At 35.1% G+C, this 72,089-nt stretch overlaps 3 protein-coding genes and 1 non-coding gene across 4 annotated transcripts; all 4 read right to left on the bottom strand.

Annotated features, from left to right (window-relative positions):
• Window positions 1–4,174: 4,174 nt before the first annotated feature.
• LOC104223050 (proline transporter 2-like) lies at window positions 4,175–8,073 on the bottom strand. Its single transcript, XM_009774398.2, has 7 exons — window positions 7,812–8,073; window positions 7,119–7,343; window positions 6,903–6,997; window positions 6,323–6,512; window positions 6,017–6,141; window positions 5,290–5,505; window positions 4,175–4,682 (listed from the first exon to the last, which is right to left on the bottom strand). The coding sequence occupies exons 1-7, from the start codon at window positions 7,909–7,911 to the stop codon at window positions 4,305–4,307; spliced, it is 1,329 nt and encodes a 442-aa protein (XP_009772700.1). The 5' UTR covers window positions 7,912–8,073; the 3' UTR covers window positions 4,175–4,304.
• An 8,960-nt stretch (window positions 8,074–17,033) lies between these two features.
• LOC138869918 (U6 spliceosomal RNA) lies at window positions 17,034–17,135 on the bottom strand. The gene has a single exon (XR_011400158.1). It is a non-coding gene; the product is annotated as a U6 spliceosomal RNA (small nuclear RNA).
• Window positions 17,136–17,351: 216 nt separating this feature from the next.
• Window positions 17,352–27,462, bottom strand: LOC104225305 (proline transporter 2-like). The gene is made up of 7 exons (XM_009777076.2): window positions 27,145–27,462; window positions 20,820–21,044; window positions 20,509–20,603; window positions 19,257–19,446; window positions 19,039–19,163; window positions 18,543–18,758; window positions 17,352–17,938 (listed from the first exon to the last, which is right to left on the bottom strand). Exons 1-7 carry the CDS (start codon window positions 27,272–27,274, stop codon window positions 17,561–17,563), a joined length of 1,359 nt encoding a protein of 452 aa, XP_009775378.1. The 5' UTR covers window positions 27,275–27,462; the 3' UTR covers window positions 17,352–17,560.
• A 16,219-nt stretch (window positions 27,463–43,681) lies between these two features.
• On the bottom strand, window positions 43,682–51,274 carry LOC104225306 (proline transporter 2-like). The gene is made up of 7 exons (XM_009777077.2): window positions 50,990–51,274; window positions 47,262–47,486; window positions 46,951–47,045; window positions 45,761–45,950; window positions 45,561–45,685; window positions 44,973–45,188; window positions 43,682–44,256 (listed from the first exon to the last, which is right to left on the bottom strand). Exons 1-7 carry the CDS (start codon window positions 51,117–51,119, stop codon window positions 43,879–43,881), a joined length of 1,359 nt encoding a protein of 452 aa, XP_009775379.1. The 5' UTR covers window positions 51,120–51,274; the 3' UTR covers window positions 43,682–43,878.
• Between the last annotated feature and the right edge of the window lie 20,815 nt (window positions 51,275–72,089).

The following is a 72,089-nucleotide window of genomic DNA, read 5'->3' as shown; positions in this document are numbered from 1 at the left end:
TTAGGCTCAATATTAGTAGAAAACTTGGTGAGTAAACTTTGATACCTTGGTGTCAGAGTATCCTAGTTAACAACATTAGACGATGGATAGAGACAAGCAGCAGCAGCTTTGCCAGGGACAACAAAATCCTTCAACCAAATAGGTAGCTTAGACACCCTTCCAAATTTTCTATGTGGTGTGTCTAGATTAGTAACTGGTGGTAGCTCTGAATCGAGAATAGGTACAGAAGTAGAAGGAGATAAATTTGCAGTGAGGGGAGTTGATTCTGCAATATCAAAGACTTCTATTTCAGGTGAATCTATTGCTTGTGGCTGGTTTGATACATATGATGGAATGGGAACAAGATCTTCTAGTGTAGCAGAGGGGATGGATATAACTGGAAAAGAGAAGTTTTGTTCTATGGCCTGTGAATAGAAGGGAAATATGTTCTCATGAAAGAGAACATCTCTGCTAATGAAGACTGCCTTGTGCTCAATGCTATATAGCTTGTAACCTTTCTGAAAAGTTCCATAGCCAAGTAGCACATAAGTAGCTCTAGGACTGAATTTATCTTGTTTAGGTAGTGTCGTTGCATAACAAAGACACCCTATTACCCGCAAGTGAGACAATGAAGGACACCTGTTGTATAACACTTAAAATGGAGACTTGTTCCCCAAAATAGTGGAAGACACTCTATTAATTATATATACAACAACTTCTACACAATATTCCAAGAACTTGGATGGCAAATGGCCCTGAAATTTGATAGTTCTAGCTGTCTCAAGGGTATACCTATGTCTCATCTCAACAACCCCATTTTGTTGAGGAGAATAAGGGCAAGAATTTTGATGAACTATCCCATGTAACTTGAACAACTCACCACAAATATTATTGAAAAACTCTGACCCATTGTCAGACCTAAAAGCCTTGATTTTCCTTACAAATTGATTTAAATTCATGGCTATAAAAGATTTAAGCAAAGTAGAGACATCAGACTTCACACGCATCATAAAAACCCATGTCCATTTAGAGAAATCATCCACAAGAGTAAGAAAGTAGTTCATGCCATTGTAAGTAGAAATTTTGTAAGGCCCCCAAACATCCATATGAATCAATTCAAAAGGTGCAACAACACTATTACTATGAGGAAATGGTAATCTAACTTGCCTAGCCAATGGACATATACTACAATGGTCCAATGTAAGGCTACACTTATTGTTCAAAGTAGAAATTCTTCTTTAAAACTGCCATAGGTACATGACCCATCCTCTTATGCCATAACTCTGAATCTGTGATCCCTCTTACTGCCAAAGACCTCATCTGCTCCTTGATTTCAGCATTGTCCTTTGGTCTCAAGATATAGAGTTCCTCTTCTTTCTTACCAATCCCCTTCACCCTCCCAATGAAGAGGTCATGGAAGATAAAGAAATCAGGATAGAAACTAACAAAGCACTGCAAAGCTTTAGTCAGTTTTGAAACTGATAAGATGTTGAATTTAAATGCTGGTACACACAGAACATCTTTAATGAAATCACCTCCTGTCAAGTGGCAATTTCCTACATGAGTAATTTGAGTAGAGTCTCCATTAGGCATTTGAACCTGTGCTGAATTTCCTACTTTAGTAGCATCAACCAACAACCGTTCATTACCTGTCATATGATTAGTAGCCCCTGTGTTTTCTATCCAAGTAGGATTAGAATCAGAATCAGATAGAGAAATATCTGCCATGTTTTCACTAGGTTCACCAATTAAAGTTTTATTCAAGAAATTGAGGATTTGAGAGTACTGTTCAGGTGTAAAAACTGGTGCTGTCATAAGTGGAATTGGATGATGAGTAGGAGCAGCATATCCATCTAATTATGCTAGATTTCCACTCGAAAAAACATCTCTCCTATTTTACTTAAAATCAGAAGGATATCTTATGATTTTATAACAGTTTTCTATCAAATGTCATTTCATGTTGTAAAAGTCACATTTCATTAACTTGAAGGAATTCTCTTTGGAATGGCCTCTTGTGTGACAGTATTCACATTCCAGATTATAATTCTTATTCCCTTGCTTCTAACCATATTGCTTAGTAGTAAATAGGGCAGTAGGTTCCATGTTTTCAGTCAACACACAGTGCCCTCCTACTACCAGTTTTTGACTCTCATCTTGAAGCAACATCGCATATGCTTGATTAACATTAGGAACATGAGATTTCATCAAAATTTGGCTGCGTGCTTGACTATATCCATCATTAAGCCCCATAAGAAACTGTAATAAGCGCTAATATTGCAATTGATTAGCATACTCCTGAGATTTTGCACATTCACATGAAGGAGGCAGCATCAATGAGTCATACTCATCCTATAGGTCCTTCAATTTAGAATCATACACAGAAATAGAAGAAGTTCCCTGTGTTAATGTGAAAATTGCCTTATACAGATAGAACATACGAGAAGTTGTCACCTTATCAAAATGCTTTCGCAGATCCTCCCAAATTGCATGAGTACTAGAACGAAATAACACTCCACTAAGCAAATCTCGGCTAACATTATGCATTATCCATTATTTTACTATAGCATTGCAACGATCCCAGTGATTAACAAAATTCTGTCCATAAGTGTCTCTTGTAATTGTTCCTTCAATAAAACCTAGTTTGTTTCTGGTGAGCAAAGAAACTTCCATGGCCAGTTGCCATAGAGTGTAATTCTCCATTCCGATCAGAAGCATTCTGATGGAAAGCGAGCTTGGAGTATTAGAAGCATGCAAATACAGAGAGTGATTGTGATCAATCACAATCACATTTTGGCGCAGTAGTATCATCTATCGCCATAGGATTTAGGGCACAAAACTGGTAGAAAAGCTCAAAATTCACCAAACAAATACCTGAGGAAGCTCTCGATCTTCAAAAATCCCTAGATTCACTCAATTAGGGCTCTGATACCATGTTAAATCTTCATGAATTGGTGAATTGAGCTGTCTGTACATGCACTCCAACGGAGAAGATGAAGAAATTAAGAAGAAGCAAAAACAAAGAAGAACAGAGCTTCAATTTTCATTACTCCACGTGCTATTCTTATAAGGCTGTATATATACATCTCTAATCTAATGAATGACAACTGTAAATCAACTAACTAATACCCCACTAACATAAGTTAGTTAACACTGTTAGTAACTAACTAACTAACTAACTAACTAACTAACCATGGTCAGCTAAGTACAGTCAACTAATCTTCAGTCAAGTAATTGTTGTACAATTGCTGTTTAATTCTTCTACAAAAAACTCCAGCATATTGTGCTAGAGTGAGTTGAATCATCTTAAGTCTGCATGTGAAAGGTATAAAACCCATGCATGGTCATATAATATATAAGGCTTATTTAGAAATAATTTAACTTTAAAATTCTCATTTTACCATTAATGATATAATTCATGGTCATACAAATATCTATGGCTTATTTTAAACGAAAAATTTCAGGAAAAAAAAAATCTTTTTTAAATTTCTTTCTACACAACCACATAAATTGGAACATAGGCAGTATAATTTAATTCCAGAAGGGAAGAGATTGGAATCTTGTACCTTTAGGATGAAAGAGTCACCACTCGGATCTATATTACTTGGAAAGTTGGCTAATTATACAACCTTCCGTATGGTTTATACTTTATACTAGTCGTACTTGTTACCTCCACAGTTTTTAACATTATGTACATCTCTTTTATATTGTGCTGTGAAGAATTTCAAAAAAAATAAAAATTGTTTCCTTCATTAATGGTCCAACAAAGAATTGCAATTCTCATCTATGATAGCTTCATTTGCCTTACCACTGTGTCAATTTGAGTCACACATGGGAAAAGTAAAAGGATTTATTCTTCCAATTTGTTGCGTTTAATTTGTCTTTGCACATGTCCTCAAGCATGACAACTTGTCTAGTCCATATGATCAAAGTGGCTAGTTCACAAAGAGAGCTCCAGTGTTCAAATTATACTGAGGAATAGTTTACAGTGGTATGCTTTACTTTCTTGAATGTTTTAGGTGAAATTTGGATAATCTTTTATAAAAGTTTTAAATTCTTTAGGAAAAATAAATTTTAATTGGATGACTTTTATAATTGTATTTGTATTGGATATTTTTCTAAGGTAGAAACTTAAGATTGCAATTACTACTTGCTTGAAACTTGAAATCTTAAATTAAATTGCAAGGTGAAATAATGGTACTCAATATAAATATTTACAATTTTTTGAGGATAAAATCAGAAGAGGTTATTCTATCTGAATAATTTACATTTACATAAAACGATCCCAAAAGATGAGAACATCACCCCCTCAATGCTGAAAGATAAAATTATAAATCAGCAAAGACATGGTAAGTTTTAGAGTCAACTGCAATAAGCTTCAATGCAGCTACTAATGCAGCAACTGCTATAAAACTAAAGAAACAAATATTAAGCCAATGCCAACTCTTCTGTAATAATGACAACTTTTTTCTCCTAGAAACAAGGTACATATGATTTGGAAGTATAAATGTGAGTGGAAATACACTAATAGCCCCAGTTAGACTCATGAAATCTCCCAGAAAAGGTAACAAAGCAGAGAGGAAAGTTGTAATGGCTATATAACCACCTCTAACAATAATTCTGAATCCCAAGTTTTTGATAGCCAGTGCACTCCCTTTAGTTCCATATCTTGTGTCCAAGAACTCGTACGTCGGACTCGCAAATATCTAGAATCATATATAGAATCAACATTCAGTATGCTAAACACAAGTAGAGATATAGCAGGTATATGCTCAAACACTAATCTAGATTTATAGTGGTAAGTTCATAATGAGTCTAGTATATACCTCTCTATAACAGCATCTCTATATAACAATCATTCACTATAAAAGCCAAGTTTTTCTTGGAACCGATTTTTATGTTATATTATAATATATGTTTTCTATAACAGAACTTCACTAGAGCAGCCAAAAATATTGAAACAAACGAGGCTGTCATAGAGAGATTTGATTGTAAATATACAGTCAAATTTCTCTATAACAGCCTCGAAACAAACAAGACTGTCATACAGTCAAACCTCCCTATGATAACCTTGTTTGTTCTAATATTTTTTGGCTGCTATAATGAAATGTTGTTGTAGAGGATATATATTATAACATAACATAAAAATCAGTTCCTAGAAAAACTTGGCTTATATAATGAATGACTGTCCTATAGAGAAGTTGTTATAGAGAGGTCTGACAAGCATAAATTTTTTGCATATGCACTTATGGATCGAGCAGAGAGCAATAGGTTCAGTTGAACGAGCTAAGATAAGAGCAGAGTGATAATTACATGCAACGCGATGATAGCTTGCAAGAAAGCAGCAATGTTAGCGATTCCCTTCAACCAAACTGGACCGGAAACATTGTTCAGCAAATAGGAAGATGCATTGGATCCATAAGCCCAATATCCAATGTAAGTAACAGCATGCATTGGAACAATGCCTAAAGTAAACTGAAAGTTAAGGGCTTTTATCATGTTCTTGACAACAGGTTCTCTTACAGTAGCCTATAAGAAAGACACAAGAGATGTGAGAATTAACAACAATGGAGATAACAAATTCAAAAGTATCTGTATGTAAGGAAACGACTATAAGACTTTTACAATGCTCTAGAGAAAGTATCTATAATTGTCATCCTTCGTTCATAACTTAATGGGAACTGAAAGCGTGTAGTTGGTTATAACAGTTAGCACACTAAAGGGCAGCCCGGTGTACTAAGCTTCCGCTATGCATGGGGTCTAAGGAAGGGCCGGACCACAAGGGTCTATTGTCCGCAGCCTTACCCTGTATTTCTGTAAAAGGCTGTTTCCATGGCTCGAACCTGTGACCTCCTGGTCACATGACAAAAGCTTTACCAGCTATGCCAAGGCTTCCCTCCGGACAGTCAGCACACTATCACACAAAATTGAATTATCAACTCAAGTCAGGTAATTCACTACTTTTGACTTCATAATAAGACAGGCTGTTGACCGAAAAGATCATATACATAATAAAGTTATCAATTTCTAGGTCAGCTACCTGTATCTCTGGAAGCATTCCTGTGTTGTATGCAAAAACAAGATTTGCAGCAGCACCAATTGTTGCCCAAATCCTACTACTTTTGGTTCCTGGAATGCTGTAGTCTCGAGGAGGTGCCTCAAGACCTGCAATTCAGGATATTTAGAAAGTATGAACACACGCTGAGACGTGATCAATTTTATTTTCCAACAACAAGGTACAACAGAAAGGAAAACAAATGCAGCAGAAAGGAATAATTTTCAATGTGTGCATGCATTGAAAATTGTAATGCATTTGACTCAAGAGATTAAGGAATCAGAGGCATACCGTCTTTAAGAGACAACACAAATGCTATACAAACATACACTAGACTGAAGAATGTTGAAAACCCAAGCCAAACCCTTAAAGCTGACAAATGGGGTATAGCAATTGCAAAAAAGACACAGGCGAATCCAGCTAGTGCAATGGAGTATGGTAGTTTAATCTGATGGTCATCCCTAAAGAGAATATGGAAAGCCTGCAATCAAGTAATTGGAATCATCCCATCAGAAAGCCGATGAAGCTTAAAGATAAAATCAAAGAAGTGAGAATTTCTATACAACAACAACTTCGCCTGAGTCCTAAGCAAGTTTAGGTCGGCGCTATGAATCCTCACTTCTTTCTTCAAGCTCATATCATATAAAGCAAGAAGAGCAAAGCAATGAAACTTGCATTTATACTTGACAAAACACATTTTCCGTGGTCTGCAGGGTCCGGAGAAGGACCTCACCCCAAGGGGTTGTTATGTAAGCAGCCTACCCTGGTGCAAGCATCAGTGGCTAATTCCACGGCTCGAACAAACGGAGACAACTTTGACCGTTGCTCCAAGGTTCCCCTTCTAGACCAGGAAAGTTACAGAGCAAATTACCTTCAAGGCCTGTCCGCCCAAAATGACAAAACCAGTATTTATCAAGAACAGATTTGCATACTGTAACGCCCAAACAAGCGAATAGGCTGTCGGTCCTGCAGCAGCCAAAATCCCATTTTAAGACCAATGGAATCAAAACCAGATAAGTCGCAAAGGAGAAAATCAATTGAAATGCAAACTTGACTATGTATTTGATAAGTTTTCAGCAATGCGTACCGTATACGAATCCTGCAAGATCTCTATATCTGATATGCCTCTTTCCCCCGTATTCATGGAGCTTAGCGATAAGAGTACTAGCATATAGCGATATAGCTGATGATAAAATTAGACCAACCACACCGCCAATCCAACCTAGAGGAACCATAATTATTCCAGCATATCCGAGAGCAAAAGCACTGTTGACACCAGTGCCCAAAACAATTCCCACCTGAAACCATGAATCTGCAGTCTCCCCAACAGGTGAAATCAGCACATGATTTAAGGCAAGAATCATACTGTACAAATATTAAATTATAGAGTACTTGTTCTTGTCTCCGTTTTCTTCTCCTCGTACACATCTTAATGGGATTGTAGATAACAATATTAGTAAGAGATTCAATGTTTTGCCAACAAAATCAACTTATTTTACAAGGAAAATGGTTCAATTCAGCAGCTAGAATCTTTTAGTAATTCTACACTAAACTATCTGATCACATGGGACATAATAATACTATATTTATAAAAATGGTCCGTTTCATTCTTTTTGGATAGACTAAAAAGGAGAGAGTGTCATATAAAATGGGACAGATTGAATATACATTTTGAAGGTGGGTGCGCTCAAACTTGCTGTACATAATCTAACAATAACAAGAAGATGAATGGAAATTGGAAACAAGAATTTACGAATTACAGAGTAAAAGAGAAAGAGACCATTACTAAGTTGGTGGGCAGTATTAGGATTATCAATAGCCAATTTGTCATCAGTATGATTTTTTGGGAGAAGGGGTTGGTTCAATGGAGTCTTAGACATCTTTCACAGAATCACAAAGGCTAAGAGCAAAGCAAAATACACTTAAATCTATAGCCTCTTCTTCTATGGCACTTCTCCTCTGTATTCTTTGAATTCTGCACAGAAATAATAAAGTTTCTATTTTTTGCAGAAATATTTGGGAGTGCAACTGTCCCACTTGTTTGTCCCATGATTGGCTAGTAATGGGGTGCTTGTTTATGTCGTTATCTTTCACCTTTTCAGTTATTTTGCTTAGGTTAGTATTAAAGATTCGTTCACAGAAAGAAGACAATCTGATATCAATTTATTGGGGGTGGCAACAAATATGTCGTCTGCTTCAGTGGGACACGCTTTCTTTATTAGTTTTTAAAAAAATGACACATTTCTATTTAAGAACCTAACTTAGGCTTTCTATTTTAATTTTAATGAGAAGTTTTATAGATTACAAAGATGTTATGGTACGATTAAATCCAAAAATTTCAAAAAATTTTATTTTTTTTCCTTCAAATTTCGTATTGAGTTAAATTATGTTACTTAAATTAACAGAGTGATCAATACATTGGAGAATACTTTTGAAAAAAAAATACTTATATATTCCAGCTGGAAGACATTTTAGTTATGATTCACAATAAAAAAACATAATAGAAAATTTAACTACTATTTCCCATGTCATTATTGATAAACTGATGGTAACATCTCATCTAACCATTAGAATAAGAATTCATTTTCTTTTCCCACTTTTAACATGTATTTTATTTTAAGCTGTAAAAGAAAGAATTTAAAATACATCTTTTTCTGTGTTCAAAAAGCATTAGTAACAACTAACAACAATTGATAAGTTACCACCATGGGATATGGAGGGATGGTTGTGATCCCTCTACTCTTAATTAGAAATCTCAAGTTCGAGCATGAAGAATGGAGAAGCTCTCAGGAGAAAGTGTGTTCCCATTAATAGATTTTACACGGTGCGAATCTGAATTAGTCGAGCAAACAAGTTCCAAATACCAATGTTATTTGTGGCTTGAATTATTTCCTTGTATTTTTAGGAAACCCATAGTCCCTATAGGTTTAGGAAAACCTATTGTCCTAATAGATTTGGAAAAGGAAAACCTATAGTCCTTGTCAAATTGGGAAATCTTTCTCATATATGTTTGGGACCTTTTGGGATCTATATATAGGGGTTGTAGTTGGGGATTCTATAGATTGTATTGTGCTTCTTTTCTCATTCATAGTGAAAAACTCTCTCTGCTTTTGCCCCGAGGATTAGGCTTGGCCGAACCTCGTTAAATCCTTGTGTTGATTTTTCTTCTCTATTTGCTTTGTGTGTGATTGTGTGCTAGTTAACCCACGATATTCCGCAACAATTGGTATCAGAGCAAGGTTCGAGTTTCTACACATAATTTAGATTTAAGATGTCTTCATCATCTTCAACAAAGTACGAAGTAGAGAAATTTGATGGAGGTTCTAGTTTCAGTCTATGGAAGATTAGGATGAAATCGTCCTTGGTATTACAAGGATTATGGAAAACAATTGATGCTGATTTTCCTGAAGATATGAAAGAGACAAAGAAGGAAGACCTGAAGGAGAGAGCTTTGAGTGCGATCTTCATGAGCGTTACAGATAGCGTTCTTCAGAAAATTGCTGAAGAAACTTCTGCAGCAACGGCATGGAAGAAGCTGGAAGATTTGTATTCTAAGAAATCGCTGACAAACCGCCTCTACCTGAAAAAGAGGTTATACAATCTCCGTATGAACGAAGGTACACCTGTTAAAACTCACCTTGATGAGTTTAATTCAATTATAATGGACCTGAAGAATGTGGATATCAAAATTGAGAGTGAGGATCAGGCCTTGATTGTGTTATGTTCTTTACCACAGTCTTATGATACTTTTGCCGATACACTGCTATATAGGAAAGATAGCATTTCACTAGAAGATGTTAGTAATGCACTAAAATCTAAAGAGTTGAAAAAGAGCTTTCCAGACAACAGAATTGAGGGCGAGGGTCTTGTGATTAGAGGAAGAACACAACAAAAGACTTTAACAGGAAAAAGGCAACCTCAAGATCAAAGTCTAGAGCAAGGAAGTAAAACTGTTATGAGTGCGAGGAGCAAGGTCACTACAAGAGAGATTGTCCTAAGCTGAAGGAGAAAAGAGGGAAGCAGAAAATAGATAATTCGGCAAATATTGTTGACACTGGCAATAATTCTGATGATAGTGATTATGTAGGGGAAGTTTGTGCTGTGAGTTCTAGTCATGGGCAAAATTCTTGAGTTCTTGATTCTGGTGCTACTTTCCACATGAGTCCACACAAGAATTGGTTTGCAACTTACAAACAAATGAGTGGAACTGTCTATATAGGAGATAATAATCCATTACCAGTAGAGGGGGTTGGTAACATCAAATTGAGAATGTTCGACGGAATCATCAGAAACATTGAGTGTTGGCATGTTCCTCGGATAAAGAGAAATTTGATTTCTCTTTCGACTTTGGATGATCAAGGGTATAAATTTCACTCCGAGAATGGAATACTTAAAGTGTGTAAAGGCTCCATGGTACTCATGAAGGGTAAACTACATTCTAAATTGTATCATCTTCAGGCCAGTGTAGTTGAAGGGGAAGCTACTGTAGCTTCTGGGAAAAGTGATCTGAATCAGTCTCTGTTATGGCACTTGTGACTTGGCCATATGAGTGATAATGGATTGTCTTTGTTGAGTAAGCAGAATTTGCTGAATGGGTACAAAAATCAAGCTTTGAATTTTTGTGAGCATTGTGTGTTTGGTAAACAGACAAGGATAAAGTTCATCAAGAAGGCCGAGCACAAGACCAGAGACAAGTTAGATTATATACACTCTGACTTGTGGGGTCCAAACAGAGTTCCCTCCAAGAGTGGTGCCAGGTATTTTATGACTTTGATTGATGATTACTCAAGGATGGTGTGGGTGTATTTTCTGAAAACAAAAGATAAGGCATTTTTGACATTTGTTAAATGGAAGACGATGATTGAGAGGCAGATAGAAAGAAAAGTTAAGCGTCTTCGAACTGACAATGGGTTGGAATTTTGCAATTCTGAGTTCGATAATTTCTGCAGCAGGGAGGGCATAGTGAGACATCTCACTTGTGTCGGAACACCACAACAAAATGGTATTGCAGAACGTATGAATAGAATGTTTTGTGATAGGGCACGAAGCATGCTTTCACACTCATGTGTTAGCAAAGATTTTTGGGCTGAAGCAATCAATACAGCTTGTTATTTGGTCAATAGATCTCCATCCACAGCTATTGAGTTCAAAACTCCTTTTGAGGTATGGTCCGGTTCGCCTGCTGATTATTCAAATTTAAGGATATTTGGTTGTCCTACTTATGCTCATGTGAGGGATGGAAAACTTGAGCCGAGGGCAAAGAAGTGCATATTTCTAGGGTATGCAACTGGAGTGAAAGGTTATAAGTTGTGGTGCATAGATCAAAAAACTCCAGGGCTAATTATCAGTAGGGATGTAACATTCAATGAATCTGCCTCACTGGACTATCAGAGGGAGAAGGCAATAGCAGAAACAGATCGTGGTGTCAGTGACCGCGTAGAGCTAGAAATTGAATCTCCACTAGCTCAGCCCAGTAGTTCTAAAGTAGAGGAAGTAGAGGAGGTGCAAAATATTGATCAAGACAATAATGTTGATGCACCTGCGCAACAACCCTATAGCATTGCAACAGGCAGAGAGAAGAGAGTGATCAATCCACCACAAAGGTTTGCAAACGTAGTTGATGGTAATTTTCTTGGATATGCTAATTTTGTGGAGTTCGCTCTGTCTGTTGCAGAGACCATTGATGTGCTTGAGCCTAATAGCTATAAAGAAGCTATTTCTAGTCCAGAAACAGATCAGTGGGTTGGTGCTATGAGTGAAGAGATTGAGTCTCTTTATAAGAATCAGACATGGAAGCTTGTTCCATTGCCAAAGGGACAGAAGGTACTAGGCTGCAAATGGATTTTCAAAAGAAAAGAGGGCAATCCAGGGGTTGAAGCATCAAGGTACAAGGCAAGGTTAGTAGCTAAAGGTTTTTCACATAGGTAGGGGATAAAATTACAATGAAGTATTCTCTCCAGTGGTAAAGCATAGCTCTATCAGGATCTTACTAGCTTTGGTGGCTCTTCATGACTTAGAACTAGAGCAGTTAGATGTGAAAACTGCATTTTTGCATGGTGAGTTGGATGAGCAGATTTATATAAGTCAACCCGCGGATTCATTACTCAGGATAAGAAAAATCATGTTTGCTTGCTTAAGAAATCTTTATATGGTCTGAAACAGTCGCCTAGGCAGTGGTATAAAAGATTTGATACATTCATGATTCAAAATGCATTTTCTCGAAGTGCATATGATAGTTGTGTGTATTATAAAAAGCTTGAAGACGGCTCTAGTGTATATTTGTTGCTATATGTGGATGACATGCTTATTGCTGCTAAAAGCATGTCACATATTACCCGATTGAAGAAGCAACTAGGTGAGGAGTTTGAGATGAAGGATTTAGGTGTTGCAAAGAAGATATTGGGGATGGAATTACTCGAGATAGAAGGGTTGGAAAGCTGATGTTGTCCCTAACGGTCCTATATTGAGAAGGTCCTCAAGAGATTTAATATGATAGGTGCTAAATCTGTGTCCATTCCTTTTGCTTCCCATTTCAAGTTGTCTGCAGACATGTCACCAAAAACAGACGAGGAGATGGAACAGATGTCTAGTGTTCCATATTCGAGTGTTGTAGGCAGCATTTGTAGACACCTGATTTTTGACCCTCCCCGAGAATTTTCACATTTTTAGCGTGAATATGTGAAATTGGGTCTAATATAGCCATTTTAACTATTTTTACTTTATTTCGTTGCAAAAAGAAAAATTACAAAATATATATGTATAAATTTTAGTTTGTGTATTTCTCATAAACTCGAAAAATACAAAAATTGCACTCTACTTTTGTACTTTATATAATTTCGAAAATAACCAAAAATATAGTTCTATTATTGTTTTGTAGTCATTTTAATTTTTAAAAAATACAAAAAATATTACTTTATATTTTTATCCTTATATAAAAACGAAAATTACAAAAAAATAGTTTTATTAATATTTTGTAGCTATTTTAAATCTTGAAAAAATGTATTAAAAAAGATATAGTTTTGTTTAAATATTAGTCTTATTTTTTGTAGTTATTTTGCTTACATAGGATTAGTCGAACAACGTCGTGTTCTTAATCGGGTCCGGGCAAAAGGATAATATTCGGGTTCAAATTACCCGCTTTTAGGCCTAATTTCGGACCTAGCCCATAATAATCCGAGTCCACCACACATGAGGGGACACGCGTGGGGAACACGGACGGAATCCCATACACGGGGAACCCCACCGCGCATGGGGGACATGAATCTTGGACCCCTACACACGTGGGGTCCGTTGTCTTGGCCAAAGCTACAAAGGCACGCGGGGGGATTTTTAAAAAGAAAACTGGGGAAAGAAAGTGGGGGACGACTGTACATTCTTCTTCTAAAAAAGGGAAGAAGAACGAAAGAAAAGAAAAACCCTAACGCTCCCTCCATTGAAACCAGCCCGGTTTCCTCCATCGCCACCATCGTTACACCCTCAACCTTAACCCAAAACCACCACGAAAACAACCAGTCCTACACCCAAAACCACCGTCAACCTCCAGCTTCCCCCCCCTCGTCGTCACTGTCCAACCAACGACCAAACGACCACTCCGTCACCTTCCCTCCGTCGACCTACTGTCACAACCAAACAGGCCCGTCACCTTCCCCCAACACCACGACCAACAGCAACAACCTAACCTCCCGTCAAAACCACCATCTCCTCACGTCCAAACACCAACACCAAACAGGCCCGTCACCGCCCCCTCGACCTTACCGTCGCCACCAGCTTCGTCGTCACCCTTCTCTCTTCCAGGCCTCCATAACCCTCGGCCCTACTGTCAAAAACCAGTCGCATCACTACTCCCTCACGGCGTCACTACCCCGACGACCACTGCTGTTCGTCGTCCCCATGTCCAGCGACGCCTCCGGCCAATAAACACTGCCCGTCGACCCCACAGTCCATCAGCTTCACGCCAAGCAGCCCTGCGGCTGTTTCCCCTATCCTCACGCCACTAGTTGAACCGGAGTTCATGGAGGTGAGTTGCTCGACCTTGTGTTGAAGTCGAGTTCCAGTCCAAAGTCCAAAAGCTGAGTCGAGGTCCGGTTCGTCGAGTTTGTTCTGAGGTTTCGTCGTTGTTCCTCGTCGAGCGAGGTCAGGTTCGAGTTCCGCAGGAGACACTGTTTGTCGTCCTGAGTTTGCCGAGGTTCAAAGGTTAGTAAACCTCAAGTATTAGATAAGGAAATGTTACGTTAAATGTTCGAAGATGCAATATAGAAATTGGTATGATAATTTTCTGCTTATGTTTTCATTTTTGCTCATTTTGCATTATGTGATTTTTGTTTATCCGATGTCATTTAATTAAATTGGACTAATTGTTCTATGACACGAGTTTGACATTAATCTGTTCGTCATTTCCTTGCTTAGGTCATTCAGACAAAATTATTATTAGTACATGCTCTTACTACTCCCGAAACACTCATTCGCTAAACTCCTTTTATTAAAAAACTTCTAACAAGTTATGGGATTTTAATGGTAAAGAGGCTTTGAGTTTTAGTATTGTTAAAAGCATGAAAATGGCATCCTTTTAAAAATAAATAAATAAATAAATAAAAAACGAGACTAGCTTCGCCAAATAAAAATGTACAGATTGCGGAGCCCTCACAAAATATATGTCTTAAATACTTAGATTCCGGGACGGGCCGTTTAGCAAATTTCACGGCCCTACCCAAAAATAATAATGCGCTAGTTTGCTTTAGGCGCGCCTTTAATAATGCTATCTCCCTAAACTCGGGTGCACATTTATGTGACCCAAATCCAAATCTCAACGAAATCGAAATATGTCTCTAATCACGGGTGCATTGATTGTGACGTGGTTTGAGATGCATTTCCATGACGTTGCAAATTCCTTTAAATAAATAGAATGAGACGAGCCTCGACAAACAAAAAATGCACAAGCTGCGGGGCCCTCTAAATGTATATATTAAAACACTTAGAATTCGGGACAGGCCGTTTAGCGAATTTTACGGCCTTCCCAAAATAACAATACGCTAGTTGCTTTAGGCGCACCTTTAATAATTTAACCTTCTTAAACACGGGTGCACATTGATGTGACCCAAATCCAAATCTCAACGGAGTCAAAATGTGTCGACGACCACGGGTGCATTGATTGTGACGTGGTTCGAGATGCATTTTCACGACGTTGCAATTCTATAAAAATAAATGATAATAATAAAAGCGGTTTAAACTTAATAAAAGCACGTAAGTCATAACATATATTTAAATCAGATATTTAGCCATTATAACAATTTAAGCGACCGTGCTAGAACCACGGGATTCGAGGGTGCCTAACACCTTCCCTCGGGTCAACAGAATTCCTTACTTAGAATTTCTGGTTCGCAGACTTCATTTGGAAAAGTCGAATATTTTCCTCGATTTGGGATTCAAGATAAACCGGTGACTTGGGACACCAAAAGCCAAACCTTTCCCAAGTGGCGACTCTGAATTAAATAAATAATCCCATTTCGAATATTGTCACTTAAATTGGAAAAACTCTCTCGCGCATTTAACCCTTCGGGGAGGGCGCGCAAAAAGGAGGTGTGACAGCATTATGTATGCTATGGTTTGCACTCGCCCTGACATTTCACATGCTGTTAGTGTTGTGAGTAGATACATGGCGTGTCCTGGTAAAGAACATTGGCAGGAGGTGAAGTGGATCTTGAGATACTTGAAGGGTACTGCAGATGTAGGCTTGACTTTTTACAAAGACAAGTTGAGTGAATCCTTAGTTGGCTATGTCGATTCAGATTATGCAGGGGACTTGGATAAGAGAAGATCTCTGACAGGCTATGTTTTTACTCTTTCTGGTAGTGTCATCAGTTGGAAGGCGACTTTGCAGTCTGTCGTTGCTTTGTCTATCACAGAAGCTGAGTATATGACAATTACGGAAGCAGTTAAAGATGCTATTTGGCTACAAGGCTTGGTAAGTGATCTTGGACTAGCTCAGAAGAAGACACAAGTTTTTTGTGACAGTCAAAGTGTCATTCATCTTACTAAGAATCAGTTGTTTCATGAGCGGACGAAGCATATTGAAGCCAGACATCACTTTATTCGAGACATTATATCAAAGGGGATTGTTAAAGTGGAGAAAATGTCTACGCATGATAATCCAGCTAATATGATGACCAAGGCAGTCCCGGCCAACAAGTTTAGGCATTGCCTAGACTTGATTGGTGTGTGTAGTACTCAATAGAGCCCTTGCGAGGGCTGAGGGCAAGGTAGAGAGACGTTGTTCATGTTGATGAAGAGAATTCAAGCCAAGAGGAAGATTTGTTATTTGTGGCTTGAATTATTTCCTTGTATTTTTAGGAAACCCATAGTCCCTATAGGTTTAGGAAAACCCATTATCCTAATAGATTTGGAAAAGGAAAACCTATAGTCCTTGTCAAATTGAGAAACCTTTCTCATATATGTTTGGAACCTTTTGGGATCTATATATAGGGGTTGTAGTTGGGGATTCTATAGATTGTATTGTGCTTCTTTTCTCATTCATAGTGAAAAACTCTTTCTGCTTTTGCCCCGAGGATTAGGCTTGGCCGAACCTCGTTAAATCCTTGTGTTGATTTTTCTTCTCTATTTACTTTGTGTATGATTGTGTGCTAGTTAACCCACGATATTCTGCAACAACCAACTTTTAATGTCAAATGATTTGCCGAGTACAACTTGTTGGGAGGAGTGCTCCAAACAAAGACGTCATTGTTGTTGTGACCATCTTCTCCCATTTTCTCACTTATGCTTAACTTCTTATTTTTAGGACAACTATTTATAGGGAAAATCACTACTTTCCTAACATATATGATAAAAATATTTCCTTTTTATGAATTTTCAAAGGGAATGGTCTGAGCTTAAGCATTTATGCTTGCAGCCTGAATGTTGTTTTTATAATTAAGATGCTATGCTACAGTAAAAAAAGAAAAGGATATTAATCATGAGTTTATGCTTTCTGGCAAAGAGCATATGAGGGGTAAAAGATTTGGTTTTCTCGATTTATGTATATCATCCTTACGCAGGGGTCATGCTAATTTTCTATGTATCGTTTCAATTTTATCAAAAGTGCCAAAGGAACAATAGCGTATATGGGGTAGTTCGAGCCCCCTCCCCCCGTCCCCCTTACATTTATAATTATCGTTTCCATAACTACAAGAAGCAAAAGAAGTTGTTTGACTATTGACACACTTTGCAAACAAAGATGAACTAACTGTATTATGAGGAGACACCTTGTCATGAAATTGTATAAAAGAGACTAGATGTAACACATGAAGTCAATTTGCACATTTACTAATAAATACCAACTGACCTTTCACAATCAAAACTTGATTTCCTTTACATATTTCATCCAACATCAATCTGAATCAGTTTTACAATATCATTCGTCCAATGTACTGACAAACATATACCTCACTGAGGCCAAGAATTAAGAAAAATGACATAAATTTGAATGCTAGTAGAATAACATGAGGGACATTCCCCTCCAAATAATGACTTAAAAAACTACAAATCAGCAAATGCGTGGTAAGTTTTCGAGTCCACTGCTATAAGCCTGAATGCAGCTACTAATGCAGCAGCAGATATGACACTAAACAAGACAACATTTACCAAATGCCAACTCCTTTGTAACGACGACAGTTGCTTTTTCATGGCAATAAGATACATGTGATTCGGAAGAATAAACGTGAGTGGAATCGAGCTGATAGCACCAGTGAGACTCATGAAATCTCCCAAGAAAGGTAACAGAGCAGATAGGAAAGTAGTAACCGCTAGATAACCTCCTCTAACTAGAGTTCTAAACGCCAGGTTCCGAACAGCAACTGCACTTCCTTTAATCCCATATTTTGTATCCAAGAATTCATATGTTGGACTCGCAAATATCTACAATAAGCAAAATAAGGCAATGTAACATGAGAATGGAGTAATAATACTATAGTGAGTTGATTTCTTTAAATGGACGGTTAACTGTAGTTATCATTTTTGTGCGCGTAAAAGTTTTTTATACTACAAGTGTATGTTAGACTTGTTAGTATTCTGTATCCGAAAATTAAATTCTGGAAACACAGTGTTTCTTTAAGGAACTTAATCCCCTCCTAGTACCCGAGATTTAGGATTATTTCCTCCAAGGATATAACGGATTACCCTCACTGCTGTAGCAGTAAAACCCCAATAACCAAAGAACTCAAAGATAGATTGAAAATCACACTTACTGTTGTTTTCTTTATAAAGAAGGATAATTCAGAATTTTCGTAAGGAAATCCTCACCAAATCCGAAGCCGAGCAATGATGACGAGGAACTTGACTTCTTCTCAACTCTTTAAGATATAGAAAAAGTGCAATTATATATATCACCTAACAAATGAGCTTTTCTCCACAATGTTCATTTTCCCCTCCATTTCCCGTTCACACTATTTTTGAACTAAAAACCCAACAGTATATAGAAGTTAAACTCAATACGGTAAGATGAAAGTGGAAAGATTATTACATGTAAAGCGATGATGGCTTGCAAGAATGCGCTGATGTTAGCCAGTGCCTTAACCCAAACCGGACCGCTGACATTGTTGAGTAAATAGGAAGATGAACTGGATCCATATGCCCAATATCCGACGTAAGTAACAGCATGAACAAGCACAGCCCCTAAACTAAACTGAAAATATAAGGCTTTCAACATGTTGTCAACAACAGGTGCTCTCACTGTAGCCTGTTAAGGAAAAAGATTTTTAAAAAATTAGTCAAGAAAAAGAGGTCATAGACTAGATATACTTCAGTCAATTGCAAATATTTTTGGTACAGAGCTGAGTTTATTAATGACACAAGTGTTAGGATCGAAATAATCAGGTGTCATGTGGATATATCGAATATGATAAGCAAATCAGGACAAATCAAATATGATAAGCAAATCAGGACAAACACCTAACAACAAGTTTATTGATAAAGTTCTCCATTCTTCACAAGAATATATCGAATTCGAGGTTAGTTACCTGGATCTCTGGAATCATTCCGGTGTTGAATACGAAAACAATATTTGCAGCTGCACCAGCAGTTGTAAAAATTCTGTTTATCTTTGATCCAGGAATGCTATAGTCCCTAGGAGGAGCATTCATACCTGCAAATACGCAGATAGTAATCAAATATGCCGTATTGTAAAAGAATTTCACATATCTGGTGTTGTCGTCAGACGTAGAGGAGAGATGCATACCGTCTTTAAGAGCTAAAGCAATGGTTATAGTGAGATAAATTAGACTGAATACTGATGAAATCACCAGCCAAGTCCTTAGTGATGACAAGGTGGGAACAGCAATGGCGAATAAAACGCATGCTAATCCAGCAATCGCGATGAAGTTTGCTAGTTTCATATGAACATCATCCCTAAAGAGATGGTAGAAAGCCTGCCAATCATAAACAAAATTGTTTCAGAATCATGTCTACTAATTAACAGATTTAATAAAAATTAAATCTGTTAATTCCGCATTGATGGAAATTGAGATGAAGTGCTATATAAGGCAAAATACAATTTCACACAATATGCAATCGTAAGGTTAATTGGGCAAAACCAGACAATATGTACCATGAGCTTGGACTCTGACCACGGACGGAGGTTAAAATAGCACGGTCTAGCCAGTTTTCGGACTGGTCATTCAAAAATAGTCGGCGTTTGCCAAGTCATTGAAAAATAACTACTATAATGCTGCAACACAGATCGGTCCAACATAATATACTGGAGTTCGGTGCACCTGTGTATGAACTTCCAGCATATTATGCTGGACCGGTATACTTTGCTGGCTCCAGTATAATATACTGGAGACTGGAGCACCGGTGCTCCAAACTCCAATATATTATGCTGGAGCCAGCAAATTATATTATACTGGAACTCCAGTATATTATGCTGGAGTATTTTTCCGGATTTTGAACAGTGTTTTCGTTCAGATTTATCTTTACATGAAAAGTAGCTAAATTTCGATAACTTTTGAAAATGTGGCTATTTTTGAATGACCACTTGTAAATCTGGCTATTTTTGAATTTCTCCCCTAGACGGAGCTACGATTTCGGTTACGGGTTTGGAAGAACCCATAGCTTTGGCCCAGATTCAGTATTTGTGCTAAATAATCCACTTAATATGTATAAATAATTTAGGACAAATATCACTTTTAGCCCGCGGTCGAAGCTATTTATATCCGGTAGCTGCAAAAGTGTATAAAATTTGTTTTATTTTTGCATCTAACATACAGAAATGTATATATACACAAAACATATTAGTTTTTCAACTATTATTTTGACAGCGGCTATATAGTGTCATTTTACTAGTAATTTATCCAATACCTAATAAGTTACCGATTCTAAAAATCCAAAACCCATATAATCAAAATCCTATCTCCGCCAGTGACTCTGACATGATAACAAGCTCACAGATTCTCAGACAGAGGAACAGAGGATAGGGGAATTCATCCTACCTTTAAGGCCTCTCCACCTAAAATGATGAATCCAATATTTATCAAGAAAAGATTTGCATACTGCGATGCCCACACAATTATATAAGCTGTCCGACCTGCAATATTAACCAAGTCTCAATTTCAACTATAAATTCAAAGGAATTAAAATCTTGTAAAGCTTAAGAGAAAAGAATGCAGGCTCCGCGGAAGGGTCGCACCCCAAGGGTGTGATGTAGACAGCCAATCACTGGCCTGGCTAGTTGCTTCCAAGGCTCGAACCCCTAACCTATAGGTCACAATGATACAACTTTCTCTTGTTTACTTGTTCTTACCATACATAAATCCGGCAAGATCTCTATATCTGATATGCCTCTTTCCACCATATTCATGAATCCTGGCAATAAGAGTACTTGCATATAATGATATAACTGTTGATAAAACAAGACCAATGACACCACCAGTCCAACCCAAAGGAACCATGATTGTGCCTGCATATCCTAGAGCATAGGCACTGTTGATACCAGTGCTTAGAACAACTCCCACCTGAAACCATGAATCTACATTTTGCAAAACAGAAGACTCCACATTAAAATTACTACAATTAAGTAAAAATAGAAAAAATAAATATACATAAGAGATTGGACATTGCTCTTTTTTCTTATTCAACTCCTAGATCTCGGTGTAACTAATTTTTACACCACCACTTATTATGGTCAGTTGCCTATAGAGTCAAATCTCTCTCTTGTTCATATTTTTTAGCTGCTATAGTGAAGTGTTGTTATAAAGATCATATATTATAACATAATATAAAAAAATTGGTACCAATTATGAAACTTAGCTGTTAATTATAATGAAGTGATGTTATAATCTAAAGATTTTTCAATATTATCAGTTATTTTTAACCTATAATAGCTGGTTAGTTACGATTTTATTACATTATCAATTAATGTTTATCAAGAGTTTTATCTATAATTACCTAATAAGTGATATAAATATTTTTTACATCGTCAAAGACATAGAACTTAAAATCTTATGATACTACACTTCTCCAAGAATATCCTAAAAGTAAGCCAAAATTCATGAGCATATTGTCTCTCAAACTAATAGACCATATTCTTGAGATCATATCCATTCGGAGGGAAAAAGAATACGCAGTTTGCCAGTTGCAATGGCAATTGTGGTATGAGCTATTTCCAGGTAAAATATGGTAAAATTTTATCTGTGTGCCTATGGACCAAACCATATCAACTTACAACAGTTAATTGTTGATTTAATGAGTTAAAGAATATATATTTACTAATTATGGTTAAGTGAGAGAAGTCAATGTGCAAATACATGTTATAAATTTATTGGATTGGTATAAATATCAAATACGAATAAATTTTTACGTAAAAATATTGTACGCACTCAGTATTTATACCAAATTAAGTGATTTAATCATAAAAGTTTATAGTATGAGCTAAAATAATCATTGATTATACAATATAATTACTTAAATAACAGATCAACCACATCTACCTTAAAAATGTAGATTGGTGGCAGTACAATGTAGCACAGGACAATAGCTGGTATTGGAAAAAAATATACCACATAAGAGACAAACTGGCAGGGGGCTATACTCATGGAGGATGGCAATCAGGAACATGAAAGTATACAATCAAAAAAGGCTATTCCTGGCTGAAGGGGAACCTGGACACATGCCAATGGGGAAGATGGGTCTGGAACAAACAAAACATTCCAAAACACTGCTTTATTTGTTGGCTGACTATGCAGAAGAAGCTGCTCACAAAGGATAGGCTAGCTCGCAGAGGAATCAACTCAGATGGTCTATGTGTACTATGTGGAAGTGCACCAGAGTATGTTGAATGCTTATTCTATGAGTGTCACTTCTCCAAGCTATGCATCACTGAAATACTCCAATGGTTAAAGATAAGGATCACGAACTTTGAAGGACAGTTCCTATGAAAAAGAATAGCCAGGAAAATGGGAGGCAAATTGAGTAGGAAGTTCTAATATGCAGTATTGGCAGCAACTAATTACCATGCATGGAAAGGGAGGAATGAAGCCCTGTGGCAGAATTCAGTTTCTAGATCACATAGAGTATGCGAGCAAATCAAAGAAGAATGCAGAGTTCGAGTGGTGGAGATACTCAGCAAGCGGAAAAGGGACAAGGATAGAAGATGTCTGGCAGAGGCGGACTTAGGATTTGAGTACGACGGGGGTACCATTGTATGCTAATTACTAGCGATAAAATTTGGCGGGAAACTCTTTGAAAACTCAATGATTATGATGACTTATCATCCAAGTACAAATAAAAAGAAGTTCTAAAGAAATAGAAATCATAGAACAAAGAGAGATTTCTTCGCAAAATAGATGTTACGGAAGGGAAGGTATTTGATTACTTAATTTTATTCTTTTTCAAATCTCTCCCTTAAAATTGAAAGCCTCAAATGGCAATTTATCGCGCTTCAGAAGTAGAAAAATGGAAATCCTAGTTTAGTTTTAATATATAATAGTCAACTTACTTAATTTTATTCTTTTTCAAATCCCTCCCTTAATATTAAAAGCCTCAAATTCAATTGATCGCGCTTCAGAAGTAGAAAAATGCAAATCCTTCTTCCACAACTTTCTTCAACAATCACTTTGACAAATTAGCGGATATTCGTCAACTCTGACTTGACAATGACAACTAATTAAGAGTTTGAGGTTTTTCTTCAGTTTTTTAACTATTAGCACACCCTTAATCTTGATTTGTTTAGTAAGTTTTTTTTTATTTATAATTTTTGAAGTTTAAACACCGTTTTGATCATAGACCCCTTTTTTAATTGACAAAAAGCTAGAAATTTTAAAGTTTGAAACAATTGACTATTATATATTAAAACTAAACTAGGATTTGCATTTTTCTACTTCTGAAACACGATAAATTGCAATTTGAGGCCTTTAATTTTAAGGGAGAGATTTGAAAAAGAATAAAATTAAGTAAGTTGACTATTATATATTAAAACTAAACTATAATTGAATTCAAAAAAAGATCAAACTAAAAAAGTGAAGCAGGAGAAGGTGGTGAAACTGGGTTTTGGACCCACGACGTCCAGCAAAGCTAGAAACTTAAACGCCCCCTCAAAATCACCCCTCCAGTTCGCCTCTTTTTGTCTGGGGGCACACAAAAAATATTTAAGGGGTCCCAGTTGTATGCATATATATATATATTTTGCCAAGGATAACAGGGTCCCGTGATCCCTCAACCATCAACGTAGGTCCGCCTCTGATGGCTGAAAGAAGTATATAAATAGATAGGAGATAGGCAGGACAAATACTTGTACAGAATAGGATAACAAGTAGACTTACTTGTGTTGAATTTGGCAAATCCCACATCGATGGTTTAGCTATTTGGTAGGGAATTTTTCCCTATAAAAGGAGGCCTAATGTTTAGGATTTAAACACACCTCTCATTTGCCTTCTTATCTTCTTAAGACATTTGTATCTTCTCTCTTTAGTATTATTTCACTTGTATTTTTGGAGTGGAATAAAATATTGGCTGTGTCCGAGGAAGTAACTAGGCAACATTGGCCGAACCTCGTAAATTCTGGTGTTCCTTTTATTGTTGCTTTATTGTCTTATTTATTATTTAGCGGCTGTCATAATTATTGGTATAGTAGTTGTGACTCATTCACACTATATACATTTGGCTTCCGCAACAACTTGGACAAAGCTGAGTAAGTGCGGGACTTTCTTTATATAGCTAGAAGCTAGAGTTTTTTCCTTCGTTGTACTTGTTCAGGAGACTTTTTCATTCCACCAAAAAAAAAATTACTTAAATAACACATGTATTTATTCATAAATTTTGTACAAACACAAGTGTTCTTTTTCTTGTTCTATATCGTGGAAGATAGTGAACAAGTCAGACACCAAAAAGAAAAAGAGTAGGGAAAATAGAGCCTATAAAATGTGCAGTAGAGAAGCTTTTCTTGTTTCTCCATAGCAAATTTTGTATCTAATTATCTTCCTACGAAGCTTTTAATGCTCAGACATACGTTTTCAGGCCAAGATTTTTTTAAGTTACGTGAATAATTTTTTTTTTACCTATCTATACTACATATGAAACTTATTTACCCTCCCTAATTAAGCTTTAAATTAATTATATGAGCATATACAATTTACTAATTATATACAAATTAGTATTAGTGAATATCCCTTTATATTAAAAATAGAATATGGAATCAGTTATTTCCCCATCCCTGCTCTCTCTCTCCGTCTCTCTCTCTTCTTCTCTGTTCATTCCCCAATTTTTCTTTCTTTGTTTTACTCTGCTTGTTATCCTCTCTTTTTTTTTTTCCCTTTAAGAGAGTAACTTAACAATTTCCTTTCATGTTGCACAATTGGTGTTCGAATTAAAATTATCAATCAACAAATTTTTAAAGGTGTTTGACTCTTTGAATTTGATTTTAGGTTTTCAAAAAATATTATTTGTTTGGATTGGGCGTTGTTGCAAATGATTGAGAAAATTCTATGAAGTTTATATCTCGATTTTGAGGGTATTTGGTGAAGATTAGATTTGATTTGACTGAATTTTCATATTGAAATTCGAAGAAGAAGCAGAAGAACACACCACATACGAAATATATACAAATCATATACAAAATATATCCAAAAGACATATTGTATAAAATTTGTATGAAAATTATATTTGAGTTGTCTGATGTTGTAGTTGTATTTAATTAGATAAGAATGATATATGAAAGTTGTAGATTAGTATATTGTATAATCAGTTGTATGAAATTTATTTTTAGTATGTACGTTGTTGTAGATATATCAAATTTTGTATTAAATTTGTATGAAATTTATTTTTCATATGTATGTTGTTGTACCATACATTATTCTTTTCTTAAAATAAGTAATTATGGCAAACAGAGAGAAAATTGCGCTAATTATAGCTTAAATAGGTAATACACAATTGGAAAGAGTCTTATTTAGATGGAAGGACAATTTGGGCTTCCTTCCCTTCAGTTATGTCATTTTTCAAGCAAAAAAGTCTCCTAATTTAATGCATTAATAAAAGATTCTATATAAATTGTAAGAAATTTTTTGGATAATTTTGGTAAATAAATTTTAAATATTGTATAGCAAAGAAAAAATCCCATAAAAAATTGGAGAGGGAGTTCAGACTAGGTACAAGTTCCATCACTTCGAACAATAGAGCCCAAACGTGTAGTACCTTCGGTATATTATCTATCTTTTAGAATTGATAATCTTTAATATTTGTCTAAATTATCCTTAGTATATATCTTAAATATTTTGCTTAATTAACATGTACTAAATGACTTCTTTTAGAAGTTAGGATAGAATATAGCACAATTTTGATTTGATGATGTCAGCAGTTCAATATGACTGCTCTTTGAGATCTTGTCGTGGCGTACGCAGGATTTTTCATAAGCGGTGTCACAATTTAAAGAATTGAACAAATAAATAACTTATTGTAGCTGTAAGCGGTATCATTTTTTATATTTATCCCTAATATTTTTACTTTTCTTATACATAACTAATAAAAAATTTCGACCGGTATCCCGTAGCACCGCATAGTACAAGGTGTATACGCCCCAGTTTGAAGTGACAGACGTTGAAAAGTTTGAAAATGATGCTTATAATAAAGAAAAATTACTCTCTTTATAATAATCTCCGGAAGGTTTCACTTTCCACAATTATTATGTTGACTCACTGTTCTAAAGATGGAAACAAATAAGTGCAAAATAAAGCAAAACATCCATATTATTTTGACTCGGTGTTCTAAAAATAGAAACATATAAGTGAAAAACTAAAGAAAAACATCCACGTCGGATTAATATTAAAGTTTCATATTCTTTTGGTGCAACAAGGTGAATTTTAGTCCGAATAAATACTTACTCGTATAAGGTGTTTACACCAAACTAAATAAGTAATATATAAAAGACAAGTTTCTTGAATTCATTAATTTGATGTAAACATTGAGCGCAAATAACTTTTTAACTGCTAGGTAGACATTGTTAGCAGGAACACTCCTGCAACTTCATCAAAGTATGTGTTACTAAAGAGTTGGAATGATAACACTTTTTGTATGCGTTTAGACAAAATTCAAATTGAAATTGAAAATAAAAAGTTTATTTGAAGTTGAAATTGAAAAAAAGATTATGAAATTAGTTGAGTAGTTATGTATTTGAACATAAACTTCCAAGTGAAAGTTAAAGTTCTATGAGATGAAGTTGTAAGATTAGTAAAACTTCAGTTTCTTAAATCTTAACTCAAGACTTCATCACTATACTTCAACTTTGCAATTACCATTTCTTGTTTACGTCGAATATTTTCTTGTTATGGTATACTTTTCACTATTAACAAAGTGGAAAAGGATAGCCCGATGCACAAGGTATCTCGCGTTCATCCAGGGTTGGTGGGAAAGGCCACATCCTATGACTCGAACACATGATCTATAGGTCACAAGTTCACGCAAGGTTCAGGGAAAGACCACACCCCATGGTTCAAACCCGTGACCTCTAGGTCGGAGATAACTTTACCATTGCTCCAAGATTCCTCTTCTTATTAACATGACGAAAAGAACCAAAAAAAATAACAAAAAAGGAAAAACTAAAGATGAAATGAAACAAAGAGAAAGATCAAAGAGAGAACCTGTTCCAACTTGATGAAGAGTTTCAGGAACTTCAACTTCTAAAGCCACCATATGATCATCATTAAACCTCTGTGAACGTGATGGAGTAGAAATAATTGCTACTTCATCCCTGTATTTATCTTCTCCCATTTTTCACACTGATTTTAATTTCTTGAACAACTAATTTTTCAATGAAAAAACTCAAAAATACAGTTCAGAATCCAGTTCTAATTTGGATATGAATGTGAAGAGGACAAAGCAGAATGGCTGAGTGATACCTTTTGCACGTAAAACACAATGAAATGAAGCATTTATAGTATGAATTGATCTATAATTATTGGTGGTTGGATGGGAGAGTCGACAAATTCTTGTTCCTACTATAAATATATACTCCCGTTGCCCATTTTGCATAATTTGGATTTCGAGAGTCAAATTACCTTATTTTGATTGAGAATTCGGACATAAAAATTTTAAGCTTTTTTAAAAATAAAATAAAATGTATACATTTAAAAACTATGTAAAAAATACCTTGGAGCAACAATAAGGTTTTTTTGTATAACCTATAGGTCACTGGTTCGAATCGTAGAAGCAGTTACTAATGCTTGCATTAAGGTAGGCTGTGCACATCACACCATTGGGATGCGGCTCTTCCCCTGAACCTTGCGTGAACGCGAGATGCCTTGTGCACCGGGCTGCCTTTTTTATGTAAAAAGTACTACATTCATCGGGCGGATGCAATGTATCAGTAACGAGTTTATCTGAACCCAACGCGGAATATAAATTTATGTATAAAAATCTACCAAAATTGTCATAAATTATAAATATGAATTGATAGTTTTAAAAGTTGAACTCATAGAACTTAAATCCTGGATCCGCCTCTAACTACATTATAAATTTGTTTCAGTATAACCACCCACTACTACTCAGAATCCACTGAACCGATTAATTTAAATTAGGAGATTTTCCTAGCTATGCAAAATTAGGGCCCTAAGTACTCTACCAAAGTATAAAACACGACTTTCAAAAACTAGCAATAGTTTTATAACACTATTTACATATTCAACCTCCAACAAAACTAGGGATTTTGGAGATATTCCTGTCTTATTTTTCTTCATATATTCTCTTTCTTCCTGTCTTCTCTTCCCACAAACCCTAGCCTACCCAGCTTTACAAATTGTAGTCAAGCCCTACGATTCCTGAAATAAAATCTAAATAATTTATTTGTCACATGGAAAATGGTAAATAAGACAACAATGGTGTATTAATAATTATAAGAAGATACTCCCTCCAGTCCACAATAAATAGTTTTTTGGCCTTTTTTGTGGTTCAAAATAAGTGATTTTTCCAGATTTCAAGAATGAATTAATTATTTTTTTTCCTACATTGCCCTTGGAGTAAATAGTGTTGGAGTATGTGTTAGGAATGTTTATGTGAAATAGTAAAGGTTAATATGAACAATTTTATTGCTAATTAATATTAAAAGATGGGTTCCTTAATCTGTATGAAAACCGCCCAAAGATCACTTATTTTAGACGGGAGAGAGTGCATTTTATAAATTCCATGTGCAGATTAATGCACAAATTTGAGATTAATGCCAGTAGATTAGCATTAGAATAACAGTAGATAATGCCAAGATGCTTAGACTCTTGTATTAATTTCTGTCGATTTCCCAAAACAAATATTTATTCTTGATTTGCTGCTGCAAGTGTTTTAACTTATTTTGTTCTCTGGGTACGTGCCCATGTGACTTCGAAACAGATCAGAACCAAGAAAAAACAAAAATATGAAGAAATTATATAAGGTTTCCTATTTTACTAATAAACTTCAATCAAATTATTAGTTAAATTATCATTGTATATGGTATTTCAATAAATAATTTATGTTGAATAAAAACAATCTTGCATAATTATTTTGCAGTTGAGACATAAATTAATTTGTGTTTGAGCTAATTTTAAAATTTAAAATGTTGCAATAATAAACTTATTTTTTGTTTTAACAGCTATGAGGAAATTTCAATCATTTTATTAGAAAAAGTATTTTTCAGCATTTTTACTAAACACATCATGTGCATTTCTATCTGAATGCGTAATTGTTTATTGATCACGCCCAACTATGCCTTATAAAAAGGACTAAGCGGTCGTTGCAAATATAATCAGGTTTACAAGTTCGGAGTCGAATCCCACAGAGAACTAAGGCTTAGCTACAGTTGTTGACTATCACTAAAAAGATAAGCTCGAACAATTCCTAAGTTATAAATATTAAGATTCTTATATCTAATTAACTAACTAATTAAAATAGTAGATTAACAACTAAAGATACTGCGGGTTGGAGAAAAGATTAAGGAGGTCTAGAGTTATGATTTTTCCAATTGTCGGAATCCTTCCCGTTACGTCTTCTATAATTTCGCCTAAGTATTCTCTACCGATCATGAGCAGTCTGAGTGTCATAATTCTCTCCTGAGTAACTACCATAATTTACTAGAAATATTCTTCTGAATTACGCTAGCTGGCATTAAGTACGGCTCACTCGGATCACACCAAGGTTTCGTTATCCCTAATCCCACCTTTAAACCCTCCGTATTGATCCCTCATATACGTTAGGAGTGATGTTGTTCAACAACTACCTAAATATGCACTCTCTCCAGAATAATACACACTAAATAGGCACAGTCGATTGAGAGATCTTCAACCAACCACAATAAATACGTAGTTGAACAAGTAGATAAATCCAACAACTCAATTATATAAAAACATAACAAGAATTTATCCTACAAAAGGTTCTATCAAAATCCTAGATAATAAATTAGCTATTCATAATAGTATGCAAAACTACAATACTAGAATTCATAACCAATAATAGAAATAGAGGAAGAAAGAGGAAAAAACGTGGAGTTGAATCCTTCTCCTTACTCCTAGCGTATTCTTGCCTCCTTAAAGTCTTCTCTCCCCTCAAAGAGGTGTTTTGGGATGTATTTTTATGACCTAGGGTTAATGAGGGCGGAAGTTTTCAATTCAACTTCGGATAGGAGAGTTGGAGGGCGCGTCAACTTTCGTGCAACGCGCGAACTTAGACGCGAACTCAGCTTTTGCAATTTTTCAGTTCGCGAAGCGATCTGTGCCTTCGCTTCGCTTTGCTATTTTGTGCTTTCATTTTTCTCCTTTTTCGCGTCTGTTTTCATGCCACGCACGAAATTGGACGAGCTCTCAATTCTTTCCATCTCTTCTTTTTGTGTCGAATTGTCATTTTTTGATCATTTATCATCCAAACTCTTTCCTACGCATAAGAAACACATAATGAGTATATTTCACTTCGAAAACCACGTAAACTCCCGCGACTCGCACAAGAATATGCACTTTCATCATTTATCACTACCCCACACTTAAACTCTTGCTCGTCCTCGAGTAACTTAAAATTAAACGCATATGAAAGAAATACCTTTCAAAACATACTCAAGCATCGCACCAATGACAATGGTTTATATCAACGCTTAGAACTCAACATATGCACTCTTCGTATATTTCCTCAAGTTTTAAACTCATGCCAAGATTATTTAAAATATTTGTGTGACTCTTCTAACATCCCATCCTCAAAACTTGACTCTAATGCATTCCACACTATGACTCGCTCCTTGTACCTACTCAAAATTAAGGTCTCTATCAATCATTTGTAAATTATGTGCCCTCACCAACAAACCACATAGAGAAAATAGTCCACACTCAATATAAGTTCAAGTATAGTTTAAGGACTCAAATATTGAAAGAATTCGCTCACTCTCACAAAGAAACTCTTATGCTATGCAAGTTAGTACCATAGGCTTGCCTGTAGTGTAAGTCTCTACTAATTTAAGCTCGTAAAGTTTAGGATCAAGTAGGACTTTATAGGTTGTAATGTAGGCTAAGGGACGGACAGGATATATTTGAGAAAATAGTGACTAACCCTCCGAAATTGTGATGACCCAAAGGGTCATCTTCTATTTTAAAACTCGAATCCGTGTTTCGAGGCCTTAAAAACCTCATTTTATCTCTTCTCGATTTGCGTGTGCAGTCCGGACGTGTATCCGGAAAGCCCTTATGTGAAATGTTTTTAAAATGATGATTTTTGGCCTAAAAAGTTGCTTTTTGTTAACTTCGATCAACATTTTGGGTAAACGGATCCGGACCCGTATTTCAATGGTTTCGGAGAGTATGTAGTAAAATATGGGACCTGAGCGTATGCCCGGAATCGAATTCCGAGGTCCCTAGCCCGAGAAATAAATTTTTGAAGGAAAATTGATAAGACTGAAAATGTAATAATTTAAAGAATTTGATCTTGTTGGTATCGAGCCCGTATTTTGGTTTCGGAGTCAGGTATAGGTCCGTGATAATATTTTAACCTTATATGTGAAATTTGGTGAAAAACGGAATTGATTTGACATGATTCGGACCTTTGGTTGAGAAAATAGAATTTTTGAAACTATCTTGAAAATTTCATGCAATTTGGTGCTAAATTCATAGTTCTAGGTATTATTTTGGCGATTTGATCGCATGAGCAAGTTCGTATGATGTTTTAAGACTTGTGTGCGTGTTTGGTTTGGAGCCCCGAGGGCTCATGTGAGTTTTGAAAAGGCTACGAAGTGATTTTGGAACTTAGAAATTTACTGGTGTATGTAGCAGGCCATTGCGAGATCAGGCTTCGCAAATGCGAACCAAGCAGGAATGGAAATTGCGAGGTATTTATCACAATTGCGAAGAAAGCTTGGGCCAGCAGAGTTCGCAAATGCAAACAAATCTTCGCAATTACGAAGGGGGACTGGGGAAGGGCATGTTCGCAAATGCGAATATTTACTCGCATTTGCGATAGCTTGTTCGCATTTGTGAGCTGCTCAGGTTGTAATTGCGACATCTGCAGCCGAGTAAAAGGGTCTTAGACGGGATTTTTCATTCATTCTCCCATTTTTCAAAACCTAAACTTCAAGAGGCGATTTTCCAAAGGTTAGTTCTTCCCCAAATCATAGGTAAATAATTCTTAACTTATTTCTTTCAATTTTTTACATCTTTTTATAAGATTTCATCCTAGAATCTAGGATTTTTCATGGAGAAATTGAGAATTTTTGGGTAGAACTTAGGAATTTCGAAATTTGGGGATTAGACCTCAAATTGAGGTCGGATTCAAAACCAATTATATATCCGGGCTAGGGGTGAATGGGTAATCGGGTTTTGGTCCAAATTTTGGATTTTGACCAAGCGGGCCCGTGGTCGATTTTTTATTTTTTGGAAAAAATATTGGGAAACTTACAATTATGTATTTGGATTGATTTCTTTAGCAATATTTGATGTTATTAAGTTAATTATGACTATATACGAGTGGATTTGAGGTGGAATCGAGAGGTAAAGCGATAATTGAGCTTTGAATTGCTCGTTAGATTAAAGTAAGTGTTTGGTCTAACCTTGACTCGAGGGATTAGGGATCCCCGACTTAATTGCTATGTGAAATTCTATGTGTGTGGTGTATATGTATGGTGATGAGTACCTATACGCCGCCAAATTATCTGTCTAGCCTCTTCCCTTCCCTGTTCTTACCATATTATTTTTCTGTCTTAACTGCTACATGCTTATTGATGTTTTCATGTCTAATTAGTTCTTATTAAATGTTGTTTTCTCTATTGGAGGTATAAATTGTTCCTTAATTTCATTATATTACATTGTTGGTTTAAGTTGGTTTATTAGTGTTTCATGGTACACTTTGGTTGGTCTCGCTGTGTAGTATTTAACTGATGAAGTATCGTAATGGTATAGATTTTTCATTGTTTTGGCTTGAGGTATAAACGTTTTGGAGGGTTTTGAGCTAAACTGTGAGATATTTATTCTTATTTTGTGATTGGTACTGATATAGTGGGATCGGGTTGCACGCCACAATAGGAGGAATAAGGGTGAAATGTAATTGTCTGGTGGGATCGGGTTGCACGCCGCAACAAGGAGTAATAAAGGTGGACATGTGGGATTGTGTTGCATGCCGCAACGGGAGGAATAAGGGTGATATATTGAGGAGTAATAAGGGTGGACACGTGGGATCGGGTTTCACGTTGCAACAAGAAGTAATAAGGGTGAATGTTTGTATTGTTACTTGTTATATGGTAGGATCGGGATGCACGCCGCATCATTTTGTTGTTTATGTATTCTTCCTCTACTGTGATTTTATTCCGTAGCATTGTAACTCTCTTAAGGATTGGTTATAGTTGAGTATTGGAAGAATATCTGGGATCCATATTTACCTTGCTACAAGTTACTGTTTCAATTCGTTTTGTATTTCTTTTTGTTTTATCATATACTGTTGCAGGTTATATTGTATAAGCCCCGCCTTAGCCTCGTCACTACTTCATCGAGGTTAGGCTCGGCATTTACCAGTACATGAGGATCTTCTAAGTTGTACTGGATGAGGAGAAGGATCCCTGATAGTAGATGATGGGGAAAGTTGAGAAGCATAAGGATCAGAAGTAGAGGTTAGAGATGAATGCAATGGAGCAGACACAGCAGAAGGGTCAGGTTCAACTAGTTGCAGCACATGGAGCATAGGAGAAAGACCAGTGCTCATGTTCTTGAAAGGAAAAATATCTTCTTGAAAGACAGTGTCTATGCTTACAAAGAATTCCTTGGAGGTTAGGTCATAGAGAATTGAGTTATCGAATAACCAAGATGAACTACTGTAATTGCTCTTGGACTAAACTTATCACCCCTTGTTACAGAGGTAGCATAGCACAGGCTACCAAATACCCTGAGATACTGTAGTGAAGGAGCTCTGTGGAACAGTTTCTGGAAAGGTGACTGACCTTTCAATAACACAGTGGGTAATCTATTGAGTAAGTATACAGATGTGGATACACACTCTCTCCCAAAATATCAAGGGTGCAAATGCCTGAAACCTTAAAGATCTTTCCATGTCTAGGATGTCTCCTTTCTGCAATACCATTTTGTTGTGGTGTATACACACAAGAGCTTTGGTGTACAATACCATAATCCTTAAGTAAATTGTTCACCTGATCATTGAAAAATTCTGAACCATTATCTGTTCTAAGACATTTCACTCCACTGGCAAACTGAGTTCTGATATATATTAAGAAGTTCCTTAGTACCACAATAGAAAATATATATCTAGAGAAAATCCATGTATATCTAGAGAAATTATCTACTAGAGTCAGAAAATATCTCTTATCATCATGAGTGGGAACCTTATAAGGACCCCATACATCAGCATGCACAAGATCAAAAGACTTAGCAAAGCAAGTAGTACTTAGAAGAAAGAGTAGTCTTGCATTTTTAGCAATAGGACATATAGAACATGTGTGATTATTCAGCTGAGAGTTACTCAAGATTTTTATATTTTTCAACACTATTAAAGGAGCATGTCATAGTCTTCTATGCCAAAGAGACAGATCAATAGTCTTAGTCTTATTGTTGGAACTATCTTCACTTATTGAACTAGAAATGGTATTTACAGATGACTTATTGATGACATTCTTATTCTCAATGACTTGCTGTGAATTTGAGTTTCCTCTGTTCCTCAGAATGTACAGACGATCTTCTTCTCTACCAATTCCGATCACCTTCCCACTTGAGAGTTCCTAAAATACATAGAAATTCGAAGAGAATGCAGCACAACATTGTAACTCCTTGGTGATCTTTGATACTGATAATAGGTTGTATTTGAATTCAGGTATACATATAATACTTTTCCAATTGTCTTGTCTTGAAATATATGAGATTATCCTGTCTTAGTAATAGTAACTTGCTATCTAGTAGGTAGGTGTACTTTATTCTTACTCATTTGTGATAGTTCTTTGAATTTGTGAAGCAAACCTAACTGATGTACCATATGATTTGTAGCCCCTGTGTCTACTATCCAGTTATGATCTCCTAGACTAGATATTAGGGCAGTAGGAATACTTGTAGTTCCTATCTGGGCTGTGTTAGCAATAGGTTCTCCCTCTTTTCCTTTGTTCAACATTTGTAGAATTTGATTATACTACTCTGAAGTAAGGAACTGAACTAGAGCTGGTGGTGCTGTATTAGAGATAGGTGTTGTTTGCTGGGATGATCCTTGAGCTACAAAACCCTGATTTCTTGCACCACACACATTGTTAGCATAGTATTTGGAGTGTCTCCCTTCTTCCTGTATTTGAAATCAACTAGATATCCATGCAGCTTGTAGTATTTGTCCCTTGTATGACTTTTGAGCTTGCAGTAGTCACACTGAAGTGCAGATCTTCTATAATTGTAATTGGTCCTAGTTTTGTAGCTGGTGTTACCACCACCAAAGTTGTTACCATTGTTGCTTCCTCTGCTGCTTAGAAGTGCAGTAGCATCATTACCATCAACACCAGTACTAGCATTGATCCCGCAACTGCCATTTCTCCTTTGACCTTTTACATTCACTATCATAGCATATGCTTGGTTTATGTTTGGTAATGGCCTTGTCATAAGAATTTGTTCCTTTGCATTCTCATAGGATTCATTCAGACTTGTTAAAATCTTGTATAACTTCTGCAACTAATAATGCTCTGCATGTTTGATAGACTCTAGACATTCACATGAAGGAGGATGAGCCAGTGTTTCATACTCATCCCATAGTACACTAAGCTTAGAGAAGTACACAGACACAAGTGATATGCCCTGTGTTAATGCAACAATTTTCTTGTGCAAATAACATGCTCTAGAGGCATTTACTTTATCAAACCTCTCTTTAAGGTCTTCCCACACCTTATGTGCATCAAACACATAAATCATAGTACTAATTAGACTTTGAGATAATGAGTTCATTATCCAAGCTAGAACAATGGCATTACATCTGTCCCAGAGTTCAAGCAAGCTAGGATCATACATTTCTCATCTACATGTTCCTAAAACAAAACCTAGTTTATTTTTACCATGCAACACAATCGTCATTGACCTACTCCAAATTGAGTAATTTTCAGAACCTTGAAGTTGAATTGAGATTAGAACAGAACCTTGTGCATCTGAAGGATGAATGTACAGAGGATGATTATGATGTACTAGATTTGGAACATTCATCGTTTGAGTCTGAGTTGCAGTCGCCATAGGAGGAGCTGATGAAGTAGAGGTCCCGTCGTCATTCACCATTGTAAACAGTATTGATTGTATCACACCACACTAATTGAGGTAATCTAGGTCACGACTCACTCAATTACACCAGAAATTGATGCTAATAGAATAAGCCCTAATTTCAGGAAATTTGCTAAAAAATGACAACAAAACAGAGTGAAGAGAGCGATTAACTAGTGATATTCCTCTCCTGAAGCAACTGAGTTAATTGATCTAGCCTTAAAGCTCTGATACCATGTTGAACAAGTCAGCCATGGCAGAAGAGAAAGAAAGTCGGTGAGAAGAAGAGAAGCTTTGTTATGTGTATTAGACAAAAATGCTTTCAACTAATTCTAAGAAAGCTGATGTACATCTGTTAAGTAACTTCTATTTATACAACTAATTAACTAACCTACTCTTTCAACTAACTTCACCTAGTTATAATATTTTAACTTAACTACTGGACCCCGCATCTTTTCCTTCTACAAAGAGATTAAGGAAGTAGAGGCATACCGCCTTTAAGAGACAATGCAATCGCTATACAAACGTGTACTAGACTAAAGAGCGTTGAATTCTCTTCCAAACCCTTAAAGCTGACAAATGGGGTATAGCAACAACAAAAAAGACACATGCGAATCTAGCTAAAGCAATGAAGTACGACAGTTTCATCTGATGGTCATCCCTAAAGAGAATATAGATAGCCTGAAATAAAGTTATTGGAATCATCCTATCAGAAAACCAATGAAGCTTACAGAAAGAATCAATGAAGTGAAAATTTCTATGTAACAACAACTACGCCTTAGTCCTAAGCAAGTTTGGGTCAACGATATGAATCCTCATATCTTTCTTTAAGCTAATGTCATATAAAGCAAGAAGAACAAAGCAATGAAACTTGCATTTATACTTGACAAAACACATTTTCTTTCTTCTAATATTTTCCTTTTCAGTTATTTTTGCTTAGGTTAGTAAAGATTCCTTCACGGTTGATCCACTAAGAAAGAAGACAATCTGATATCAATTTATTGGGGGTGGAAACAAATATATTTTTTTTCTAGAATAAAACTACTCTTTCGCTCCTGTGACACACTTTCCTTATTTGCTCGTTTAAAAAAAATGACACGCTTCTATATTTAAGAACAATGTAGATTAGGCTTCTTATTTTAATTTTAATGAGAAGTTTTATAGACTCAGAAATATTATGGTATATTTAAAATCATAAGTTTCAAAAGCTTTTATTTTTTTTCTTTTAAATTTCGTATTGAGTCAAATTATATTACTTAAATTGATAGAGAGTGATCAATACAGTGGAGAAATACTTTAAGAAAAAAATAATACTTATATATTTGAGTATAACATTTTAGTAATGATTCACAATTAAAAAGCATAAATTAGAGAAAACACAACTATTTCCCATGGCTCTATTGTCTATAGATAAACTGATAGTAACATCTCAACTAACCATTTCACCTGGAGAATAAGAATTCATTTTCCCCACATTTAACATGTATTTTATTTTAAGCTGTAAAAGAAAGTGTTTAAAAATACATCTTTTTCTTTCTGTGCTAAAAAGAATAGTAGTTACAACTAACAACAATTGATAAGTTATCACCATGGGATATGGAGGGGTGAATGTGATTGTTGATTGTCAAAAGTCACACAATGGTGGGTGACAATTTGGGTTTAGAAATTTTTTCCTATAAAAGGAGGCCTAATGTTTAGAATTTAAATACATCTCTCATTTGTCTTCTTATCTTCTTAAGGCATTTGTATCTTCTCTCTTTAGTATTATTTCACTTGTATTTTTGGAGCGGAATAAAATATTGGTTGTGTCCGAGGAAGTAGGCAAAATTGGCCGAACCTCGTAAATTCTGGTGTTCCTTATATTGTTGCTTTATTGTCTTATTTATTATTTGGTGGCTGTCATAATGTTTGGTATAGTAGTTGTGACTCAGTAACACTATATACATTTGGCTTCCACAACAATTGGTATCAGAGTCAAGGTACTGTCTAAGTATGCTCTGTGGTTGCAACATAGTCTGATCTTCCACATCAGAAAAGATTTATCTTGGTAACTGAGTCAAGGTTCTGTCTGAGTATGCTCTGTGGTTGCAACTTAGTCTGATCTTCCACACCAGAAAGAAAATAATCTTGATTTTTGTCGTCATCTATTAAATAATATTTGTGTCAAAGATGGGAGACAATAAACAAGAAGAATCTACATCAAGTGTCAACAATACGTCATCATTGGCATCTTCGCTTATGACAAGAATTATGTCAAATGCGAAATTTGCGGTAGAAATTTTTGACGGATCAGGACATTTTGGGATGTGGAAAGGCGAGGTTCTATATGTCCTTTTTCAACAAGGGCTAGATATTGCCATTGAAGAAAAAAGAGCATATGTTATTGGAGAAGAAGATTGGAAAATTATCAACCGTATTGCTTGCGGTACCATTAGATCCTACCTTGCTAGAGAGCAGAAATATCCATACACAAAGGAAACTTCTGCAAATAAATTATGGAAAACACTGAAGGATAAATTTTTGAAGAAAAATAGTCAAAATAAATTGTACATGAAGAAGGGACTATTTCGTTTCGCCTATGTTCCTGGTACCACAATGAACGAACATATCACCAGTTTCAATAAGTTGGTCACAGATTTGCAAAATATGGATGCAACTTTTGATGATGGTGACTTGGCCTTGATGTTATTGGGGTCACTTCCTGATGAGTACGAGCACCTTGAAACTACTCTACTTCATGGGAATGACGAAATTTCTCTCAGAGAAGTTTGATTGGCTTTGTACAACTATGAACAAAGAAAGGGAGAAAAACAAAAGGGCGGAGAAGGAGAAGCACTGGTTGTGGGGGTCGTCCTTAAAATCAAATGAGGACAAAGAAGGGAAGATCCAAGTCAAGATCTAGACCCAGCAAAAATGAATGTGCCTTTTGTCGAGAAAAGGGACACTGGAAGAAAGACTGTCTGAAGCTGAAGAATAAGGTCAAACATAACAATGGAAAGGCCATTATGGATTCAAATGTAGCTGATTGTGATGATTCAGACTTCTCATTAGTTACAACAGAGACATCAACATCATCAAAAATATGGTTGATGGACTTGGCTTGTAGCTATCATATGTGACCCAACAGGGACTGGTTCGTGGATTTTCAAGAAGGAGAATATGGAGTCATCCACACAGCGGATATTAACCCTCTTACCTCATATGATATTGGTTCAATACGATTAAGGAACCATGATGGAATGATCAGAACATTAATAGATGTTCGATATGTACCGGATTTGAAGAAGAATCTCATCTCTGTGGGAGTCCTAGAATCAAAAGGGTTCAAAATCATTGCAGAAAATGGAGTGATGAGAGTATGCTCCGGTGCACTAGTAGTAATGAAGGCCAATCGGAAGAACAATAACATGTACCGTTATCGCGGTAGTATAGTTATTGGGACAACGATAGTAACATCCAGTGACGAAAAAGAGGCAGAAGTAACCAGGCTATGGCACATGCACTTGGGACATACTGGAGGTAAATCTTTGAAAACATTATCAGATCAAGGATTGTTAAAAGGAGTAAAGGCTTGCAATTTGGAGTTTTGCGAGCATTGTGTCAAAGAGAAACAGACAAGGGTTAAATTTGGTACAGTGATCCATAATACTAAAGGTATTTTGGATTATGTACACTCTGATGTTTGGGGTCCTTCCAAAACACCTTCATTAGGTGGGAAGCACTATTTTATAACCTTTGTTGATGATTTTTTCCCGAAGAGTGTGGGTGTATACAATGAAGAGCAAAGATGAAGTGATGAGAATTTTTATCAAATGGAAAATGATGGTGGAGAATCAAACAGGCAAGATAATCAAATGTATTCGCACAGACAATAGAGGTGAATACAAAAATGATCAATTTTAATAAGGTCTGTGAAAATGATGTCATCGTCCGACACTTTACTGTCAAGCATACACCACAACAAAATGGAGTGGCAGAACGTATGAACCGGACCTTGCTGGAGAAGGTACAGTGTATGTTGTCCAATGCTAGCTTGGGACAACATATGCATGCCACCTCATTAATCACTTACCATCTGCTTCTATTGATGGAAAGACACCATTTGAAAAATGGTATGGAAAACCTGCTGTAGATTATGACTGTTTGCATGTGTTTGGCTCAACTGTATATTATCATGTGACAGAGTCAAAATTGGATCCATGGGCAAATAAGGCTATTTTCATGGGGATTACTTCTGGAGTCAAAGAATATCGCTTATGGTGTCCTATGACAAAGAAAGTAATATTCAGCAGGGATGTTACCTTTGATGAATCTGCTATGGTAAATAAGGTAACAGAAGATACCAAACAAAATGAGGGTGCTTCTAAGCAGGTGGAGTTTGAGGGAAAATTTATTTTTCCTACACAAGAAGCAGAGGAGGAAACAAATGAAGATTATCCTCTGGAAGAAGAGCCAGTACAGAGGGAGATTCCAACTCAGGAACCTCAACAACAACTTGAATCAATTGCAACTAGCAGGCCAAAAAGGACAATAACAAAAACTGTTCGTCTTATAGAGACGGTTGCTTATGCCGCCTCAATTGTAGCTGTTGATGTTCCTACCACTTATAAAGACACAGTCCAAAGTTTAGAAGAAGATAAGTAGAGGATTGCCATAAATGATGAAATACAGTACCTTCATCAGAATCATACATGGAGATTGGCCAATCTTCCGAAGGGAAAGAAAGCAATTGGGTGCAAATGGGTATTTGCAAAGAAAGAAGGATTTTCTAACCAAAAAGATGTTCGCTACAAAGCAAGATTGGTGGCCAAAGTATATGCTCAAAAGGAGGGAATTGATTACAATGAAGTGTTTTCTCCAGTTGTAAAACATTTCTTCATTAGAATTATGTTGGTTTTGGTAGCACAATTGGATTTGGAACTAGTTCAGATGGATGTAAAAACTGCGTTTTTACATGGAAACTTGGAGGAAGAAATCTACATGACTCAGCCAGAAGGATTCAAAGTTTCTAGAAAAGAAAATATGATATGCAAACTTGAAAAATCATTGTACGGATTGAAACAATCTTCTAGACAATGGTACAAGCGATTTGACAAGTTTATGTTGCGGTAAGGGTACAAGAGAAGCAAATACGATCATTGTGTGTATTTGCGCAAGCTTGAAGATGGTTCCTTTGTATATCTTCTCCTATATGTTGATGATATGTTGATAGTTTCCAAGAATTCGGAAGAAATTGATAAGTTGAAGATTCAACTGAAGAAGGAGTTCAAGATGAAGGATTTGGGTGAGGCAAAGAAAATTCATGGCATGGAGATAATAAGATATAGACGTTCAAAGAAACTCTGTTTATCTCAGAAAGAATATTTGAAAAGAGTACTATAACGTTTTGGCATAGATGAAAAGACTAAGCCAGTTAGTACTCCACTTGCTCCCCATTTTAAGTTAAGTACTACTATGTCGCCAAAAGATGAAGCTGAACGGGAGTATATGTCAAAGGTACCATACGCAAATGCTGCTGGTAGCTTGATGTATGCAATGGTCTGTACGAGACCTGACATTTCACAATCTGTTGGAGTTATTAGCAGATATATGCATAATCCAGGAAAAGAGCATTGGCAAGCTGTGAAGTGGATTCTACGGTATATTCATAATACTGTAGATGTTGGGTTAGTTTTTGAGCAGGAAGGCAATCAGTCCGTATTTGGATATTGTGACTCAGATTTTGTGGGTGATCTGGACAAACGAAGATCAACTACTGGTTATGTGTTTACTTTTGCAAAGGCACCAGTTAGTTGAAAGTCTACTTTGCAGTCAACAGTTGCTTTGTCTACAACAGAGGCAGAGTACATGGCTATTACAGAGGTTGTGAAGGAGGCAATTTGGCTTCAGGGGTTGCTAAAAGAGCTTGGCATTGGACAAAAAAAGTATCACAATTTTTTGTGATAGTCAAAGTGCTATTCAATTAGCGAAGAACCAAGTTTATCATGCAAGGACAAAGCACATTGATGTTCAGTATCATTTCGTACGATAAATCATAGAAGAAGGTGGAGTCACGGTGAAGAAAATTCATACTACGGAGAATCCTGCTGATATGCTGACAAAGGTGGTGACTGCGGTCAAGTTTCAATATTGTTTGGATTTGATCAACATTGTTGAACACTAAAGATTGAAGATGAAGATACAACCAAAATTTGTTATTGAGAGAAAGTTGAAGATGTGGAATTTTGCCAAGGTGGAGATTTGTTGATTGTCAAAAGTCCCACATCGGTGGGTGACAATTTGGGTTTGGGAATATTTCCTTATAAAAGGAGGCCTAATGTTTAGAATTTAAATACACCTCTTATTTGCCTTCTTATCTTCTTAAGACATTTGTATCTTCTCTCTTTAGTATTATTTCACTTGTATTTTTTGGAGTGGAATAAAATATTGGTTGTGTCCGAGGAAGTAGGCAAAATTGGCTGAACCTCGTAAACTATGGTGTTCCTTTTATTGTTGCTTTATTGTCTTATTTATTATTTGGTGGCTGTCAAATTTTTTGGTATAGTAGTTGTGACTCATTCACATTATAACATTTGGCTTCCGCAACAGTGATCTCTCCACTCTTAATCAGAAATCTCGAATTCGAGCATGAAAAATGGATAAGTTCTTAGGAGAGAGCGCTTTCCCTTTAATAGATTTTATACGATGTGAATCTGAATTAATCGGGCAAATGAGTTCCATATACCAACTTGTAATGCCAAATGATTTGCTGAGTACAACTTTTTGGGGGAGTGCTGCAAACAACGACGGCGTTGTTGCTGTGACCATCTTCTCCCATTTCTCACTTATGCTTAACTTCTTATTCTTTAGGATTTTATAGAGAAAATCACTACATTCCTAACATGTATGGCAAAAGATATTTCTTTTTTGTGGATTTTCAAAGGAAATGGTCTGAGCTTAAGCATTTATACTTGCAGCATGGAATTGGTTTTTTAAATTAATTAAGATGCTATGATATAGTAAAAGAAAGGATATATCTTAATCATGAGTTTATTTTTTTCTGGCAAAGAGCATATGTACTAATCTATTGTGCTGGTTTACATTAGAATTGTCTTTTCCATAACTACAAGAAGCAAAAGGAAGTTGTTTGACAATTGACACACTTTGCAAACCAAGATGCAATAACTGTGAGATGGGGAGACAACCTGTCTTGACGACAACCTAGTGCAGTAAGCTTCCGCTATGCGTGAGTCTATTATATACAGCGTTACCCTACATTTCTATAAGAGGTTGTTTTCACGACAACATGTCTTGAGATTGTATAAAAAAGACCCTAGGTGTAACACATGAAGTCAATTTGCACATTTTCATCAAAGAGGCTTATAATGGAAAATCAGAATTGATGAAAGTTACCTAACAACTCAGTTAATTACAGAACTTGATTATTGACAACATATTGTTGTAAAAGAAGGAACAAGCAATCTATTATGAAGATATTGATAGGGACTAAGTACGCTTTACACAATTCATCCAAATCTGAATCTGTTTTACAATATCCTTCATCCAATATACGGTACAAACAATACCTCACTGAGGCCAAGAATTGAGAAACTTGACATAAATTTGAATGCCATTAAAATAACATGAGGGACATTCTCCTCCAAATAATGACTTAAAAATCTACAAATCAGCAAACGCGTGGTAAGTTTTCGAGTCCACTGCTATAAGCCTGAATGCAGCTACTAATGCAGCAGCAGATATGACACTAAACAAGACAACATTAACCAAATGCCAACTCCTTTGTAACGACGACAGTTGCTTTTTCATGGCAACAAGATACATGTGATTCGGAAGAATAAACGTGAGTGGGATCGAGCTGATAGCACCAGTGAGACTCATGAAATCTCCCAAGAAAGGTAACAGAGCAGATAGGAAAGTAGTAACCGCTAGATAACTACCTCTAACTAGAGTTCTAAACGCCAGGTTCCGAACAGCAACTGCACTTCCTTTAATCTCATATTTTGTATCCAAGAATTCATATGTTGGGCTTGCAAATATCTACAATAAGCAAAATAAGGCAATGTAACATGAGAATGGAGCAATAATACTATATATAGTGAGTTGAAATCTTTAAATGGTTGGTTAACTGTAGTTATCATTTATGTGAGCGTAAAAGTTCTTTTATACTACTAAGTGTATGTTAGACTTGTTAGTATTCTGTGTCCAAAAATTAAATTCTAGAAAAGCAAACACGAAATAGAAACGTAGAAGAAGCAAAAAATTAATCCGAGCCCACTGAAACACAGTGTTTCCTTAAGGAAGTTAATCCCTTCCTATCACCCGAGGTTTAGGATTATTTCCTCCAGGATAGAACAGATTACCCTCACTGGTGTAGCAGTAAAACTGCAATGACCAACAAACTCAAAGATCGATTGCAAATCACATTTACTGTTATTTTCTTTATAAAGAAGGATAATTCAGAATTTTCGTAAAGAAAATCTGACGAATTTGAAGCCGAGCCAAGCGACGATGACGCGGGGCTTGACTTCTTCTCAACTCTTTAAGAGCTAAAAGAAGTGCAATTATATATATACACCCAACAACATGAGCTTTCATCCTCCAATATGGGGACAATGTTCCTTTGTAAAGGAGGAAAACTCAAAAAAAAAAAAAAAAAACCCTCATTTCTCACTCACACTATTTTTGAACTAAAAACCCAACAATGTATAAAAGTTAAATTCAATACGATAAGAGGAAAGTGGAAAGATAATTACATGTAAAGCGATGATGGCTTGTAAGAATGCACTGATGTTAGCCAGTGCCTTAACCCAAACCGGACCGCTAACATTGTTGAGCAAATAGGAAGATGAATTGGATCCATACGCCCAGTATCCAACATAAGTAACAACATGAACAGGCACAGATCCTAAACTGAACTGAAAATATAAGGCTTTTAACATGTTGTCAACAACAGGTGCTCTTATTGTAGCCTGTTAAAGAAAAAGATTTTATAAAGTTAGTCAGAATCAAATAAAATCAAGAAAAAGAGGTCATAGTCTAGATATACTTCAGTCAATTGCAGATATTTTTGGTACGGAGACCGGTGCTGGTGCAGCCTGGTGCACTAACCTCCCGCTATACGTGGGTTTTGAGGAAGAGTCAGACTACAAGGGTTTATTGTACGCAGTCTTACCCTGCATTTCTGCAAGAGGCTATTTCCACAGCTCAAATGTGACCTCCTGGTCACATGACGACAACTTTACTAGTTACGTCAAGGCTCCCCTTCGATTTATTAATGACACAAATTCATTAATGAAGTGTTCGATTCTTCACAAGAATACATCGAATTCGAGGTTAGTTACCTGGATCTCTGGAATCATTCCGGTGTTGAATACAAAAACAAGATTTGCAGCTGCACCAGCAGTTGTAAAAACTCTGTTTATCTTTGATCCTGGAATGCTATAGTCTCTAGGAGGAGCATTAATACCTGCAAATACGCAGATAGTTATCAAATAGGCATTACTTATAAAGAAATTCACATATGTTAAGGAGAGATGCATACCGTCTTTAAGAGCTAAAGCGAAGGTTATAGTGAGATAAATTAGACTGCACACTGATGAAATCACCAGCCAAATCCTTAGTGATGACAAGGTGGGAACAACAATGGCGAATAAGACGCATGTCAATCCAGCAATCGCGATGAAGTATGCTAGCTTCATATGATCATCATCCCTAAAGAGATGGTAGAAAGCCTGCCAATCATAAAAAGTAGTTTCAGAATCATATCTACTGACTTACAGAAATCCAGAGAGTTACTGGCGCACGGTTCAAAATGGGATAACATGTCCGTCTATCCTTCTCTTCTTAAATACCATACTTTTGTAGGATCCCAATCCGTGACGCACATCTAACCACACCTCGTGCGATGCACTCTTACCACTAGGCAAAAACCATGAGGGCTTTACAGAGATTAACTTCTAAACATAATTTCTCTTTATATTTGATTGTAGCTTTCAAACTAAGGCTGCTTATAATAGACTTTTGTGGCCCGACCCTTCCCAGCATCCCGTGCATAGTGAGAGCTTAGAGCACCAGACTGCCCTTTTTAGCTTTCAAACTAAATTAAACAGCCTCTTTTCCACACCTTAATCACATTCTCATCTTTCTATATACAACTTAACCATCTTTTGAAATAGAAGGGAGATTTGGGATGAGACATTGCATAGCAAGTCATAGGCAGAGGGGGATCCAGGATTGGAAGTTTATGGGTTCCTATTGTAATATCAAATTAATATGCAATAACAACTGGGTTCACGCTTATATATTTATTGATATTTAATTAATTTTTTAATAAAAATACAGGGTCTATGCAAAAGTTACTGGTTCCCGAAAACCCAGTAACTATACTCTACATCCGCCACTGGTCATAGATACTCATAAAAGATAACAGAAAATGTTAAACTGTGTGACAATCTCATTTGAAAAATAATCTGTTAGAAAAAAACATATTTGCATTTACTTAATTACGTCTAAACACACCCTCTCACGTGTGGCTTGACTCTTTTTTATGTCCAACCACGTGAAAGTTCTATTTGATAATGTATAATAGTGAATTTTGAATCAAGGACCTCTGTCTGTTCTAATTCTATTTTGAATATGTGATTACTTTATCTAAAAGCTTATATTATTAGGAAGAGTACATTGCTGCTTACTTAATTATATCTAGAGAAGAGGGTAGGGGGTTTATCTTACCTTTAAGGCCTGTCCACCTAAAATGATGAATCCAATATTTATCAAGAAAAGATTTGCATACTGCGATGCCCAAACAATTACATAAGCTGTCCGACCTGCAATATTAGCCAAGTCTCCATTTAACTATAAGTAAAGGAATTAAAATCTTGTAAAGCTTAAGAGAAAAGAACGCAAGGTCCGCGGAAGAGTCGCACCCCAAGGGGTGTGATGTAGACAGCCTACCACTCTGGTCTGAATGGTTGCTTCCAAGGCTCGAACCCCTAAACTATAGGTCACAATGATACAACTTTCTCTTGTTTACTTGTTCTTACCATACAAAAATCCGGCAAGATCTCTATATCTGATATGTCTTTTTCCACCATATTCATGAATCTTGGCAATAAGAGTACTTGCATATAATGATATTATTGTTGATAAAACAAGACCAATGACACCACCAGTCCAACCCAAAGGAACCATGATTGTGCCTGCATATCCTAGAGCATAGGCACTGTTGATACCAGTGCTTAGAACAACTCCCACCTGAAACCATGAATCTACATTTTGCAAAAACAGAAGACACCACACAAATTATTTCAATTAAGTAAAAATAAAAAAAAATCAATATACATATGAGATTGAACATTACTCTTTTTTCTTCTTCAACTCCTAGATTTAAGTGTAACTAATTTTTACAAGATCAGTTATTATGGGCGATTATCTATAGTTATTTTTTTTGGATTTAAATAATATACACCGACAATTAAAAGATTTTTCAATGTTATGCTTAGGTTAGTTACTATTTTATTAAATTATCAATTAATGTTTCTCAAGAGTTTTAACTATAATTACTCAATAAGTGATATAATTTTAAGCTAAAATAGTCATGATTATACGATAAAATTTCTAAAGTGACACACATGTCATTTATTTATTTAATAAAGTTGATTCTTTTTCTTGTTCTATATGATAGTGATCACAAGTCAGACACCAAAAAGAATAAGAAAAAGAAAAAGAAAAGGGAGAGTAGAGCCAATAAAATGTGCAGTAGAGAAGCTTTTCTCATATTGTTCGTTTTTCCACAGCAAATTTGGTATCTAATTATCTTCCTATGAAGCTTTTAATACTTAAGACATAAGTTTTCGTGCCAATATTTTTTAAAAAAGATACCCCTCCGTCTCATATTAACAGTCGTAGTCACTAAAAATAGTTATTTTAAATTATTTGTCATTTTAGAAATTCACGATAAAATTAATTATTTTTTTCCTTTTTTACCTTTCATAATAATTATTCTTAAAGGTGGAGATAACACATAAATAGAATAAATATTCAATAAATAGAAATTATATCTTAAGACATAAATAATGATAGAATAGTCCAATCCCTTTTCTAATTATTACATTTCTTAAGAGCGCGTGTAAAAAAGAAACACGACACATAATATGAGACAGATGAACAAATTGGAGAGGTCGGACTAGGTACACTTTTGAAAGATATTTAAACTCTTAATTATAAGAATATTAGTCTAAATTATCTTTCGTCTATTTCTTAAATATTTTACTTAATAACATTTGCAATAAATGACTTCGTTTAAAATGTCAATTATTTTAAAAAGAATTTAATTTAGTAAAACGACTCATAATAGGGGTAAGATATGCATATACACTATTCTCCCTATAACCCACTCGTGGGAACTGAGTTTGTTATTGTTATACTTCCTCTGTTCGAAATTATGTGAACCTATTTCCTTTTTGGTCCGCTCCAAAAAGAATGATCCATTTCTAAATTTGGTAACAATTTATCTTAAATTTACAATTCTACCCTTAATGAGAAACTTTTATAACCACACAATTACTCTGGTCCCTTTTTGAAGTGTTTAGGACTATAAATTTTAAAAGTCTTTATTTCTTTTTAAACTCCGTACTTAATCAAATAGGTTCGCCTAAACTGAAACGGAGGGAGTAATACAATTTTAACTTGATGTGCATGTTTTATGTGATGAGTACAATTTTGGTCAGCAGTTCAATTTCAATATGACTGCTCTTTCAGATCTTTTCGTATTATTCCACACTGTCAGTTACCTAAAAGTCTTTCAAGTGACAGACTTTAAGATTTTGAAAATGATATACTCCGTCCGTTTCATATGAGATGAAATAGTTTGATTCGGTATAAAATTTAAGAAAAATGGTATAAAATTTAAGAAAAAAGAAGAAGATTTTTAAAATTTGTGGTCTTAAAAGCTTAAGGGGTAAAATGTTTGTGGGGCCATGATATTTGCGTGATAATAAAAGAATCTCATTAAAAATAAATGAATAAAATAAAAGAGTTTAAAATTCAATTATTTCAAAATTTAGAAATGTATCATTTATTTTGAAACAGACTAAAAATAAGAGTACCTTATATAATATGAAACGGAGAGAGTATTATAATATCTCTAGAAAGGCAACTAACTATACATAGCGGAAAAGATAGACCATAGGATCAAACAGTTGATTATTACTTCGTCCAAATACTCTCTTCGTTTCAATTTAATTAATATAATTTGACTTGACACAAAATTTAAGGGAACTTTTTTTTTTAAATATTTGGTCTTAAAAGTTTAAGGTGTAAAAGTTTTGTGGGACCATAATATTTGTGTGGCTATAAAAACTTTTAATTAAGGAAAAAGTAGGTAAAATAAAAAATTTAAAATTGAATTATTTTTAAATATAAAAATATGTCATTTTTTTTAGAACATACTAATAAGAAAAATATGCCATTTAAATTGAAACAAATAAAGTAATTGACAAAATCCCACGCTTCCCGGTTTGATATAGAAAGTATGAATATAGTAATATGTACATGATCTTAAAAGGTGACAAAATAGAATTTTTTCACAATTATTATGTTGACTCAGTGTTCTAAAGATGGAAACTAAATAGAGAAAAATAAATCAAAACATCCATATTATGTTGACTCGGTGTTCTAAAGATAGAAACAAATAAGTGAAAAATAAAGAAAAACATCCACGTCACATTAACATTAAATTTTCATTATCTTTTTGGTGCAACAAGGTGGATTCTAGGCCGGATACTTACTCTTATAAAATATTTACATCAAACTAAATAATATATAAATAACAAGTGTTTTGAATTTATTATTTTGATGTAAACATCAAATGCAAATAAATTTTTACCTGCTAGTAACTATTTATGAACATAAACTTCCAAGTGAAAGTTAAAGATCCATGAGATGAAGTTGAAAATTAGTAAAACTTCAGTTTCTTACTTTCTTTGTTCCAGTTTATGTGAATATATTTTCTTTTTGGTCCGTTCCAAAAAGAATGATCCCTTTCTAAATTTGGAAACAATTTAGCTTAAACTTACAATTCTACCATTAATGAGAAGCTTTTATAACCACACAAATACTCTGAGCCCTTTTTTGACTTGTTTAGGACCACAAATTCCAAAACTCTTCATTTTTTCTTAAACTCCGTGCCCACTCAAACAGGTTTACATAAATTGAAACGGAGGTAGTAAATCTTAACTCAAAACTTCATCACTATACTTCAACTTTGCAATTATCATTTCTTGTTTATGTCGAATATTTTCTTGTTATGGTATACTCTTCGCTATTAACATAGCGGAAAAAGGTACCCGATGCACAAAGCATCCTGCGTTTACGCTGGATTCCTTAGTTCGAACTCGTGACCTATAGGTCACAAATTCACGCAGATAGAGGCAGAGCCAGAATTTAAAATTTATGGGTTCTGAATTTGTCTCGGAACCCATAGATCATCTTAGTTACCGGGTTCACAATTAAATATTTGTACATATTTAATAAATTTCTTAATATAAATACAGTGTTTAAGCAAAAATAACTGGGTTCGGCCGAACCCGCACCTATAAGGCTAGCTCCGCCCCAGCACGCAGGGTTCGAAAAAGGATCATACTCCATGGTTCGAGATTGTGACCTATATGTCCCAGGGAGACAACTGTACTGTCGTTCCAAAGCGGAAAGAACCAAATAAAAGGAAAAACAAAAGCTAAAATGAAACAAAGAGAAAGATCAAAGAGAGAACCTGTTCCAACTTGATGAAGAGTTTCAGGTACTTCAACTTCTAAAGCTACAACATGATCATCATTATACCTCTGTGAAATTGAAGGAGGAGAAATAATTGCTACCTCGTCCCTGTATTTATCTTCTCCCATTTTTCACACTGATTTTACTTTCTTTGAACAGCTAACTTTTCAATGAAAAAACTCAAAAATACAGTTCAAATATTCAAGTTCTAATTTGGATATGAATGTGAGGAGGACAAAGCAGAATGGCTGAGTGATACCTTTTGCACGTAAAACACAATGAAATGAAGCATTTATAGTATGAATTGATCTATAATTATTGGTGGTTGGATGGGAGAGTCGACAAATTCTAGTTCCTATACTATAAATATATTACTCCCTTTCATCTTCGATTGCGGATTCAGAATTTTCATCAAGGTGTTTCATAATATAAATAATTAGATATATCGAAAAGTGAAGAGGAGTCAACGTATAGTAAATATACATAAAATAACAAAATATTATCTAGCAAAATAGTATAATTTTCCGGCGAAAAGGTATCGCTTGACGCCCCTTGCTTCAATGTGGCTCCACCATTGTCCATCTTGCAATGTTTTTAGATTTCGATAATTAGATATTTTAATTTTGATTGTGTATTCGGATATTAAAGTTTTAAGTTTTTTTTTTTAAATAAAAAATATATATTTGAAAATTATATAAAAAATATTATATTCAGTGGAAGATGCAATGTATCAGCAACATGTTCATTTGAACCCATCACAAATATATGTGAAAAAATGTACTTATCATAAATCATATACATAAACCTATAATATTAAAAGTTGAACTCATAGAACTTAAATTCTGGATCTGCCTCTAGCTACATTACCAATCCACTTCAGTATAACCACTAGTAGTACTCAGAATTTACTGACCCGACTAATTTAAATTGAAAGAATTTCATAGAATAAATTTCACAAATGGCCATGTAACTATGACTTTGTTTCACCAAAGTCATATAATTATGTTTTCTCACATAAAAATCATAAAATTGCCACTAACTCACAAAAAATTCATAGTGCCCGAAAAATACAACTTTCCAATAGTATTTTCTTATTCCATATATTTTTATTCTTATTTTAATAAATAATAATCAAATTAAAATAGAAATAATCCAATCCAATACTCATATACATAAATTAAACTAATGTTAAAATTAAATTATTTCATCAAAATACACGATACTTCTATTTTTCTTTTTCTTTTTAAAATTTTCTTTATATCAAGAGCTCTTTGATTATTCATGCAATTTTTTTTTTGACAGAATCACATGCAAAATATACTCCAAAGAAAGAAACTATATATATATATATATATATATATATATATATATATATATATATATATATATTGAGCACCTACTGTCTATCTGACATAAATATTTTGGAGTATTTTGCAAACAATATTTTTTTTTGAAGTGTTTTGCATGAGATTCATACAACAACAAAAAAAGGATATAACAATACATATACAACATCCAACAAATGATTAAAAATTAGGGATGTTGGAGATATTCCTTTCTTATTTTTCTTCATATATTCTCTTTCTTCCTATCATCTCTTCCCACAAATCCTAGCCTAATAGCCCGTTTGGCCAAGCTGCAAAAATCAGCTTATTTTGAGAAGTGCTTTTTTTCAAACGTACTTTTCTCAAAAGTACTTTTGGTGAGAAACAGTTTGTGTTTGGCTAATTAGTTTGAAAAGACTTCTAAGCAGCAATTAGTGTTTGGCCAAGCTTTAAAAAACTGCTTCTAAATGTATTTTTCTCAAAAGTGCTTCTAAAAAAAGTGCTTTTGGAGAGAAACTACTTTTTTCTGCTTCTCCAAAACTGCTTCTGCTTCTCCTCAAAAACACTTTTTTTTCCTTCCAAAAGTTTGGTCAAACACCTCAATTTTTGGCCAAAAATACTTTTGACAAAAAAAAGAAGCACTTTTGGCTAAAAAGAAGCTTGACCAAACAGGCTATTACGTCCAGATTCAACTTAACAAATCATAGTCAAGCCCTACGATTCCTGTAATAAAATCCAAATAATCTATTTGTCACATGGAAAATGGTAAATAAGACAACAATGGTGTATTATATTAATAATTATAAGAAGATATATTTTATAGAATAGCAGTATATAATGCCAAGAACTAAAACCCAATCTTTCAAACCAATAATAATTATAAACAATTTGAAACAACAAATAATAGAAAGCCTTAGTAAGTGAAACATATTATTCAACATATATTTAATACTCCCTTCGGTCCACAATAAGTGATCAATTTACTTTTTTATTTTGGTCCAAAATAAATATCCATTTATATAATCAAGAAAGAATTCAATTTGTTTTTACAAAATTATCCTTATGTACATATTCCTAAAAAGTTTTCTTACTTCTCAAATTAAATAATTAATTAAGAATAGTTTAGTTATACTAGGTATTTTTGTATAGAATTTAATATTTTCTTAATGGACGTACCAAAAGTAAATTGATCACTTATTATGAACCGGAGTGAATATATAGCAGCAATCAGAGTATAAATGAGATTTTAATTTTAACATGGTAGTCATATATGGCGGTGGGATATGAAAAATTGACAACATGAATATTAAATGGTGCAGGCCAATAACTATAGCTAGCATATTGAATATATATTGACAGGGGATGGGATTTAATCATTGCTCTGACTTCATAAATTTTTCTATGAATTGTTTTCAATTAATTATTACCCAGCAATGATTTATTTTAACTGTTGACTGTCGACGTTCGTCTTTCACATGCATAAAATATTATATTTTGCTCATTACTTTCTACTTTAGGGGCGAAGTATAATATCAGATACAAGTTCGAACGAACTCAACAATTTTTACATAATGTGGTCGCTCTATGCCCTTTAACGGGCTCCTCGTTTGGTTGGAAAATAAATTATTAAAAAATAATTATTTCAGAATTAGTTATTCCGAGATTATTATTTCATTAAGGGGTGTTCAAACCGAATCGGAAAATCGCACCAAATCGAAAAATCAAACCAAATCGATTAAAAAACTCGACTAGGTTTGGTTTGGTATTGAGTAAAAAAACCCGAACCAAACCGACATATAAATATATAAATTTTATTTATATTTTTAAGACTTTATAGTGATTTTTCTTTAGAAAATATAGAAATATTTGGGATCCTCTCATGTATTAACCTTGAAAGCGTAAATTAACGAAAAATTATTTTTAGACGACTAAGAAAATAACTATCATGTGTCACTAAAAAAATTCTCCCATTAGAATATTTTAATAGATCATATGTTTGTCAATTTTTTCCATATTTACTAAACATATATTCACTTATCAAAGTTTTATTTATAATTTTAATAAACTAAGATTGAAATAATATTCATGTAACAAAAAACCCGAAAACCCGAAAAACCCGACAAAACCGAACCAATCCAAACCGATATAATTGGTTTGGTTTGGTTTTGATAAAAACCGAACCAACCCGATCCATGTACACCCCTAATCCCATCCTTTTATATTGGGATGAAAATAATATTATAACCCCTGAATAACTAATCTCGGGATTAATTATACTATCATTTTATCCCGATCAAACGTGAAAGAATTAATTATTACTTATCTCTCGTACCAGACACGACAGCATGCCAAACAAATTTAATTTAGTCGTGAAAAAACCATGAGAATCAGGTTTCAAATGGCCTTTTCATTATCCACAATTAGTCGATGTAGAAACCCCAGCTGTTATTATGAATAATGTAATCCCTAAATGCTAGTTTTTTTGATATTTTTTAAGAGCAGCTACGCCGCGTCATTTATAGGTCCAATAATATTGGACCCATTGCCATGTGAAGGACCAACGGATCACTCAAAAGTCGAAATATTTGATATTCAATAAAAAGATAATACATAACTTCTATACACCGGATTCATTACTTTCATACCGAATAAAATTGGAGTAACGTAAAGTTGTTTCTGCGTGATTTAAGGTAACAGGTTCAAGCCGTAGAAGTAACTATTACTATTTGCATTAAAATAGGCTGTTTACATCACACCCTTTGAAGTGCGACCCTTTTCGGAGTTTACTTGAACGTAAGATCAAGAATGCTTTATTCACCAAACTACCATTCATCCATACAAGTAGAATTAATTATTTAAAAAATAAAATACACAATCTCTTTTAACATATTAAATTATATCAATAGTCTAATAATTCTTTAGGAAAGTCAATAAGTTAAATATGTTTAAGATTCAATAGCGAGTCAAAGAAGAATCAAAAGATGTTGTTTGGCAGGTTTGAAAAGTATTATTGTCACGACCCGGATTTTCCGCTCTCGAGAATCGTGATGGCGCATACTAATGTGAGCTAAGCAAGCCGACTGTTTGACAAGATTATCATTTTACCCATTTTATATTCTTTAACAATTATAAAGCAATAACGTGTAGACAGCGAAATTTACAATAAGCGAAAGAAAAGCAATAAATTATCTGAATATGTATCTAATACAACTGCTTGAACATCGACTACCCAGAACTGGTGTCACAGTTTCATAAACGGTCTGAGAATACTACATACAAAATCTGAAAGATAAAAGATACATTGTTTCTGAAATAAATAAAGGAAACATGATAAAGGAAAAATAGGAGGTGACGCCAAGGCCCGCAGACGTCTGCAGGATTACCTCGGGTCGCTTGTGTGAACTGAAAACAACACCCTCACTGCGGTCCAAGCGCTCCGGTATCAGTATCTGCACATAGTGCAGAGTGTAGTATCAGCACAACTGACCCCATGTGATGGTAAGTGTCTAGCCTAACCTCGGCGAAGTAGTGACGAGGCTAGTACCAGACTACCAAATAAACATGTGCATTTAAATCATATATAGCGGAAGTAGAAGCAGATAATTACAATTAAAATTGGGCGGGGGAAACATGCTGCGGGGAGTAACATGTAACAACAGAACGACAGTAGAGAAACATAAAGAATGTCATAAATCAATTACCAGCAAAAATAAGGAAATAAAAGAAACAGGCATACACGTAATACCGTTGCAGGCGTGCAACCCGATCCCATTTCATATATTACTGTTGCAGGCGTGCAACCCGCTCCCATTTCACATATTACCGTTGCAGGCGTACAACCCGCTCCCATTTCACATATTACCGTTGAAGGCGTGCAACCCACTCCCATTTCTTTTGTCAGCACCAATAAAAAAAGGGTCCCAACAAGGGATCAATAATATCAAACAAACATCCCGGCAATGGAACAATAATATGACAATAACATCCCGGCAAGGGAACAATAATGATAATAACATCCCGGCAAGGGAACAATAATGATAATATCATAACAATTACAATATAAGACTCACGGGCATGCTTGACACTGACGTATAGATACTCGTCACCATGCCTATACGTCGTACTCCACAATTAACACGTAGCAAATAAGACACGACTCCTAATACCTCAAGCTAAGGTTAGACCAAGCACTTACCTCGATGCCACGAACACAATTCAAGTCTCTACTATCGTTTTACCTCTTGATTCCACCACTAATTCGCTCGTATCTAGCCACAAGTTACTTAATTACATCAATAAACGCTAAATGAATCAATTCTAATGCATGAAAATAAGTTTTTCCAAAGTTTTACCCAAAAAGTCAAAAATCGCCCCCGGGCCCACATGGTCAAAACCTAAGGTTCGAACCAAAACCCGATTACTCATTCCCCCACGAACTCAAATATATAATTTATTTTGAAATCGAACCTCAAATCGAGGTCCACATCCCCAATTTTTGAAAAACCTAGGTTCTACCCAAAATACCCAATTTCCCTTATGAAAATTATTGATTTTGAGTTGAGATCATGTGAAAAGATGTTAAATATTGAAGAAAACTAGTTAGAAATCACTTACAATTGATTTGGAGAAGAAGTTGCCTTTAAAAAATCGCCCTAGGGAATTTTGGTTTTGAAAGAGTGTGAAAAATGGTTGAAATGCGTCTAAGTTATGAATTTACAAGTCTCTGATGTCGCATTTTGAGACCTTCGCATTTGCAAACAAAATGTCGCATTTGTGACCTAGTCTATTTTCGGGTCTTCTTCGCATTTGCGATAGACCTCTCGCAAATGCGAAATTGCATTTGCGATACATGAGTCGCATTTGTGACTAAGGCAGTAACTGGGGGGGGGAGGGGCATCGCATTTGTGAGGCAAGGCTGGCCTAAGCTAGTTCGCATTTGCGACCCAGCCCTCGCATTTGCGAGCCAAGCTTTGCAAATGCGAAACTTGCAGGCCTGTAATAGAACAACTGAAACCTGCAATTTTTCCAAGTCCAATTCTACTCCGTGGCTTATCCAAAACTCACCCCAACCCTCGGGTCTCCAAACTAAACATGTCCACCAACCTAAAAATATCATACGGACTTGCTCGTGCATTCAAATCACTCAAATAACATCTACAACTATGAATTTAATATCAAAATCATGAAATTCTTAAGAACATCAAATTTCCCAATTTCCTCAAATAAGGTCTGATTCATATCATTTCAAGTCCGTTTCTTACCAAATTTTACAGACTCGACTTAAACCACATATAAGACATGTACCGGGCACCAAAATCATAATACGAGCCCGATACCATCAAATTTTAAATACATTTTATTTCCAAAACTCATAAATAATTCCAGAAAATAATTTTCTTTAAAAATTCATTTCTCGGGCTTGGGAACTCGGGATTTGATTCCGTGCATTCACCAAGTCCCATATTTTCCTACGAACTCTCCGGAACAGTCAAATTATGGGTCCGGGTCCGTTTACCCAAAATGTTGACCGAAGTCAACTTAATTCATTTTAAAGTCAAAATTCATTATTTTTCACATATTTTCACATATTGGCTTTCCGGCTATGCGCCCGGACTGCGCACACAAATCGAGGTGAGACATAAAGAGATTTTTAAGGCCTCAAAACGCAGAATTTATTTTTAAAATAAGTGATGACCCAAAACAATTATCAACTAAGAAACCGGAATGAGGTAAGAATATCTAATTGCATTTTATGTGACAAAGTTACTAATTGTAGAGTCAAAACAACTATTATTCTGACCATGATTTTTAAAATACTTTTTAATTTTTTTTATTTATTAACAAATTACGATTTATCATACTTTTTATACAATTTTTAAATATGAAACAATTTTTATTTCCAAAAACTTAAAAATCATATGTACGACCTCATATTAAAAATTAGGTGGTTTGACTCTCGTATTCTGAATTTCATGCTAAGTAAATCAAGGAGTAGAAAATTAGATACTTGCAAAAGAAAAAAAATGGACCACAAAAAGCAGAAATTAATTAATTAATTAATTTTATTTGGAGAAAGGTTGACCAACCATTCGCCTTGATAGATATTAATATCGAACTTTGATATTGGAGTGGACGATATTAATTCATTTTTCTCGTGTTCTTCATGAACAGAGACAGATCCATGATTAAATGGGTTTAAATGTACATTGAATTAATTATACTGTTAAAATTATAAGTGTTTACCCTAAAATCGAATAACAATTAAATTTGTACGCGATTCTAGATATATGGATTGATTCAAGATAAATAATCAAAAATATTAAATAAATGAGTTAAAGACAAAATAAAAGACCAAACCAGTTGTAATATTATGGCCTAGTCCAAACCCAGGTTGAATAGTGATTTTGCCTTCGATTGGACTTTTGGTTCGAGCCCAATTATGAATAGAGGACAGAATAATTAAATAAGAACTTCTGCAACAGCTAAATTAAAGGCAGATAATGAATTTTTATCGCTTTGATTTGTGTGCTACAATGTTCCTTATAAACGAAAAACTTTCTCTTTATATAGTAGAAGAGTTTCATCCCTAGTACAAGTCTAAAAAAGGTAAAAAATTTCCTTTCTCGTTAATTACTTATCCGTAACCGACATCGAGCAAAATCCGCGTCGTGATATCCGGTTGGGTACGAATATCACGGCCCTCTATTCATCGTGTGTAACCGTTTATCGTGTTTTTCGAGGTCTTAGAACTCATACGTTGCTTTATCAGGCCTGATGGTGAGCATATCGTTCACTTTTTACGGATCTCGATACAAAGGGCTCCCAGCCTCGATTTTAATATCGTGTGTTCATCCCCTGATCACTCCGTTTTCTTCATCGAGAAACCGGGATATGTGTTATCCCCGATTTTACTCGTATACATTAGGTTCAAATCTAATATTTGTTGAAATTTTAGTAAATTTTTACCTGCATATTTACATTTAGCATTGAAAGTTATGGGTTCAGATAAACTCGTAGTCGAACGGTTACGTCCGTCCCTGGACATGAAGAAAATAATTCCGTCAAACACGTGCACTCCTAAAAGATTTAAAGATTTGCTATCCCTAGAGAACCTTACTTTATTCTTAACCAATACTACGTACTAACTATTTAACGACCTATATCAAAATATGATAGAAAATAAATATGATAACGTAACAATCTCTTTTATTTTCTCTTGTTTGGTAGAAATGACTCTTTGTTTCTTCTTTTTCACAAATCTCCTTTTCCTACGAACTTTGTCGCTAATCTGACGCTAAATAGCTCGTAGATAACATAACTTTTTAATAACATGTCACTGGTCCATCGCTAAGTAAGATTAGCAACGAATTTTGGTGTTTAGCTACATAATTTATCTGTCCGAGTGACCGCCCTTTTGTAACAAAATTCTACCGTTATGGTTGTTGATCCTGCAGAGTCTACCCAAAGGTTCAAGCCAGATTGTAGGAAGTGTGTGTGCAAAATTTGAGGTCAATCGGACTTTATTTGATAGGTTTCGACGTTGTTTGTGGAATTTGAAATTTCTAAGTTCTTAAGCTTGAATCCGAAGTTAATTTGGTATTTTGATGTTGTTTTGAGTGATTCAAAGACTCGACTAGGTGTTAATGATGTTATGGGAGGTGTTGGTATGTTTGGGTTGATGTCTGAGGGCCTCGGGTATGTTTCGAGTGAGTTTTGAGCGAGTCTGGACATTCTGAAACTTAGAAAATGGGTGGGGCAGAAATTTTAGCGCTGGGCGCGGTAGATTTAGTGCGGCCGCGGAAAATGGTCCGCGGTCCGCGGTCATGAAGAATCCGCAGGTCATTGGTCCAACTTCGGAAGCTCATATCTTTTGATCTATAAGATATTTAGAGATGATTCAAAAACAAAATATGTAGATCTTTGAATCTAGTTTTCCGAAACGTATTATAATAGACATTTGGACATCTGTAGCGAAAGTTATAGCCAAAATACTAAAGCCTATCACTGCAGAGGAAAACCTGTGCGGCCACAGTCGTTTTTCTGCGGACCGCGGTCGTTTTTGTGCGGTCTGCAGAGGTGGAATTCAGTGGGATACTCTGTAAATACGGGCTTTTGGGTTTTATTTAACATTTGACCTAGGGAGCTCGGATTTTGGCGATTTTTCGAAGATTTTTCAAGAAACTCATTGGAGTAAGTGATTTTAACTCAGATTTGGCTAGAGTACATGAATCTATCATTGAATCCATCATTTAATTCGTGATTTGGGATGGAATTTGGGAAGAAAATTATGAAATCTTTCGAGAAATGTAAAATGATAATTTGAAGGACCAAATGGTATCGGAATTGGATAATTTTTGTAGGGGTGAACTCGTATCGGAATGAGTATTCGCTTTTGTAAATTTTTATCCGATTCTGAGACGTGGGCCCCAGGGGCATTTTGGTTATTTTACCTAATTTCGCGTATTAGCTTAGAATTTTATTGTAGAATGAGTTATTTGAAGTGTTATTTACGTTATGCAATTTAATTGGATAGATTTGGGCCATTTAGAGTCGGATACGCGTGGCAAGAACGTGGTTTCGGATTGATTATTGAGCCAGATTGAGGTAAGTGTTTGGTCTAACCTTAGCTTGAGGGATTAAGAGTTGTTTCCTATTTGCTATGTGCTAATTGTTGAGTATGATGTATAAGCATGGTGACGAGTATCTATACGTTGGTGTCAAGCATGGAAGTGAGTCTTATACTATGATTATGTGACTCCATTTAGTATTGTATATGATCTATATGATAATTTCTATTGAGGAATATGACTTGTGGAAGTATTATTGTTAATTGAACATGGTAGAGCGTTGGCTCAAGTTAAGAATTTAATTGTTGAACATTATAGAGCATTGGGTCAAGTTGTGAATTGAGTTGTGAAGTAAACCTGAAAGAAGAAAGGAGAGAGAGAATCATGATATTGTTTTCCTTGCCGGGATTTGATTGTTGTACTATTGTTCCCTTGCTGGGATTTTATTGTGATTTCATTTACTTCCTTGCCCTTATTTCTTGTGATTGTTGTTTGGGTGAGGAAGAGTGTTAAAGCATGAAGGGTGATGCCATGTATGATTTTGTGAGGAAGAGTGTAAAGCACGAAGGGTGATGCCGTACCGCGCGATGTACAATTCTGTGCCGATTATATTGATTTTATGGTGAGGATGAAAGTAAAAACACGAACGGTGATGCCGTGCAGTTTATATTGATTCTTATGGTGAGGATGAGAGTAAAAGCACGAAGGGTGATGCCGTGCACTTGTCCTTGATTTTTCCTGATTCTAATTGAGCTATGTTGTCCTTTACGTTTATTTACTGATTTTCTGTTATTACTTGATTTTATTTCGATGTTATAGATTCCCTTACCCTATTTGCCTTGTGTTTGTTGCTTGGGTGAGGAAGACTGCAAAGCACGAAGGGTGATGCTGTGTATTGTTTTGGTGAGAGAGTGTTAAAGCACGAAGGGTGATGCCGTATATTATTTTGGTGAGAGAGTGTTAACGCACGAAGAGTGATGCCGTGCACTTTCTGTTTTCTGTGTTATTTGTTATTAACAATTCAAGTGTATTAACTATTTAGATCCTTTTTCTGTTGTGATCCTTTGTGTTGGAATCCATAGTATTTACAACGTCTTATTTTTTTTGTATGTTCAATACTTCAAATTTCAACAATTATTACATTTTTAACTCAATTAGTTTCTCAACTAAAGTTTCCTTAAACCGTTTGAGGTTGTACTTTACTTAAAAAGGAATTTCTACTATATTTTGATTTATTGATTTCTCGTATTAAAGGTAATGATTCATTCAATATTGTAATTTAATTGAAAAGAGTATTTTCTTTATCAAATGATTTCTAAAAATAACTTCATATTTTCTTGTTGATTTCCTAATTGGGTTGGAAGCTGTACTCTACTTTATATCAAGTAAATGAGGCTCTTCAAACATTCTTAGTTGTATTGGGTTATGGATCCCATGATTGAGTAACATGAGAAGGTTGTTGCGAAATGTGAGACAGAAACATGTGGACACAAGGTGCCGGGAAAAATATGATGATTTTTATTAATGACAGATTATGATATAGGCACGAGGTGCCGGGGAAAATATTATGCTTTTATTTAATGGCACGTGAATTGTCCGTGCGGTTGTGATATAAATATGGGCACGAGGTGCCGAGAAATTATGAAAGTGGGCTGAAACCTATATTATTTATGATTATGAAATGAGGCGTCACAAGGTGACATTCACTGGAAAGAATTATTTCGAAAGATGCTTATTTGAAAGATATTTATTTGAAGGAAATATATTTATCGAAAAGCATATTATCTTAGAGATTATTACTTGAAGGATTTATAGGCGAAAAATTTATATTTGAAGGACTTGATTAACTGATTGCACTTGTATTTATTAGTTTTTGAGGAACAATTATGGTATTCTTGTTTCCTGCTTTTTATATCACTGGTTGATCATTGCTGTTATCATTGCTATCTGCTTCCTATTATTTTGTATGATATATTGCACAAGTTTATTTGGTAGTCTGGTCCTAGCCTCCTCACTACTTCGCCGAGGTTAGGCTAGACACTTACCAGCACATGGGGTCGGTTGTGTTGATACTACACTCTGCACTTTTTGTGCAGATCCCAGTGTTGTAGATTCGGACTGTAGTGAGATTGCTGTTTCTTGTTCATCAGGTGACCCAATTCCTGCATGCGTCCGCAGGTCTTGGTGTCTCCTTCTATCTACTATTACTGTTTCTTTCATGTATTTCCAGAGACAGTGTTGTATTTATTCTTTCAGACTTTATTTGTAGTACTCCTAGACAGTCTGTGAAATTGTGATACCAGTCTTGAGTAGATTTGTTACAAATTGGTTTTAGCAGTATTATTAAATCTTTACAATGCAGACTTCCGCTTATTCAATTCTGTTATTATCTAATTGTTGACTCTTAACTGTTATCGGATTAAAAATGAAAATAAGGTAGATAGTTCAGTTGGTTGGCTTGCCTAGCTTTCACTAGTAGGCGCCATCACGACTCCCGAGGGCGGAAAATCCGGGTCGTGACAGTGTATATAACCAAGTGACGCACACACTAGCAAAGTTTGGGAGTAACTGTAACTCACATACTAATTCTGAGTGTGGCGAACACTTTTGGAGTGAACCACCTTTATTTACTTTCTCTACTTTCCGCAAAGACTTACTAGGGACTGTTTTGACAAGATCAATCCGATACTGTAATAACTCTTTTTACTTTTAATGCATAATAGTAATCGGCGGCCCCGGTGCCTTTTATAAAAAAAAAGTGTATATAACTTGTTAAATTATATTGATAACGTATTATTTTTTATATCATCTATGTATAACTGAAAATATTGTATGAAACACAGTACAAAGAAATTGACTTAGCAAAGAATGTAGATATGGTTCACATTTCTTACAATAGGTTAATCATACAAATTAATCTGTACATTATAGTCACCATCATTTGTAATAGAAGGAATTTTTACATTCCTATTCCATACATGAAATTATATTATCCTCAATGTTTAAGGTTTGATATAATTATATTTAGTATACCTAATTACCAATTGTATACCATAAGGTGTTTTAACTGTACATTAATTGTACCTTATATCACTCCTAAATTTATGGTACCGTATATTCCTCCAAATCCCCACCCCCCACGTTTCTCTCTCCCAACCTCACACCCTCACCCACGTATCACCACACATCCACGTTTCAAACCATTATTCCGTCTGCTAAAACCAGGAAAACAATTGAAACCCTCTACCATTAACGTCTAAAATCAAGGTTTTTTCTTCTACAACCAGTCAAAATTGAAGTCAAATCTTCAAAGTTCATGCACAACAATAACTTTTGATGGTTATGATTTCGGGTTCCTTCAGTAATATAAGAGGGAAGGAAAAGAGAGAAGCAATTCCACCATTGACAACCATTAAAAAGCTTTGAAGCTTTGAATTCAAATTTGGGTGTTCAAAAATCATTATTTATTTGGATTGGGTATTGTTGTAAATTGTTGAGAATATGGTTTGGAGTTTATATCTCAATTTTGAGAGATTTTGGTGAATATTAGACTTGGTTTTGACTGAATTTCAGATTGAAACTCGAAGAAGAAGAAGAAGATATGACATACATTATATTGCAGCAATTGTAGATAAATTGTAGACTGTTGTTTATTTATTTTTGAGCTTTTGTGTTTTGTGTTAAAAGTTTTGATGGGAGCTTGTTATTCTACTTTGTCTGTTTTGGAGCTAACTTGTGCAAATGAGAAGATGTTTTTTAAGTTATATATATTGCTATACCTTTAAATTCAAGAAAGTACGGTTGTATTATATTTAAAGAGGCGCGAATTTATAGAATAGGTTGAATGTGAGGATTGAGTCAAATAAAACTCACAATGGCTTGTTTTATACGTTTATTCTACAACAAAACTACATATCATTTGAAAAATTAATATGAAAATACAGAATTTCAATGTTTCTACAAATTATCTACAAACTGTTCATAGCAGAATTTATCTTTCTTTTCATGCATGTTCGTCTGGAACACTAAAGTTACTTGATATGCCAATATCTCCCGTTATAGAGGAATACAACTTATCTACAATTTTCTACAACTTTCACATATTATTTTCACCCAGTAAAATACAACTACAATAACATAAAACTTACATACAAATTTTATACAATATGTCTTTTGTATATTTTGTATCTGATTTATACATACTTAAAACAATTTTAATACAACTAATTATATATTATACAACTTATCTACAAATTATCTACAATTTTCGTACATTATTTCTACTAAGTTATATACAACTACAATATAATACCACTTAAATATAATTTTTATACAATGTTGTTCAACTTTCATACAATAGTTAAATGAATAAAAGAAAAATAAATAAACAACAAAATATAATTTTTCTATAATTTAACTACAATTTTTGTACAATTTTTCTACAATTTCTGCAATATAATGTATGTCATGTCTTCTTCTTCTTCTTCTTCTTCTTCTTCTTCTTCGAGTTTCAATCCGAAATTCAGCCAAAACCAAGTCTAATCTTCACCAAAACCCCTCAAAATTGAGATATAAACTCCAAACCATATTCCCAATTATTTGCAACAACACAAAATCCAAACAAATAATGATTTTGAAAACCCAAATTTGAATTCAAAGTTTTAAAGCTTTTTAATGGTTGTCAATGGTGGAATTGCTGCTCTCTTTTCCTTTGCTTTGTATTATTGAAATTTGAACATAATTGCGTTTGATGTAGAAGAATTGTAGAAAATTTAGTTGTTTTTGATTTGTGAATTGTAGAAGAATAATCAATTCGTTTTTGAATTGTAGAATCATAATCAATTCGTTTTTGAATTGTAGAAGAATAATTACGTTTGATGTAGAGACGCTAAATTTGAAACGAAACTGAAGAAGAAGATTAATGTGCGTGATTTGCGTTTGGAAGATCTGGAAGAATATTTAATCCCCCAATTTTAGCGCGCCTAAATAAGAAAGCCTACAACTACAATGATTCCTTATTTAATGCATGATTTATATTTTGTAGAAATACTATTAGCATGAAAGATAATATGTAAACTATGAACATATTTAATAGTATAGTTTCATATATGGTATAAGATCGAAAATTTTCCTTTGTAAAAGCTACACTACTGTGTATGCATTTTAAAACCTTTCTCTTGTTTTACGTTAAATCTTATGGTTGGGCTCATCGACACAGGTAGGTGACCTTTTTGATTTCTACGAAAATCCAGCTCAAATCCACAATTCATATCGATTTACAATGCAGATATCTTTTTAAGGAAAAATGAAATTGTATAGTCGCCATAAAATAATAGCTAAAAATATATATAAAATATATATTTTTTATATATATACATTTGTATGTTATATAAAAAAATTATACAAATTTTATATACCTTTTCGGCTATCAGATGTAAATAGTTTTTGGCGCGGGCTAAAATTAATAATACCCCTATCTTTAACGGCCATTTGTTGAGATCACCTAATAATTGTTTTTATAACAGCAGTGCCCGGGTCAAATTGAGTACCTCGACTAATTTTATGGAAACCTACTATTTTTCGTCAGCATAGGTATCAGATAACTTTATCCACCATTGGAATCAAACTTGTTCGTTAGTGGAATTACCTTTTTTTAGGTTTTGAATGTAGTGCCGAAAATGAACAAAGTTATTATTGTGATTTTACTTTTTTTGAGCTGAGAGTATCATAAATAGCCTTTCTAGCTACCTCTGCACAAGGTGCGCTTGTGTGTGTAGTTTTTCAATTCCGAACCCGATATATGGTTTTTCAAAATAATAGTTTTGTCTTTCTTGGGGTATTTTACATGAGATTATGGCGTAAAAAAGAAGAATAAAAGATATAAATAAGGCGAGAAATACTCGAAAACAGAGAGTTCCGATTTGGATGAAAAGCTTAAAAAGAATAATAAAAGGTATGTATAAGAGGATAAATAAAGTATTATTTTGGGGGGGGGGGGGGTCAGTTATGTTTCTTTAGCATATTTCAAAATAAAAATAAAAATAGAAAATGTGGAGTAAAAACTTATTGCATCGGAAAGTTAGGTTTATTAGTCGATGCAATAATTTAACTACATTCTTTAAAAGATAATAAAGTTGATTTTAAAGCTCAAAAGGGTTTTCAATTAGAAAGTGATAAACTTTGTGATTTCAAAAGATTTTTCAGAGTCGCCATTTGACATTTGGTTTCGGTGTGCCAAGTCACCATTTAAAAGTAATTTTTCTTTCAAAACACGTTTGACTCTAAAACTGACTGCACCAGAGATTTGGAGTAAGGGGGTCCATTTGGCTCGGAGAGAAGGTTTTAGGCATTCCCAAGTCCCGCAAAAGTCACGGTTGCATATACGATCTAGTTGGCTTTTAGAAATACTCAGATTGAGGTAGAAACACACAAAAAGCAAAAACAAATACAAAAGAGGCTCAAGGTCGTCCCCATCTGATAAAAGAAAAATAAAAAAATAAAATAAAAATCCTAAACTAACCTACACTATACTTCCTCCACTGTATTCGTCAAGGCCTCTAATTACATATACTTCGGGGCATTCTCCGAATAAAATATTTACAAACTTCTCGGGGTATTCCCCAAATAAAGTAATAAACTAAAAGGAATTACCTCTTGCCTCCAATTCAATACTTACTCAAGCAACCAAACAGACATTATAGAAACCAAGATTGAAGAAATCGTCCTATGGAATCTCAGTTTTAAATTGTTTACCCATTGCAGTACTAAAAGAAAGAAACTAGGAGGAATAACTTGAGTCATGAAACATGACACATGTTTCAGAGCAGTGAAATTCAACCATGAATTCAAAAAATGATATGTAGATGTTTAAACAAATAAAACCTTCCCACACGTTCTATGAATTGTTTTCAAACTAAAAAAAAAATAGCATTTGAAATTACCTACTTCTGCGGGCTTAGTTAAAGCAATAAACTAAGACAGTAATTATGAAACTTTGACTTTGTTTCCTTCAAATCCTAACGCAATGCTGCACTACTGATTTGCGATTCAAATTAATTGAACTGCACTAAGGGAAAAAATCAGTTGCAAACAGAACTAACTGACCAAAGAAGACATGCCAATTACTACAATTTCCTGACCAAGAACATTTAGTTTAAAACACATCTAACACAAGAAGGATATATAACACAGAATCAAAGCAAAATAAAATAACATCAGCTCATATAATATAAGATTGCCGTAATAAGAGAGATATATCAAGAAATGGACCTAAGATAGTCTTTTAGTTAATAAAACTCAGCAATTACAGCAACCAAGTCAAGCAAAATCGAGCAAGGTTTTCTTCTAAATTTTGAACGAGAAAACAACGAACTCAGAGCCGCGGGTTACACCTCGGACGGCAGCAAACGAAAAACTCGAAACGACCTCAGCTCAATGAAACTCCATGATCAAAATCCGGAGAAAGAAACTAACAATACTTCTTTTGTCTTGATAATATATATATATATATATATATATATATATATATATATATATATATATATATATGGTTTTTCTGAAATTTAGTCACAAGCTATCCTCTCAAAAACAGAGACATCTTTTCATGTATGTATTTTTGAAATGCAATGAAGCCAAACACCAGAAAAGAAACTCCAGAGAAGAAAGATTTCCCCCTTAAAACCCTAGTCTTCTTTCCCTAAACTTTTCTATCCAAAATCCGAAAATGAGAGAATTTATAGGAGCCTAGAATGTTCTCTCATTCCTCTCCAGAATCTCCTTTTTTCAAAATAAATCCGAAATTCGATTTTTAAGACAAGTAAAGGACAAGTGGAGGGAGTAGATTCAGTGAGACTCAATCATACGCTCCCTGTTGAGGAAACGTGTCAAGATAATAGAAGGAAAAAGATATTTAGGAGAGAAACAATAAATTGCACAAGACAGGACAAGACAAGATTTACGTGGTTCAGCAATTTTTGCCTACTCCACGGCCACACAAAGAATAACTCTTTATTAATTGAAGAGAGAAAGAAGAAGTTTTGGGATGTTCTACAAATGAAAATGTAGACCCCTATTTATAGGCATTTGAATGCTTTGCCGAGGTAAGCGCTTACATCATAAGAATGCTAAGGTAAGCGCTTACATCACAAGAATGTCGATGTAAGCGTTTACATCATATTTTCATCTCTTTTTGATTTTTTCTTTCTTTTGTTTTGTCTACTTTCACATACAACAATAGGTTTGGTCCTATCAATCTCCCCCTCAAACCTATGTTACATCAAGAAAGAAAATAAAGAAAGATTTGCTATTCTCTGGTGGCGCCTTCACTCTATCAGTCTTGAAGGCTAACTGAGGCAGTGCACAGCCTCAGTTTGTCAACACCGACAATTTTGGTCAACATGTTTGACGAGTTCTTTGATCCTGGTATCTTCTGTAGGAAAAGAGTTCTTTCATTTATCAACTCTCGGATATGATGATACCTCAACTGGATATGCTTCGATCTTGCATGAAACACTGGATTCTTGGCAAGATGAATTGCACTCTGGCTATCGCTGAAAAGCTCACAATTGTCCTGCTCTTTACCTAGCTCTTTAAGAAAATTCTTGAGCCAAATCATCTCTTTTCCAGCTTCTGAGATTGCCATGTACTCTGCTTCAGTGGTAGATAGAGCAACACTTTTCTGAAGTCTGGACATCCAACTAACAGCAATACCACCCAAGGTGAACACGTAGCCCGTGGTACTTTTTCGACTATCCAGATCGTCGCCTAAATTTGCATCAGCAAAACCTTGTAAGATAATATTGCTCTTTTTAAAACAAAGTGCCATACGTGAGGTGCCTTTGAGATATCGCAATATCCATTTTACACCTTTCCAATGCTCCTTTCCTGGATCTGACATGTATCTACTGACAACTCCAACTGCATGGGCTATGTCAGGTCTAGTGCAAACCATAGCATACATCAAACTTCCTACTGCTGAAGCATACAGAACTTTGCACATGTACTTCCTTTCTTCATCTGTCTTAGATGATTGGTCCTTTGACAGATTTAGATGGCTTCCAAGTGGAGTGCTTCTGGTCTTTGCATCATGAAGACTGAACCTGCTTAGTACCTTCTGTATGTACTTTTCTTGAGACAACTTTAAGGTTCCTTCCGACCTGTTTCTGCTAATCCTCATCCCAAGCATTTGCTTAGCTGGTCCTAAGTCTTTCATTTCAAACTCCTCCGCCAGTTGTTGCTTAACCAAGTTGATCTCATTTATGCTAGATCCTGCAATTAGCATATCATCAACGTACAACAATAAAATGATATAGGATTCATCAAGATTTTTGATATAATAGCAATGGTCCATCTTACATCGTGTGAAACCATTTTTATGCATGAATCCATCAAATTTCTTGTACCATTGTCGGGGAGCTTGTTTCAAACCATACAAACTCTTCTTCAACTTACACATAAGGTTTTCCATAGCAATGGTTCAACTTTTACTACTAATCGTGCTTTGTATCTCTTCTTACCATCATGCTCTTCCTTGACTCTGTACACCCACTTGTTCTGCAATGCCTTCTTTCCTTTTGGTAACTCCGTAAGTATCCATGTTTTATTCTTTTGAAGAGAATTCATCTCTTCTTTCATGGCTAGCTTCCACTTATCAGAGTCTATCACCTGCATTGCTTCAACAAAATGCTCTGGTTCTCCAGCATCAGTAAGAAGTAAATAGTGAAGAGAGAGAGTTAACCTATCTGGAGCATTCGTGACTCTTTTAGATCTCCTCAATATAGGTTCATGAGTAACAAAATACGAATTTGATTCAGGTCCTGATTTCAGATTTGGTTCTGCATTTGATTCTATCTCTGGTTCCGGTTCTGGTTCTGATTTAGGTTTGGCTTCTAGTTCTTCTTCAAATTTGGCTTCTGGTTCTTCATCTTCAATTTCAGAATCAGTTGTAATCCCTCTAGCCACTTCATTTTCTGAGATTTCTTCTAACTCAACTATTTCAGACATTGTCTATTTGCTGGTGTTGGTTGGTTCTACTTCAAGCTTGTCCTTGTACATCACATTTTCATTAAATGTGACATTCCTGTGTCTTAGGATCTTTCTATTCTGATCATACCAAAACCGATAACCAAAATTATCATCACCATAGCCAATAAAGAAACATTTCTTTGCTTTAGGATCAAGCTTATCTCTATCATTAGAGTTTACATGCACATAAGCAACACAACCAAAAATTTTCAGATGTGAGAGAGTTACCTCCTTTCCTGTCCATACCTCCTCAGGAATTTCAAAATTCAGCAGTACAGAGGGTCCCCTATTTATGAGGTAAATTGCCATGTTAACAGCCTCAACCCAAAAATGCTTCGGCAATCCAGAATGTATTCTCATACTTATGGCTCATTCATTCAGGGTTTTGTTCATCCTCTCAACAACACCATTTTGTTTCGGTGTTCCAGGAACTGTCTTGACCATTTTGATCCCATTCTCCAAGCAAAATGCTTTGAACTCTTGGCTATCATACTCTCCTCCATTGTCAGACTTCAGACATTTTAACTTTAGACATGTCTGATTTTCAGCTTCAGCTTTCCATCTTTTAAAGGTAACAAACACATCAGATTTATTTTTTAGAAAATAAACCCATACCTTTCTTGTGGAGTCATCAATGAAGGTGACATAATAGCGTGAGCCTCCTAGAGAAGTTATAGGAGCTGGTCCCCACACATCCGTATGCACTAGTTCCAGCTTCTATTTCTTTGGCGTCCTTCCCACCTTTGAGAAACTAACTCTCTTTTGTTTCTAGTAAATGCAATCTTCGCACAAACCTAATTCAACATGTTTTAGGTTTGACAACTTTTCTTTGGATGCCAAAAGCTTCATTCCCTTCTCACTCATATGCCCGAGCCTCTGGTGCCACAATGTTGTATCACGACCATGATCAACTGTTGCTATAGTCTCTCTTTCTATTGCAGTTGTATACAGTGTTCCCCTTTTGAAGCCTCGTGCCACAACCAAATTCCCTTTGGTTATCTTCCACGATCCGTTGCCGAATGTTGTTGTATATCCTTCATCGTCAATCTGACCCATAGATATCAGATTTTTCTTGAGGCCAGGAACATGTCATACATTTTGCAATTTCCATAGCGTGCCTTGTGAAGTTTTTATATGAACTTCACCTTTTCCGGCAATGTCGAGAGGTTCGCCGTCTGCTTGA

This window comes from Nicotiana sylvestris, chromosome 5 (assembly GCF_000393655.2).
Source record: "Nicotiana sylvestris chromosome 5, ASM39365v2, whole genome shotgun sequence".
Classification (NCBI taxonomy): domain Eukaryota; kingdom Viridiplantae; phylum Streptophyta; class Magnoliopsida; order Solanales; family Solanaceae; genus Nicotiana; species Nicotiana sylvestris.
This window is presented reverse-complemented; position numbering and strand designations above follow the sequence as displayed.

Bases quoted from the DNA above. Each gene is read 5' to 3' on its own strand.
- LOC104225306 (XM_009777077.2), bottom strand. From the start codon at position 51,119: ATGGGAGAAGATAAATACAGGGACGAGGTAGCAATTATTTCTCCTCCT. The intron at 45,189-45,560 runs GTAACTAACCTC...TTTCTTTAACAG, and splicing joins GAATGATTCCAGAGATCCAG to GCTACAATAAGAGCACCTGT. The intron at 44,257-44,972 runs GTAATTATCTTT...TGCTTATTGTAG, and splicing joins AAGCCATCATCGCTTTACAT to ATATTTGCAAGCCCAACATA.
- LOC104225305 (XM_009777076.2), bottom strand. From the start codon at position 27,274: ATGGGAGAAGATAAATACAGGGATGAAGTAGCAATTATTTCTACTCCA. The intron at 19,164-19,256 runs GTATGCATCTCT...GCGTATTTGCAG, and splicing joins TGCTTTAGCTCTTAAAGACG to GTATGAATGCTCCTCCTAGG. The intron at 18,759-19,038 runs GTAACTAACCTC...TTTCCTTAACAG, and splicing joins GAATGATTCCAGAGATCCAG to GCTACAGTGAGAGCACCTGT.
- LOC104223050 (XM_009774398.2), bottom strand. From the start codon at position 7,911: ATGTCTAAGACTCCATTGAACCAACCCCTTCTCCCAAAAAATCATACT. The intron at 6,998-7,118 runs GTACGCATTGCT...TGGCTGCTGCAG, and splicing joins TCTTGCAGGATTCGTATACG to GACCGACAGCCTATTCGCTT. The intron at 4,683-5,289 runs GTAATTATCACT...ATATGATTCTAG, and splicing joins AAGCTATCATCGCGTTGCAT to ATATTTGCGAGTCCGACGTA.